Source organism: Magnolia sinica, chromosome 11, assembly GCF_029962835.1.
Source record: "Magnolia sinica isolate HGM2019 chromosome 11, MsV1, whole genome shotgun sequence".
NCBI classification, from domain to species: Eukaryota; Viridiplantae; Streptophyta; class Magnoliopsida; order Magnoliales; family Magnoliaceae; genus Magnolia; species Magnolia sinica.
Window position 1 is genome coordinate 5,304,566 of NC_080583.1, and position 72,089 is coordinate 5,376,654.

The window sequence follows — 72,089 nt, forward strand, 5'->3', positions numbered from 1 at the left end:
TGGAGTAGATGAAGAGCTCATTATGGCTATTGCTACTTTGGTGGGATCTCTCTCCTCTCGTCTTCTTCTATGGGCCAAAGGGGTAGAAATGTAATTAAGAAGAGAGAGGTAAGTGTGAGGAAGGTAGTTGCCAATGTATGGTCACCGGCAAGGAGGTGGAGGGGCTAAACCAGAATGGAACTCTCTCCTTCCCCGTAGAAAATGGTCTTGGAGATTAAGATCGAAAGCATCACCAATTTAATAGGAAGAGCTTGATGGAGCATCTCTATTTCAGTGTATATGAATGCACCAGACCCATTCAATAGTCAATTCTCTCGTCAAAGAGATACAGTGGTAATTTGCGTTGGATTTGGATGAGAGTCATTGATTTACATTGATGTGACTAGGCTGTAAATTGGTAGTTTAAAGCTCATCGATATTTGTATTCTATCCAAGCATGCTTAAAAAGCAATCATGACCATTTTTACTACCCAATACCATAGTATTTGGTAATCCAAACACTCCCCGAATGAATTTATCGCAAGAGTTGACTTGAGTGTACTGGATTGGCTTCTCGACTGCTTGAATGGCTAAGATTAGGATTTATATTAGTCTAGAATGGCTTCCTCTCTTACACTCTTCCTCTCATTGGTGGATGGATAGGTTAAGTCCCACTCTCCCTCTCCCTCTCCCACTCTTCTCTCCCTTAAGCTCTCTTGGTGAATGGTAAGTAATAAGAGATGATTTGGGAATGAAATAGAAAGTGGTATTTATAGAATCATTGGGCGGTTTTCTGATAATTCATGTGAACTCTAAAGGTAAATGGGGTCTAAGGGTTATGATTGGCTACTAGAATGGGACCGCCACATGGTGCAATGTGTATGGTTGGATCAATTGGCAAGGGATGTAATTTTGGACAAAGGATGAGGGCAAAGGGGTCATTCTTCCCCAATGAGTTTGCCAATGCATGCTCGTTGATGTCATCATCCTACTTAACCCCGCCATAAAATTTAGCAGAGTTCCACATGGCAGGTGGCACATGGATGGGCTCCATCTTTTACAAGGGTCCCTCGTGGGGTGGTATTTTCCCTCTGATCCACTCAAATTTGCCTTTTATGATCGTAAATGTTATTAGGCTTAGGCTTGGACTTTAGGCTTGGTTTTGATTGAGATTTTTGGGTTCTAAGGGATCCTATAGTACTCTGATCAACTTGTCGGCCCTAGACGAGGTGTCTACACCCACTAATCCAAACACAACAAATCTCTTTTCACCTAAATGTTGCCTATCAAATTTTTTTTCTCACATGGATACTTATCCTATCTTAATCTAGCTTAATTTAGTCTCTCCACTTATGTCTAACATCATGCTATAGTAAGTCCGATCAATTAGCATAGCTCTAATTTAGCCTCTCTACTTATATCCAACACATTGTTGAAGTAAGTTAGATTTAGTTTAATTAATTATTCATGACCCCATTATTAGAACCCTGAAATTCTAAGTCCTTAGTGATTTCCTTGGTCACAACATGCTGACCAAACCATAATTGTCTCATGATTGTTTAGGTAGATCATTTAAGTTCAACAGATTGTCAATCGTCCACAGTCATCTTACTTGCTCGAATTGCCATATGTAATTTTTTTGATTTTTTTTACTTTTTCTGTCGATTATATTACATTTATAATCATATTAGTAAAATTGACACTTAAATTTTTATTTCCTATTTTCTTTCTAAATATTTATTTTACTAACAATTGCTACAAAGTTATCATGTTGTGATAAAAGTTCTTATCTTCAAGGTAAGAAGATCTCATTTGAATAACTAACCCTTCCCTTCACAAATTGTTTCATTCTTGTCAATCGATGGCTGAATTGTTTAGGTTAATCTTCAAAAATCTGGTCTAAATCTAGCTATTTTAATGCTTAGGGTTACAATGCATTCAATCTTCCATCCTCAACACATACATACTTACACATATATAATTAAAATCAGACTATTCACTATACATGCAGTCACGTGTCTAGATTAAGGCCCAACACAACTAACCATTAATTTTTTGTTCTTGATACATCCAAACTGGCACTCAAATTTGGGATAGTATAGTTGGAATTACTTGCATGCCAAATATGCAGTATCTAATTAATTATTAGAGTTTTTTCCCACTGTAAATCTCACCTTTTATCCACCGGCTTTTCTGAGCCATTCAAACTTTATCTTCCCAAATTAAACCAATGTCTTTTCTCGGACAATAATACCCCTGCAATATAAACTCATTTTTTGAAATCTTATCTCCTCTCTTATTCCTACTAGAATACCCTACCACCAAAAATTCAATTTTTGGAATCCTCTCTCTTCTTCACACCAAATACTTTACTACCGAAAACCCATTTCTTGGAATCTTATCTCATCTTCAAACCGCAATACCCTTCTACCTAAAACTCATTTTCTAAAATCTTCTCTCTTCTTCATACAAGAATACTCTTCCACTAAACTGTTACTTCCTTTTCTTCATTTTATTTTGTCAACAAATGACAAAAACGATGCATCCATCGAAGGTGCACTGCAGGTATATTTAAATAAATTGCCCTAAACCCTAAATCCTAAACCAAAAAAAAATGCACTTGCGATGCTCGGTCAATTTCATATGAGGCTCAATCAATTTCATATTAGGGTCGGTCAATTTCATGTGAGGCTCGGTCGTCAATTTTATGTGAAGCTCAGTCAATTTTATGTGAAGCTCTGTCAATTTCATGAAGCAGGAGTACCTTCATTGCAGTCATTGGCTTTATCCAAATCATTAAGGCCAGAACGGCTGCAGCAGCCGCACGCTTGTGTCCTTTAATCCGCCTGGGTTCGTCACTTCTAGTTCATTGCATACGAAGTACTCGATCAAGTTTGAGTTGAGAAGAATGTCGGGGCATCCCGTTCTTGCTTCGAGTAGCAAGACTCGTTACTGAAGTGACATCACCAAGTTATGTGGGTCCCACCATGATGTATGTTTTGTATCCACACCATCCATCCATTTAGAGAGATCATTTTAGGGTATTAGCCAAAGAATAAGTCAAATTCAAAGCTCATGTGGACCCCACTACAAAAAATTGTGGAGAGAGTGACGCCCACCGTTGAAACCTTCCTAAGGTCCACGTGATGTTTATTTGAGATTCAACCCATTCATAAGTTAACACAACATGAAATAAGGAAAAACACAAATATCCGCTTGATCAAAAAATTTTGTGACCCTTAGAAGTTTTTAATGATGGGCGTCACTCTCTCCATACTTTTCTATGGTGGGGTCCACTTGAGCTTTGGATCTAACTTATCCCTTGGCTAATGCTCTAAAATGATCTCTCCAAATGGATGTACGGTGTGGATACAAAACATACATCATAGTGGGACCCACATAACTTGGCGTCATCACTTCAGCAGCGAGTCCTGCTACTCAACCTGTTAGTAGCTAATCCATGTTCAGTTGGATAGTAAGACCGGGAGGACCAAGTGTAGACCCAATTGACCAGGTTGGATAGGCAGCAAGACAGGGTGAACCCGGTCGACTGGATTGGACAGGCAGGGTTGCAAGGGTATTTTCATCTGCCCACGCTGTGTCCTTAAAATAGTAGTTTAGTTGTGGGAAGTAAAGTTTGGGCAGTTCTAAAAAGCTGATGGGTAAAAGGGGAGATCTAAGGTGGGAAAATTCTCTAATTATTAAGTGCATGTCTATCATTCATTACACTCCGCCAGAGCACCGAAGCTTTTTTCAATCCTAGGTATTCAAGTACATCAAACGTCATTGCTAACATTAGCACACTGTCCAGATTCAACATTGGCGCACTGTCCAGATTCAATGTAACCGTAGGCCTCTCGCTCCATTAAAACACCTCTCATTCTCTCGATTTTATAGATAGATAGATAGATAGATCGGTTATATATATATATATATATATAGAGAGAGAGAGAGAGAGAGAGAGAGAGAGATGGGCTGTGAGGTTGATTGGGCGTTCATCCAGGCCGTAGAACACAGGCCCAAGCTCACAATCATCGAGGCGGGCGGAATTCCGCTGATTGATCTCTCGCCGTTGAATTCTGTCAGTCCCGATGGTCTGCAGTCCCTTTCAGGCCTCATCGCAGAGGTGGGGGCCGCCTGTAGGGACTGGGGCTTCTTCCAAGTGATCAACCATGGCGTGCCGTTGGATCTTCTAGACCAGATCGGATCGGCGGCGAAGGAATTCTTCGCACTGTCGCTGGAGGAGAAGCGGAGAGTACGGCGTGACGAAGTGAATCCACTGGGCTACTATGATACTGAGCATACCAAGAACGCGAGAGATTGGAAGGAGGTTTTTGATTTTGCTGTCCAAGATCCAACGGTGATCCCAGCTTCCCATGAGGCTGATGATCAAGAACTGCAGGAATTGAGGAATCAGTGGCCCACCTATCCTCCTGCATTGAGGTAATTGAAGATCTTAAGATTGTCGATTTCATTTCCGATTATCATGCGCGGAAATTCAGTTGCGCGGGAAGTCAGACCATCGAAGATGGTGGGCCCCACAAACCGTAGCACCAGTCCACTATTTATCTCAGTTTTGGGTTCATACCATAAAATTATCTGGAAAAATGGATGGACGGCATGGATGAGACACATACATCATGTTGGGCCCACAGAGCACCGACCACATACATTATCGAATTTTTGCAATTCAATTCAATTCAATTCAGTTGTGCATCCAAACGCAGAAAATGTCATATCCATGGAAATTGATTTCATATGCAACCATATCCTGCTTCCCAAACAACCCAAGTAGACATTGCATTTATTTATTTATTTTGATTTTCTTCTATCCGAGAAGCATCCATGGAATACGCTCGAGCCGTGGAGAAGCTGGCATTCAAGTTACTTGAGCTCATTTCACTGAGCTTGGACTTGCCGGCCGATCGGTTGAACGGTTTCTTTAAAGAACAAACGAGCCTTATCCGTCTCAATCACTACCCTCCTTGCCCTGCCCCACACCTTGCCCTGGGTGTCGGTCGCCACAAGGATGCTGTAGCTTTAACTGTCCTTGCTCAAGATGATGTGGGTGGACTTGATGTGAAGCGAAAAACAGATGGTGAGTGGGTCAGGGTCAAGCCAATACCGGATTCTTACATCATCAACGTCGGCGACATCATTCAGGTACTTAGTATAGATAGATTTTGATTTAATTAATATCTCTATCATTTGAAATGGTAGGAATGCATTTGGGTGCACAATCTAATCGAATTGCAATAATTACTAATGGTAAGAAATGACTTCCTCAGTATGAGAAATCACTTCTTTAAACCAGTGATTGTAATTCAATTCAGTAGTTCATCCAAACACCATTCAATAGATTGAAATGAGTTTGAACAGTCAAATCGTAGAACATGTTGGGATACAAAATCTAATCGAATTGCAATTTGATTCAATAGTTCATCTAAACAACACAATCACATCAAAAGATCGGCATACATGTTTATCAATCAATAGGCCACCTGATCACAGTTCTGGTAATGAACTTTTTAAGAACAAATACACCCAAATTCATAGACCAATGTCATAGATTTCCAACACCCAAATTCATAGACCAATGTCATAGATTTCCCATCAGCGCATTTTTCATGTATGTGTCATTCAAGAGGTACTCGATCCATTGGACGGCCCAGGTACATTGGCACGCGACCAATCGAATATCATTTACAAAGTGGTAATTGAAGAACTTAGATTCTTTAAGTCATTGCTTTTAAGTGTCCTGTTTTGTGTTTCATCGATAGATTTTCTGCAGGTTTGGAGCAATGACAGGTACGAAAGCGCAGAGCACCGGGTGTCGGTGAACTCGGGGAGAGAGAGATTCTCCATTCCTTTCTTCTTCAGCCCTGCACACCATGTGATGGTGAAGCCTCTGGAAGAGCTGGTCAGTGAGGAGATTCCCGCAAAGTATAAGGAATATAACTGGGGAAAGTTCTTCAAGACGAGGAAGCTGAGCAATTTCAAGAAGCTGGATGTTGAAAACATTCAGATTTCTCATTTCAAGATATCTGAATGACCAAAATCTCTGATGCTATTACGATATACATACATACATTCATACATGTGTGTGAGTGTTTGTTTGATGAGTGATGATTGTGAAGTTATGGCATTTTATCAAAGTACGTGTTGTAATTTGAGTTATGGCATTGTATCATAGTGCATGTTGTAATTTGTTTAGTGCGGAATGCCAATAGGACCTTTCCTTTCACCCTATATAGAAGATGTGATGGGATTAGGCTTGTGGTGATGAATTGGGGACCCCGCTCTTATTTAGATTGGAGAGGAGTTTGAAACCCATCAAAACTCCTCTCCCTAAGAATTTCTGGATGTATCACAACTTAGTGGGGCCCATTGGTTCACCCGATCACATTATTCTACCTTCAGGTTAATCTAGACCGTTGATCAATAAAGCCCACCTTATAGGATTCTTACACATGTATCATATCAATGTGGATTGTGCTATGGTGGGTGTGGTGGGCCACGCAATCGGATTGGTCAATTCCGCAAGTGGGTTTGAATGTGGGTCGTTGGAGGGTGGCTCATTTAACCATCCAGCTCCTGATGAGTTGATCAGTCTCAATAAGGTGGGGCCCACCTGATGAAGGGGTTAGGACGTTCACAAATAGAGAATCCTTAATGCTTGGGGAATGTTGATGTGGGAAATACCATGTATGATCTGAGGAAGAACCGAGATTTTATGATGAGTGAATGTTTGTGGAGTAATGGCATTTTGTGAAGTGCATGGATCATGTTATATAATATGGGTTAATGCCATAAGCGAGTGCGGGCAGTTGAATGTCCGAGTGGGGCCCACATGTGTATCCTCTGGCCAAGTGGGGCCCACATGTGTACCCTGAATGAGGGCCATTGGAGAGGTGGTTGTTTTAACCATCTGGCATTTTCACACGTGAAACCCCTGATGAGTTGAAAGGGTTATGATTGTGGTGGGGCGCACCTGATGAAGGGATTGGATGTAGAGAATCTTTTATGTTTGGGGAGTGATAATACGGGGATCTAAAGAAGGATTGACACTTTGGGCCAATGCATTTTCGCAGACTAAGGATGGCACGTGCGAGTAGACCCGATCACACTAAACGCCAGTAATATACATGGACCCCACCATGTATGAATGGTCAGGTCCAGCTTATAAGCTGCCTTGTGCTTGCCCATTCCTCTCTACGGTGTGGACCACCTGATAGTTGGATTGGATGGTCGTGATGAATGAATCAGTCCGTCGCAAGGGTTGGATGGCATACAAACCCTGTGAGACCCACAACAGCTCGACTCTCTGACGAGCAGGCGACAGAGTGTCTTTGTAAGATTCCTGAAAACGTTCTGATAAATGGACCCATGATCAGATAACTCAGACCATCGGTCTTATATGGTCCACTTTACATGGACTATGCCTCAAAAAAAAAAAAAAAAAAAAAGTCCTTGATATGGAATTCTTTAGATTATGTGACCTATAGATAAACGGTCAGAAGAGAGTTATAACACTGATGCATAATCAACTGAACAAGTCCCAAGATTGGCCGTTGGGATCTTCCACAGTGGGCCACAACAGATCAATGGTATGGGGGCCCACTTGTCAAAATTGAAAACGTGGCCTAAATTCCTAATTTAAATTTATTGTACAACGACTACTCTTCTACACAATTGAGACCATCTAGATTGCTGACCCAATTGCGGATGGAGGACAACCAAAGAATTGCACAGTAAATGATAGTAACCATTGGATTTTACCGTTAGAATACGGACTACGCACTGTTTTAATTTTAACCATCCATTTGATAACCATCAATTGGATGGTTAGGATTGGTTGGTCAAGTGTGATTTTAGTTACATGCTCCACCATGGGCGCCGCTCGTTAAAATTGAAAACCACATATCCAGTGCAAACACAGATATCAGGTAGCAATGTTTCATATGATTCCTCCAAAGTTCCTATGAATGTTCACCACCACTTAAAAAATGGCTATGAAGCAATCCACTGTCCAAATTGCTGACCCAATAATGGGTGGACCATAACTCAAAATTTTGCGCTGAGAAGAGGATAGTAACCATCGAAGGAGAAACTCAACTGTTTTGATTTTAACCATCCATTTGATAGCCACAAATTGGATGGTTAGGATTGCTTGGCCATCGTGATTCTAAAGATCTGCAACATCCACAAGGGCCCCACAACATGAGTTCCAATAATCAACCACGATTTTTTATTTTTTTTAATTAAAAAAAGGTGGTGTAGTTGCCATAGGAGTAGCCATTGTTTGGTTTGCCTGACGCTGACATTTCAATCATGAATTATCAAAATGACGCCTTTCAAAGGGGGCGGACCACATGCATTCTAAAGATATGGTAATTAGTTACCATATGTTATAGGTGCGAGGGACCCACACGTGATGTGTATGTAGAATCCGACCATGCATCCCATGAATCATCTCTATCAAAATCTCAGGTGGGACATAACACGGAGCAATGCACAATCAAACCTAGAGCCTATACGTTCACTTTTTGTGGCCCACCTTAATTTTGGAATGTCTCAAGTTCCAGTGTCCCTGATGCTTGGTTGGATAAGAGGATAGCCTATACAAATCCAGTCCATCAATTGTCTGTGTCCCACTTGGATGAGGGGTCAGACCAAGTTTCAGCCACATCCAAAACTCAGGTGGGCCCAACCAAATGCTTTTATATGTTTTAGGCATGTCTTCACGTGGTTTTAGATGGTATGGCCCACCTGAGTTCTGTATACGACTGATTTTTGGGATATCCCGTAACCTAAATGGGACCCATCAAATGCACGATGTAAATGTTCAACACACATCAGTGGGCCCCACACAGCTCGACCTCATGAGAAGTTCCTCATATATATATATATATATAGTCATGCTCCCCTACGCACCTACGTGCGCACCTTTGTAGCATTATGACCATTTGGGCTCAGATGGGACCCACCAATGGTCTGGATCACTGAACCACAGGCAGAACTATAGAAATACTGAAAACCCAAACCTGAGCAGGAGCCAACAAAGATTCGGATGCAGGAGCTGTGAAGCACCTGTTTATCGATTGCCGCCATGATAAAATCAGTGATCACTCAATGGATAGGTAACTTTCTAGTTTCCAATGTATCAACATTTTCAAGCTGCACTTTCTATATATATATATATCTGATTCCAGGTGCATCATTCTTTTTATGAAAACAACAACAGAAATGATGTGTATGCGCTGTTTGAAGATCCAGGCAGTTGGACCGATTTGCAAGACTCATAACTGTGAGGGGCCTAGAAACTGGAGCGGGAGCAGAAAGTCTGAAGCAGGAGCAGCATCTAGTCAGAAGGATCGTGCAACCAAAGGGCAGACACGGGATAGAGCACACTTCTCTAATCCGTCCCGACTCCTGCCCAACACAAACTGGATAGAGACCATCCCATCTGATTTGATTGGAGATGCACCTTGTCCAAACAGGCCCTCAACAAGCAGCTATTGGATTCCCATCAACTTTCTGGCTTGTATCGGTATCAGTAACTTAGTTCTCTCCATTAAATAACGTAAAATGTATATATACAAACACAAATAAAGTGACTGCAAACTAAATCAACTTATATCTGATTCACACATCTCTGCGACTATGTTCTGTACAAATCCTGATTATCAGATAAACAAACGATGCTTACGTCTTTTCCTTGATTCTGTGATTATGGACAATCGGTGATGATGGTTGAGAGCAATTAACATTAGCAGTTATATGAGGAGAAGAGCCTACACTTGGTGGGTAAGATTGTCAGCTGAGCATGCTCGGATGGCCCGTCTGGAGCATCCTCTTGAACATGTCCATGCCAGAAGAAGAATCCCATGAACTGCACAAGCAAAGTGGAGATCAGCTTTTTTATCAGGCGTTTCAAGGCAGAAGCGAACCACAAACATGTTTACAGAAACCACAAAAAAATTTAAAAAAAAATACATTTTTTTTTAAAAAAAAAGGATCTCTACTCATCTAATTCATGAGCCTTTCTATGGTACCTTGCAAAATCATTCCACACAACCCTTTTTCTTATTCCTTTCTCTTTTCTTTTCTTTTAAGACAGTAATTTGTGTTTCTGTGTGTGTGCGCGCATGAGAGAGAGAGAGAGAGAGAGAGAGTTCCACAATAAAGTTTAGGCTCTGTTTGGATGCATAGTGGAATTTAAATGTGGATGCCAGTTCAATGAATAGGAATTGACAGAAGCACGAGGATTTTTCACACAATTAATAATGAGGAAGTAGCCTGCAAATTGCAGTCATGTCACAAATAAGTCAATCTTGAAATTAGTTTAATTGCAAATTGAAGTCTCAATTGACCACCAAGGTAGGTTATTAAATTTTGATCATTTCCACTTCAAACTAATTGTCGCAATTGAATTCAATAGTGTGCCCAAACACGACCTTATGAACCTGAGCATATGCAGACATCAGCATAAATTAGCATGCCGCATGCAAATCATGAATAAAGCTGTGAAATGAAAATCGGAGGGCAGAGATGTCGCCAAAGGAACAAAATTATAAATAGATGCATGTTTTCTTTTTAACCATTAAATATACCAAAAAAAAAAAAAAAGAAAAAGACATTGAATGAAAATCAACAGGCTTCCAATTCAATGCATGTGATAAGCTAGAGACAACTAAAAACCCATTTAGAGAAAGCTTCAATAGGTTGCAAAGACAAAAGAACAGTAGATAACCTTCTGATTTCATATGGAAACGTGATGCTTTCCTTAGGTATCGCAGGAATGTGCTCTTTCTTTTCATCAACAAATTTTATGATTTGAAACAAAACATCACGGAGGGCTCGTTCCAGGGCAGCACGGCTCATAGCCCTCTCCTCCGATGTTATTTCTGCAGTAAAATCAATAGGATAAGATATCAGGGTCTGAAACAAGAAGCATTTTTCGCATGATAAAGACCCGGAAAAAAAAAAGAGCTAAATATTTTGGAATGAAACATGTACCTCTGGGTTCTACAACCACTTTAGTATGATGGGACTTGCTAGAATGTGTTTTTGAGTGTACCACATTCAAATTAATATACCACTGCTCCCAACATAAGCGTTCAATCTTGTTAGTGAACCATGTTGCCAGCTTTTGTTTTACCTCATAGAAGGATAAACATATCTGCATATGAAAAAATAAGGGTGGAAAAGGAATAATGCAAAAATTAATATTCGCCAAAATAAAAGGCAATGATAAACAAAACAATTGTAACAGAGGACAGTGGTTGGTGTGTGGAAAGATAAACGTGTGATGCAAGTTTGAAATGGTTTTCCACAGTGGGAGAAAGAAGAATCTGAGGTATCATATTCATGATAACAATCCATGTATAGCCCAATCCATAGTATCATGTTTTCCACGAGCCTTGCCTCAATAAATGACCAAAAGAGCAGGGAAAAAATAAAAAGTGTATGGAAGTTTCAGACATTACAACAGACCACTCGTAAGAAAGATTGCAGAATAATCTTGTGAACATGAATAGCATTCTTTTTTCAGGTCAAGGAGAAAAGAGACTAGAAGACATGCATACACACACAGAGAGAAAAACGACCTGGCTTTTCCTGTTTGGGTGCTTCTCTGCACGTCCAATGAACTCGTCGATTTTCTCATCTATTTTCCTTTCAATCTCAGCATCTCCACATTGTACCTATGCAATAAAGAAGGGTTCAAGTCAGCACAAAGCAAGCATTGCAATACTGAAATGGAAGGTATCAGTAAATGTGCCTTTCAACTATGCTAGATGGAACATAAGATGGTGCATTAACATGTCAATCTCAAGAAAAGAAGGAAAAAATAATAATAATAACAGAGCAGGGATAGAGCAGGTAGTATTGCTTATTCAATGGACTATCATTAGATGTGAAATCCCAAATGGATGAATACTGGAATGTCTAACATTTGGGTATGTGCCAGGGAAGAAACAACCTGAAGATTAAAACTACCACCAACATTGACCAAGGTTCTTATTGGGATTACAACAATAGCCATGTATACGTTTCAGATTTCATGTAAGGCATGGCACACCATGGAACAGGAGTTTTTGGAACAGCCCATGTCATGGTGTGGAGATGCTATACTTCAGCACGCCATCAGATATCTAGTTTGAATTGCACATCATCGAAGGGTGCTATTAAAATCGGATGTATACACACAGACGCTGAGTTCTGAGTCTTCTGACAATATCAACAGGAAAGTAAACCTTCAGGCAACCATCACTCACCAAATGGGACTAAAAAAAAAAGCTCGTGCACCAATTCAATTAGTTCCATACAAATTTCGATAAACTGGATATTGCTCTCTAAAAATATGCCCATTGCCCTTTACCTTCCCAAAATTTTGGACATCAAACATATGAATAGACATTATTGATAAGGTAGCTTCGAAATAACTCATGTAAGTAACTTGAAAGAAATAAAAAATCACTTACGTAAGTAATTTCGAAAAGTTCAGAATCAATGTCCTTTGGCCGAATGGGACCTAAAGCTCTGTGAAATATAATCGTGTGCAATATACCTGCATCCAGTTCAACATCCATTGTTGGTTCTGGCAGAAAAACAAAAATATCGATATGGATGTTAAAAGATAAAGGCGTAAATTCATCACAAAAGAAACATTTGACAAAAATCAAAAGCGAATGGTCCTAAAAGAATCCTTCACTCAAAAGAATTACAATTAAAGACAAAACATGCTACTAAAGAATCAAAACATGCTATTAAAGAACCTCAAATAGCTACTGATGTTTTTCTCAGGGTATGAACTTCAAAGTTTGGGTTTGATCTAGACTGCCATTTTAATTTTAAATAAATCAATCTCAGTTTTGGTAACTTGCAAATTAGTAAGAAGAAAATGAGACAAGGTCAATAGAAAAAAAAATGCATAATTGATACTCTGGAACCCTACTAATAGAGAAAATTTCTTGAAATTCTCAAAAAAAAAAAAAAGAATAAAAAAAAAGGGCACAATTGTACAACCATAAATTGCTAAATGTTCTATCTCCGCTTGTCCCAAAGGATGCAGATCAGAGAATACTCTCTTACAGCTTTTGTATGGTCTTATGGTGCCCCTCCGAAAGCGACAGCCTTCGCTTGGTTGGTGGGGAGGAACAAGATCTTGACGGTCGACAATCTTCGTAAACAGAATATGATGCTTCCCAATGTTTGCATTCTCTGTCTGGAGGCGGAGAAGATGGTGGATCACTTGTTCATTCACATGGATTGTTTGGTCTAGTATTTTTAGATAGGCTAATATCTCCTGGAACTTGCCTGGGTCGATCGATATGCTGTTTAGAGCATGGCACGGGAGGGGAATGGGCTCTTTCGGGACTTACAAATGGAGGGGTGCGCTGCTGGCTCTCCTTTAGTCGATTTGGTTCGAAAGAAATAATCCAACGTTTAGGAATGAGAGAAACTTAGACTTCGAGGGTTCTAGGCCGGGTGCTGCAATGTATTTCTGATTGGGTGTCTTAACGTCTGTGTAGGGTAGTCTCATTGGGGGACCCTACTCATGGCTTAGTGGTAGGCTCACGAGTTTCAACTCTAAAGTCATGGGTACGAGTACCCATTGTGGTGTGTGTGGGCGTGAGGGTGTGTGCGTGTAAAAAAAAATAAATAAATAAATAAAAAAAAAAGGTAGTCTCATTGGGTGGGGTTGTACAGTTTTCCTGTTCTTTGTTTTCTTTTGTTTCGTCTTCTTCGACTTTGGCCTTAATAAAGCTCTTTCATCTTTCAAAATAAATAATAAATAAAAATAAAAATAAAAATCTCTATCTATTCTTGTAATTGCCTAGTGTGCAGCACCCTTCTAAATAGCAGGCACTCCACTGCTCCACCAGCCAAGTCTAGAAAATTAAATAGCATTTTGTTTACAATACTTGGTGAAGAAAAAGCTAGATCCTAGCTCGCCCCATCCTTCAGAGAGTAATCCGGGCTGCATTGAAGAGTTGACACAGAAACCCCTGGCTCTCTCTCATTTTCTTTCAACAAGGCTAATCTTGTGCTTCTTGTCCTTCCTGCCCCATGGGAACACAAAACACATATCTTCAATTCTATCAGAAGCAGTGACCACAATTTCAAACAAAACGATCATGTGCATTAGGCATTGGTGAAATTGAACCCAGCCCGTGCTCAAAAAGATGGAAGCTTCCCTTTGTACACTTTAAGGATGACAGAAATTAACAGCCAGCCCCCATAATCAAACAAAATTGATTCCGACAGAAGGAACCTTTACCACAAACACGAAACCTAATCTCAGCCATTGGATGAAAGCATTAGTGCAGTGAATGACTTGAAATTGTACAAGATGACCGGCCCAAGATAAGTTTGAAACTGATGATAAAAATGAAGAGACCAGAAAAGGTCCAAGTAGAACATGAAAACTTTAAAGCTTGTAATACATGCATGAAACACTTAAAATTTCAGATTTGAAAGGATAATGCATTCCTCATTAAGGTCCCAGAAATGAGGACCAGGAAACGATCACATGCCATCATTCAGGGAAAATGACTGCAGTCTGAAAGATTCAATGAGAAGCTTTCCATCCAACAACTATTAAAATATGGCATCCAACACAGCAGGGAATACTTCCTAGTGCATTGTCAAAAGACCCATCAAATCTTTGATGAAATACGACAGATAAGATCATCCTCGCATCAGATAATTAGAACCCAGCTGGACGCCTCATATCTTTACCAAGCATCAATTACGTCAATTGGAAAACAAATCATTCAACCATTGGTTATTAACCCATTATCAAATATAATTCATCATAAATACCAGATGCATATCAGGACGAGCACTGAGCATGACGTATTATATTTCCTAGATCAAAGTAGCAAAAGACAAACAAAAATTCTGTTCTAATCACTCAAAAAAAAAAAAAAAAGAACGGAAACAACAAAGAATTCTGTCATCAAATTGTTTTGATCAACAGTTGATTCAATCAAATAACCTAATCTAAGGACAGCCTTCTATATTTTTGCCAGGCAATACGTTCCTTTGTTTCACAGATCCTCAGTTAATACAAGCCACAAATAAGGAACAGGGGTGAAAACTAATTCTCTACAATATGGTGATTTGTTCCTTGACCCAATCTGGCTGATAATAAACCACAAGACAACAAGGAGTAACTGTGCTGCTTTTCAAAAACATATTTGGTGATTTGTTCCTTGAACTAATCACAATCGTCTTCTAAACCTTATCCCAACTAATTGGGTCGGCTACATGAATTATGTTCCACTCCGTCGAGGGCTTTAACCTCAGTTGGGCCATAGGCCATAACTTCCTTGACCCAATATGGGTAACAATAATCTAAAAGATAAATAAGGAGAAATCATTGTGCTGCTTTTCAATAGCATTTCTGTGTGTGTTTACATATTACGAATAACCTTTCATTTGCATGCACACAGCCCGTGTACACGTGCAATATGATCTACACCATCCAAATATTGGGTCTCAACATAGATGGAGCACATCCTAAAGATTAGATAGATTATGTGATCCTAACCTCCGATTCATGTACATTTGCTTAGTGAATTTAGCATATTGAGTTTTCCTTTTTAACCATTCATTTTGATAGCCGCCAACCAGACAGTTAGGATCATTCATTTTCTATCAAAAATAAAATAAAATAAAATTAAAAAAGAGAGAGTTGGGATTATCCGTTTGGTGTGGTTGTTTAGTTATGACCAATCCAAGATGGACCCCACACTTCGGATGGTGGGACTGAGGTAGAACTACTCGACATGCACAGTGGCTGTGAGCATGCACGTTGGTTGTTATACTCCACCAGTATGTCAAATAACCCCTCATAAAGGTGACAAAGTATCTTACAGCGCAGAACTTCCGGAATCTCAAAGAGTTCCACCTCCTACAATAATACAGGCATACAATCCGTCAACAGAGAAGTCAGGAAAGGATAGAAACTGTGAATGCAACAGATAAGCCAATAAGAAGGAAGCAAGACTGAAAGGCATGACAAAGCTAAAATGAATATAAGACCACTCAAGCAACTGAAAATACACTATGTGTAGGCAACCAGTGATGCTGGTTTTAATGTTAGTCTCTTATGAATGTCATTTCACAAGATAAAATATAGGAATGATCATATGAAACCACTAACAGTAGGCCTATGGTACCATCGGTTTGATCAGCCATGTGGACAGTCGTCTAACCATTTATTTGGTTCAGTGTTTTAAAACCCAGACTGGACCTTGGCTCATTTTTTGTGTGGGCGGGCCTTCAGTCGGACAGACCTGCTTGGCCCATTTTCACCCGGAAAGCAATTCATCTTAAATAACCAAAGAAAACAGAGAGAATTAACCTGTCTTGGTGGCCAGTTACAGTCCAGACCGTTCCGACTGCCCCATCTGGTCTAGGTTTTAAAACATAGATCTTGATAAGCCTACTCTAGCCCAAACTTTGCAGGCAACCATGCAACAATCACAATGGTCAGAGAATTCTAGCCATCCAACCAATAGCATGCCAAATGAATGGTACAGATAGTTCAGAGAAAAAAGATCCACTCATCAACTGAATCATCAATCCAATTGGCCCAGCTTGGATGGCTTACGATTCTAAAGACTCAATCTGGTCATAAAGTGACACTAACCATCAGATCCATAGCATGGAAAAAAGACAATTACAAGTCAAACAACATGAACAATGTCCAGCTGAATGACTGAGGATCATCCAATCAGTGCAATCTGTGCAGTGAATTGCAAAAACTGGGCTTCAACAAGTGCAAGGTCCAGATCATGGATTGGACCATCCATGTGTGCAATGCAACTGGCCATATTGCAGGCCCATTGTATAACCAGTGGGACAAATATCGCCGAGATTTTGAAAATCCCTCGATAATATTGTGAAAATTAGATAAAACCAAATCATCGTGAGATTTCTAAAATACCGGTAGATTTTTAATATCATGTCTTAATAATGATATTAACTCAAAGATAGTAAAAACCTTAAGTAATTGGATTTTTATGGCAAAATTACTTAGATAATAGGATTTTACCACATAATGCATCTATGAACCGAAGGGCCTGTTTGGATACACCCCCATAACCCCGTAAGTAGCTTTTTTCTTCTTTTTTTCTATCTTCTTCTTCTTCTTCTTTTTTTACTTCTGGCAGCAAGCTACTTTTTTCTAATAAAAGTTAGTTTGATAACTACCTTTGTAAAAGTATCTTATTAACTTAAACTTACTAATAGGTATGAGTAAAAAAAAATTGCTTCTTAACCCATATAATGGATGACCCACATAACGGAAGGTCAACGTCAATGGATGGCCCACATCCAAAGCGGGCCCCTATGATGGACAGTCCATATCAAACATGGGGCCCACACAATGGACGATCCACATCAATGGTGGGGGCCATATGATGGATGACCAACATCAAGGTGGGCCCCACATAATGGACAGTCGACATCAAAGCTCAGCTCCTAATGATGAATGACCCACATCCAAGGTGGGCCCCGCATGATGCACGGCCCACTTCAAAGGTGGGTCCTACACGATGGACAGTCCACGTTGAAGGTGGGCCCAACATGATGAATGAACCACATCAAGGTGGGCCCAATATGATGGCTGACCCACAGCAAGGCGGGCCCGACATGATGGATGACCCAAAGCAAGGTGGGCCCAACACGATGGAGGGTCCATAGAAGTGCTTGTTGAGCTGTGAAATTACTATACTGCCCGCTGTATACCTTTTTTTCTTAGAAAGTGGTAGAGAATTGTGGGCCCACATGATGTTTGTATTATATCCAATCCGTCCAACAGATATAATCCACCATGATGTTCAGAAACTAAAAATCTGGTTGATCTAACAGTAAGGTGAGCCACACCTTTAATAATATACACCACTTAAAAACATCAAAATGCACATGCTGCCCATCTGATGATTCAATCAAAAAAATCTTTGGTTTTGTGTGATTATCATAGTTGGGTGCATATGTTTAACAGGTTGGATATCATACACATACCAGGTGGGCCCCAAAATTTCCTGACTTATTACTTTTTTAAAGAAAAACAATATATGAGGGTACTTTGGTAACTTCCCTCCTCAAAAGCACTATCCAGGTATTTTGATTAGTGGGGGGATTCTTTATAAATTTGGGATTTATGAACACTTTTTCTGTAAAAATCCCTAAATAATTTGTTATATAAATTGATTTTTCAATTTTAAATTTATTTATTAATTTACAATAAATATTCCTAAATGTTTGTATTCAACAAGATTTTTCCGATAATACCCCGAGAAAACCCACAAATTTTGAAAATCACCCGAGAAATTTCCGGGCCGAGAAAGATATCGTGACCATGCGTACAACCAGTTGCATACGATCAAATCCGATAGAAACTACATGGACGGTCCAGATCCTCTATACAAAAACTCATCTAATCGTATGAAATAAGATGAAATCGAGAGCCTCACCAGTTCTTTAAGATGGCAAACTTCGCAATTCATCGTATCGATCGCAGTATCGACTTCGAAAACCGTTTAATTCTCAGGAGCTGCAAAAATCACCAGAGAAGATGCTGATTTTAGAACAGACGTCGAGGGATTTGAGATCGAGGGCCTTGAATTTCAGATTTCAGTTCTGATGACTACTGAGAAGAATCGTCGGAAGGGTATTTGGGTTTTGAAGGAGAGGAGAAGAAGAAGAAGAAGATTATAGACTTTGCTAAGTCCACGCGCGTGTACAAGTCACCTAATACACACACGACCACATATGCCAGCGTGGCAGACAGGTGCGGCATCCAAGCCATCCATCAGAATTTTTAAGATACACCGTACCGAAAATCAGGTCCTTGCACTATTCATGTGAACGCAATTAACTGAAAATGCCTGGTTTTAAAATCTGCGGAGTATTTTAAGCCGTCCAATTCTCTAATATCAAGGAACACCTACTGAGTGGAGCGAGGACCCTTATCTTTCTTAAGCAGCATTTTCACTGTGAGGTCCACATGATAGATGGCTTGGATATCTCATCTGCATGACAGGTTGGCATTCATGGTGGCGTATGACTTGTACACGCGTGTGGGTCTAGCAAAGCTTGTCTCTTCAACTACTGTAGATGAAACGTGGATGGAAGCGGGCCATGTATATGTCTTATCCACGCCGTTCATCCGTTTTCCAGGTCATTCTAAGGGCAAGAGCCCAAAATTTGAGCATATATAAATCTCAGGTGGGCCACACCACAGGAAACAGTAGGGATAATGACGTCCACCGTTGAAACCTTCATAGGGCTCACAGTGATGTTTATTTGTAATCGAACCTTTTTCATAAGGTCACACAGATATGGATTAAGGGAAAATACAAATATCGGCTTGATTCAAAAATTATGTGGCCCACAGAAGTTTTCAACGGTACATGTTCAATTCAAACCGTTTCCTTTGGTGGGGTCTACTTGAGCTTTGCATATGCTTGAATTTTGGACTTTACCCTAACATTAGTTTTAAAACGGATGGACGGCGTGGATAAGACACATACATACCGGTGGACCCCACAGAGTTAATTCAGTACGCTACCAGTATGCAATCTGCTTCCGCAATTGACGATGTGCTGCGCGTAGAAATTGCATGCGTGGCGTATAAGCTTAAACTATCCGGACTCGCATTCGTGGGTGTTGTGGGCCCCACAATGATATATGTGTTTTATCCATGCCGTCCATTCATTTTTGCAGATCATTTTATGTTATTATCCCAAAAATGAGAGGGATTGAAATCTCAAGTGAACCACACCATAGGAACCAGTGGTGATTAAACGAGCACCATTAAAATGCTCTCGGGGCCACAAAAGTTTTGCATCAAACTAATACTTGTATTTTCCCTTCATTCAGATCTATGTGAAGTAATCAACAGGTTGGATGGAAATAAATATTAGAGTGGGCCTTAAGAAATTTTTACCGGTGGTGGCGGTAGGCATTCAATCACCCATGTTTTCATGTGGTAGGGATGTTCCTCAGATTTGGATGTGTCTCATTTCTGGACTCATTCTTTAAAATAATGATCCAAGATGGATGGAGCACGTCGATAAAAACACATACATATATACATAATTGTGGGGCCCACAAAGCACTTTTCTGTGGTTATGTAGCTACTTTGGGTGTCGGAAGGCAATCCGCTTGGATCTTTAGGGAGCGGATTTAGTGTGGCCCTGGGCTCATCCAAGATGGTGCGGCCCTTTCAGTGCTGCCGACTTTGATATTGTTATTCAGTCACTATTGTTTCCTATAGCATGGTCCACCTAAGTCTTGCATCTGCTTCATTTTTTTACTATGTTTTAAAGGTAACTCCTTCAATCACCTTGTAAATTTAGAATGGCCCCGCGGTAAGGCCTGCACCATTTGGGTGAGACCCGGGTCGCACCTAATCTGCTCATGAATCAAGAAATAAAATGTATTATTCGGTTATCAGATTGGTGGATATTTGTTGAACGGTTAAAGATTATATATATTTAATAATCTTATTTTAAGAAAGCACCCTTCGTGATCGTTTTAATAATTTGATTTTCGCATTATGACTTAGGAAGTAGGAAGCCGACGGCGTCCCTATGAGGCCCACCATGATGTATAGGTTTTATCACTCCATGGCATATTATTTTAGGATATGATCCAAAAAATAAGGCGTATCCAAAACTCAGTGGACCACACTATAGGAATCAACGGTGATAATGACAGCCACCATTGAAACCTTCCTACAATCTACCGTGATGTTTATTTACCATCAAACCTGAAACACACAAATATCAGCTCGATCCAAAACTTCTATGGTTCTTGAGAAGTTTTTAATGGTGGAGGTTCAATCCTCACCATGTGGTCCACTTAAGCCTTTTACCTGCCTCATTTTTCAGTTCATACCCTAAAATATACTTCTATGGTTCTTGAGAAGTTTTTAATGGTGGAGGTTCAATCCTCACCATGTGCTCCACTTAAGCCTTGTATCTGCCTCATTTTTCAGTTCATACCCTAAAATATTCTTTAAAAAAAAAAAAAAGAGTAGACGGCATGGATAAAACCCATACCTCAAGGCGGGCCCCTCGTAGCCCTGTCTAGACGGAAGAGTGAAATTACGCTAGAGTGAGCTTCCGCCTACATACATTGCATCCAGTTATATGTGGGCCCCGCATTAAAAAAAATATTTTTTCCCTAATGAGATTATTATTTTGTCCTTTTTTGCAACGGACCCACAGCCCCTAAGTGTCGGGCAAGAGGGACTTCATGTGATGTCACTTCATTTGTTTTGCTGGCCCAGGTTAAGACACGAGTTCAAATTGAGAAAAATCCAAAACTAAAGTGGGGCTTGCTATAAGAAACAGTGGTGACTGATCCTCCACCGTTGAAACTTCTGTGGTCCCATTATGGCATTTTCTCAAGTGCTTGGATCATATTCGTGTGGATTATGACGTAATCGAGTCCGTGCGCGGCAGAACGTCCGAGTTGTAGTACATTGGGTGGGCCCCACCATGTGGATGTCCTGACCCAAGAAGAGCAAAAATCAGCTTGGTCGATGAGGCAAGTGGGGGCCACGTGTGCCTTGAATGAGGACCATTGGAGGGGTGGTTGTGTTTCAACCATGTGTGCCCCACAACAGCTCCCAGTCAGGGATTGAAGTTTTGGATCAAGATGCCCAGGAATTATCTAACACGCATGTGACAATGTGTCTTTGGAGGATTCCAGAAAAAAAATCTGATAGGTGGGACCCATAGTCCCGTAATCCAGACCATTGGTATATTTAAAAAAGGAATTTAATTTTTAAAAATAAATAAGTGTGGCTGCTAATAAATACATAAATTTAAGACATAAATAACATCTGATCAATTTTAATTTTTTTATATTTTAACAAAATCACAAAAAATAAAGAGTTAACACAAGCAAAATACGCAAAATAACACCTTACCTGTATTGATTTCACGTCCCAACAGGCTCTATCAACAAGGTTCACACCAGAAAACGACCATGAGAACTCTTTTAATAATATACAAAGAATTATAAAGATCTTTTTCTCATCTCTGTTTTTACCAAGAGTTACATGCAGATAAAACAGACACTTTAAACAATAAATCTGGATGGTTTTAAGTACAATGATCCCGGACAATTAAGCATGATGAACCTAGACACTCTAAATAATGAACCTGAACATTTTAAGCATAATAAACATGAACACTTTGGCATAACAAATTGGACACTTTACTTCAAACAATGGGTATGTTTGTAGGTCCCATACGTAGATCATCCACCAATCCAGCCATCCAATCTCATATCAAACTCTTTCGAGCATTCTTACCATTTTCAAAACGATCTAAGAACTTGAACGCTAATTCCATCACTCAGTCTGCCTTGTCATCATATTTTTAGCTTTTTCCTTTCAAAAATTCCAGCTAATAGGTCAACCTCCAAGCAGTGTCACATGATTTTTTCATGCTCTAATTGGAAGTTAGGTGAAATTCGAGAGTTTTGGAATTTTTTCCAAATTCCTCTATCTACACATTCAAAAATCAATGATCAAAATCCATAATTAAACACACAAAACAGGACAAATCATGAATTACTAACTTCCCTCCACATATTACAAGCAATTTAAACAAGAGAAATCAATTCAAATTACCAAAAACAGGTCAATTGGGCTTATTGTACCCCACGCTTTCCGATCATGATTTTCGCACCAAAATTCCATTCTCTCCAAACAAATGAAACTTATTGGTTAAAATCACTTTAGCAATGTAATCCGGCAAAAAAAAAAGGGGGCAGGGGGGGTTGTTTAATGAATTTTTTGCCAGATTTTTTTAAATTTTTTTGGAAGGAAAATGATGCAAGTGTGATATTATCGATAGATGTAATATACATCAATGGTATTCATAAAACTTATGAGCATCAACGATAATGGAAAAAATTAGAACAGTGATGTCTTCAGAGCATCACAATGAATCAATATATCATCAATATAACATATCAACCGATACTAGGAAATTTCCCGACAACAACCCAGTTACACACTGACACTGAGATATCGTGTGACATCGATAGTATCGGATGAAACTATCGATACTGAAATCTCTGTCACTGCAATCAAATTGGCTGGCGGGGACTGCCTGGCCACCATGATTTTAGAGATGTGCACTGTCCACAAGGTGCCCCACAATCTGCATATCTAGATTGCAGTCCATGAGTGCCACATGCAGGGATAATCAACCGCCACTCTTTGGGAGAAAAACAAAAAAGTGACGGTAACTGCCACAGTAGCCATTGTTTGGTTTGCTAGATCTGCTGCCATTTCAGTCCTGAATCTTCAAAATGATGCCTGTCAAAGGGGACCGATCACATGCGTTCTAACAGATGGTAATTACTATATTTTCGGTAATTACTATATGTTCGATATGTGCAGGCTCCACACATAATGTGGATGTAGAATCCAACCATGCATCTGGTGACATACCATGCATACCAAGAATCATCTCTATCAAAACCTCATATGGGGACATACCAGAAGGAGCAATGTACAATCATACCTACAGCCAATATCTTCACTTGTTGTGGCCCACCTAAATTTTGAAATGTCTCAAGATTCAGTGTCCCTCAATCTTGGTGGGGCGCACATGATGCCTGGGTGGATAAGAATATAGCATATATACAGCTTTTCCAACTTTTCTTCTTCATCTAAAACATAATGGGCGGACTATAGTTGTGCAACAACATATTCAGATGCAGGAGTGGGTACATTTCAAACTGAAATGTCGTTTTGACCCAAACCCCTTTTCAACTTGTGCATTTGGGTGCACTTTTGCAACCACTGTTTGATCCCATGCCCAACAGGCCCACTCGACACTCTTAGCCAACCTTTTGCAGAAATTGTATCTGAACGGGCCCTTAAATAGCTAGGAAACTAGAGTGGGAGCACAGGTCTGGAGCAGGAGCAGCATCTGGTTATAAGGATCGAACAACTATGGGCCAGACTCTGGATAGAGCACACTTCTCTAATCCGTCTTGTCTCCTTTCCAAAAAAAAATTTGCATAGAGACCATCCTATTTGATTTGATTGGAGATGTCCCCTGTCCAAATGGATAGAGCAGCTGGATTCCTGTTACCTTTCTGGCTTGTATCGGTAACTGAGTTTTCTACATTGGATACTGTAACAAATATATACACAGACAAATACAGTGACCGCAAACGAAATCAACCTATATCTGATTCATACATATCTGGAACTAACTTCTGTACAATCCTAATTATCAGACAGACAAACGATGCTTGCATCTCTTCTCAATTCTGTGATTATAGACAGTTGGTGACGATGGTTGAGAACAATTAACAAGCAAGGTATGAGGAGAAGAGCTCACATTGGGTTGTCAGCTGAGCATGGTCGGATGGCCTGTCTGGAGCATCCTCTTGAACATGTCCATGCCAAAAGAAGAATCTGATGAACTGCACAAGCAGTGAAGATCAGTTTTCAATCAGGAGTTCCGAGGCAAAAGCAAATGGCAAGCATGCATCCAGAAACCACGAAATAAATAAAATAAAACAAAATAAAAAGATCTCATCTAATTAATGAGACTTTCTATGGTACCTTGCAAAATCAGTCAGTGCAACCTTTTTATCTTTCTTTTTCTTTTCTTTTAAGACAGTCATTCGTGTTTGTGTGTACCTGTGCATGATATATATATATATATATATATATATATATATATATATATATATATATATAGTTGTGTGTATCGTGTGCGTGATATATATATATATATATATATATATATATATATATATATATATATAGACACACACACACACACACACAGAGAGAGAGAGAGAGAGAGAGAGAGAATGACAGAAGCATGAAGATTTTTCGCACTATTAATAATGAGGAAGTAGCCTGCAAATTAAAGTTATGCCTCTAACAAGTGAATCTTGAAATTAGTTTAATTGCAATATGGAGCCTCAAATATGAACACCTAGGTTATTAAATTTTGATCATTTCCACTTTAAACTAATTGTCACAATTGAATTCAATAGTGCACCCAAACACAACCTTTTGAACCTGAGCAGATGCACACATTAGCATAAATTAGCATGTAGCATGCAAAACAAATGCATCATCCTAGCATCATGAATAAAGCTATGAAATGAAAATTGGAGGGCAGAGCTGTCGCCAAAGGAACAAGTTATAAATAGAAGCATATTCTTTTTAACCATTGAATATGCTGGGGAAAAAAAAAGAGAGACATTGAATGAAAATCAACAGCCTTCCAATTAATGCATGACTGTATGTGGTAAGTTAGAGACAACTAAAAAACCCATTTCAGAGAAAGCTTGAAGAGACTGCAAAGAGAATAGAATAGTAGATGACCTTGGGATTGTGATTTCATATGGGAACGTGACGCCTTCAACATTAGGTACTGGAGGAATGTGATCCTTCTTTTCATTGACGAAATTTATGATTTGAAACAAGACATCGCGGAGGGCTTGTTCCAGGGCAGCTCGGCGCATACTCCTCTCCTCCAATGCTCTTTCTGCAGTAAAAATCAATAGCATAAGATCTCAGGGTTTGAATCAGGAAGCATTTTTCACATTCTGAGGATGGGGAGAGAGAAAAAAATTTGCCAAATATTTCGGAACGAAACATGTACCTCCGGGTACTACAACCACTTTAGTATGATTGGACTTGTTAGAATGTGCTTTTGAGTTTACCACATTCAAATTAATGTACCACTGCTCCCAATATGAGCGTTCAATCTTGTTACCGAACCATGCTGCCTGCTTGGCTTTTACCACCTCGTAGAAGGATAAACATATCTGCATATGAAAAAAAAAAATGGGAGGGGGGGATTTAAGAATAATGCAAAAATTAATATTAGCCAAAATAAAAGGCAGTGATAAACGGAACCATCGTTATGGAGGACAGAGGTCAGCCTGTGGAAAGATAAATGTTGATGCAAGGTTTTTGTTTCCACAGTGGGGGAAAAGAAGAATCTGAGGTATCATTATAAACAATCCGTGTATAGCCCAATCTGAGGAATCATATTTTCCACGAGCCTTACCTGTTACCTCACTAAATGACCCAAAAAAACGGGGGGGGGAGAGGAGGAACATATGCACAAGTTTCAGACATTAAAACATGCCACTCGTACAAAATATTGCAGAATACTTTTGTGAAGAGGAGTGGCATTCTTTTTAAGTTCAAGGAGAAAAGAGAATAGAACATATGCACCCACTCACACACACACAGATAGACAACCTGGCTTTTCTTGTTTGGGTGCTTCTCCACCCATCCAATGAATTGGTCGATTTTCTCATCTATTTTCTTTTCAAGCTCAGCATCTCCACATTGTACCTATGCAATGAAGAAAAGCTCAAGTCAGCAGAAAACAAGCATAGCAACACTGAAATGGAAGGTATCAATAAATGTGCCTTTCAACTATGCTACACAACATAATATGGTGCATTAACATGTCAATCTCAAAAAGAGAGAGAGAGAGAGAGAGAGAGAGAGAGAGAGAGAAGAAGAAGAAGAAGAAGAAGAAGAAGAAAAAGAAAAAGAAAACAGTGCAGAGATGCAGCACTAGCATTGCTTATTAAATGGACAATCATTAGATGTGCATCCCGAATGGATGAATACTAGAACGTCTAACATTTGGGTATCTGAAAGGGAAGAAACCACCCCAAGATAAACATTACCACGAACATTGACCAGGGTTCTTATTGGGATTACAACATAGCCATGTATAAGTTTCAGATTTCGCATAAGACATGGCACGCCATAGAACTGGAGTTGTTAGAACAGCATGTCATGCCAGGGTGCATGCTATGTCTCTAAGTTTCAGTTTATATAGTTCAACAGTACTAAAAGGATGCTTAAAGCAAGTTCCAACTTCCAAGCTCAAGACAGTATCACTTAGCACAGAGACTTTCTGGTCAATTTTATTTCACAGAACCAGCGTACCGTGAGACATTGAAGGATGTTTCGCATAGGAAGTGGCAAAGCAACACAAGGCAGGTGCTTATTGTGTCCCCTTGCTTTTAAGAGGGGGAGGGGGGGACTTCAGCAGGCCATCAAATACCTAGCTTGAAATGTGCATCATCAAGGTACTATTAACATACAGATGCTGAGATTTTGATAAACCAGAGATTGCTCTCTGAAAATATGCCCATTGCCCATTACCTTCCCAATTTTTATTTTTATTTTTTTGAAACAACGATAATATTATTTCATAAAAGCCGAAGCTGAAAGATACAAAATATACAGGGCCATTCGGGCTAGAACTCCCCCCAAGAAACCAGGATTGCACCTAAGATCTTTGACAACAATGCCCATTCTATTACAAGGGATTTAGCTTTATACCTTCCCAAAATTTTGGATATCAAAGATATGAATAGACATTATTTTGGTAGCTTTGAAATCATTCATATAAGTAACTTGAAAGACTAAAAAAATCACTCACATAAGTAATTTCAAAAAGTTCAGAATCAATGTCCTTCGGCCGAACAAGACCCAAAGCTCTGTGAAATACAACCGTGTGCAGTATACCTGCATCCAGTTCAACATCCATTGTTGGTTTAGGCAGAATAACAATAATATTGATATAAATTTAAAGATAAAGGCATAATATCCATCGCAAAAGAAGCATTTGACAATAATCAAAGGCAATGGTCCTAAAGTTGCATAAAGAGAATACTTCGACTCAAAAGCAGTACAATTAAAGATGAAGCAAGCTACGAAAGAATCAAAACATGCTACTAAAGAACCTTGAATAGCTACCAAAGGTACTTATGGGACACATTTTCCTCAGAGTATGAACTTCAAAGCTTGGGTTGGATCTAGACCGCCATTTTTTATTTTAAAGTCAATCTCAGTATCAGCAACTCGCAAATTAGTAAAAAGAAATTGGGACATGGTCAATAGGAAAAAAAAAACACATAATTGATGCTCTGGAACCCCACTAATTGAGGGGAAAAAATCATGAAATTCTCAAAAAAAAAAAAAATTTAAAAAAATGAAATGTTTCATCTACAACTAAGATTCTCTGTCTATTCTTGTAATTGCCTAATGTGCAGCACCTTCTAAATAGCAAGCTCACCACCATTCCACCAGCCAAGTCTAGAAAATAAAATAGCATTTTGTATGCAATACATGGCCAAGAAAAAGCTAGATCCTTGCTTGCCCCATCCTTCAGAAAGTAATCCAGGGTGCATTGAAGTTTGGAGGTTATCACAGAAACCCCTGGCTCTTTCTCATTTTCATTCAACAAACCTGCTCAGCAGCAAGGCTAATCTCGTACTTCTTGTCCTTGCTGCCCCATGGGAACACAAAAACGTATCTTCAGTTTTATCACAAGCAGTAACCACAACCTAGCCCGCGCTGAAAAGGATAGAAGTTTCTCCTTGTACACTTTAAGGATGACAGAAATTAACAGCCAGCCCCCATAATCAAACAAAACTGATTCCAACTGAAGAAACCTTTACCCCAAACATGAAACCTGATCTCGGCCATTAGATAAAACATTAGTGCAATGAATGACTTGAAATTATACAAGATGACCTGCCCAAGATGATTTTGAAACCAATGATAAAAACTAAGAGACCAGAAAAGGAACAAGTAGAACGTGAAAACTGTAGTGCTTGTAATATGCATATGAAACACTTCCAATTTCATATTTGAAAGGATAATGCATTACCCATTAAGCTCCCAGAAATGAGGACCAGGAAACAACCACATGCTCAAGCATTGGAAGCCATCATTCAGGGAAAAGGACAGCAGTGTGAAAGGTTCAATGAGAAGCTTTATATCCAACGACTACTAAAAAATGGCATCCCACACAGCCAGGTTTACTTCCAAGTGAATTGTCAAAAGACCCATCAAATCTTTGATGAGATAGGACGGGTAGAATCATCCATTCATCAGATAATTAGAACCCAGCCAGACACCTCATATCAAATATAAATCATCATTCAAGTACGGCTATTAACCCTTTATCAAATATAATTCATCATAAATACCAGATGCATATCAAGACAAGCACTGAAAATGACAGATTATAATCCGTAGATCGAAGTGGCAAAAAACAGGGAAACAACAAAGATTTCTTCTGTCCAAATAGTTTTGATCAACTGATGATTCAATCAAAATAACCTAGTGCAAGGACGCCTTCTAATTTTTTGTCAGCCAATATGTTCCTTTGTCTCACGGATCTTTGGTTAATACAAGCCACAAATAAGGAACAAGGGTGAAAACTAATTCTCTACAATATGGTGATTTGTTCCATGACCCAACCTGGCTGATGATAAACCACAAGACAATAAGGAGTAACTGTGCTGCTTTTCAATAATATATTTGATGATTTGTTCCTTGACCCAATCACAATCGTCATCCAAGCCTTATCTCAAGTTCCCAACTAATTGGATCGGCTACACAAATGATGTTCCTCTCCTTCTGCTCTATCAAGGGCCATAACTTCAGCTAGACCATAGGTCATAACTTCCTTGACCCAATATGGGTAATAATAATCAACTAGATAAATAAGTAGAAATCATTGTGCTCCTTTCAAATGCACGTATGTATGCATGCATATGTGTATGGGTTTAGAACCTTTCATATGCATGCACACAGCCTGTGTACATATGTCATATGATCTATATCATCCAATTATTTGGTCTCAATGTAGATGGAGCACATCCTGAAGATTAGATTGATTATATAATCATAACCTCCGATTCATATAATTTTGCTTGGTGAATTTGGCATATTGAGATTTCCTTTTTAACCATTCATTTTGTTGGCCACCAACCGGACAGATAGGATCATCCATTTGGTGTGATTTTTAGTTATGACCAATCCAGGATGGGCCCCACATTTGAATAGTAGGACCCAGGTAGAAGTACTGCACATGCACAGTGGCTGTGAGCATGCGCACTGGTTGCTATACTCCACCAGCATGTCAAGTAACCCCTCACAAAAGTAACAAAGTATCTTACAGCGCAGAACTTCCCGAATCTCAAAGTGTTCCACCTCCTACAATAATATAGGTATACAATCAGTCAACAAAGAAGTCCAGAAAGGATAGAAACTGTGCATGCAGCCGATAAGCACCATAAGAAGGAAGCAATACTGAAGAGCATGACAAAGCTAAAAGAAATTAAGACCGCTCAAGCAACTGAAAATAAACGATGTGGAGGCAATCAGTGATACTGGTTTTAATGTTGGTCTCTTATGACCGTCATTGTTGCAAGATATAATTGAGGAATGATCATATGAAACCACTTATTGTAGGCGTTCAGTAGCATCAGTTTAATTGGCCATGTGGACAGTCTAACCATTAATCTGGTTCAATGTTTTAAAACCCAGCCTGGACCTTGGCTCATTTTTTGGTATGGGTGGGCCTTTGTTCAGACGGACCTCCTTGGCCCATTTTCACCCAGAAATCTGTTCATCTTAAATAATCAAAGAAAACAGAAAGAATTAACTGCTAATTTGCTTTTAGCCTAGTGGTTAGAGTATCTAGTTTTCAAGTAGAAGTTGTTGGTTATGGCTTTGAGGGATGCATTTGCTTCTTCTTCTTCTTTTTCAGCAAACAGCTATCCCATAAATGACCAGCTTTTAAGGTGACCCAGCCTGTCTTGGTGGCCAGTTACAGCCCAAACTGTTCTGACTGCCTCATCTGGTCTAAGTTTTAAAACATTGATCTCGATAATCCTATTCCAGCCCAACCTTTGCAGGCAACCGTTCAACAATCACACCGGTCAGAGAATCCTAACCATCCAACCAATAGCATGCCAAATGAATGGTACAGATAGTTCAGAGAAAAACGATCCACTCATCAACTGGAATCATCCATATGGCAAGCCCAGTTTGGACAGCTTACGATTCGAAGGACTCAAGAAAATGGACAGTTGGAAGTTCAACAGCATGACCAACGTTCATCTGGATGATCAAGGATCATCCAATCAGTGCAATCTGTGCACAGTGACCTGCAAAAACTGGGCTTGAACGCGAATGGACAGTCCAGATCATAGATTGGACCAGCCACATGTGCAATACAACTAGTTGTGTTGCAGGCCTATTGTACAACCAGTGTGACAAATATCACCGAGATTTTGAAAATCCCTCCATAATATTGTGAAAATAGACAAAACCATATTATCGTGAGATTTCCAAAATATCAGCAGATTTTTAAATACTGTGCCTTTATCGTGATATTAACTCGAAAATGGTTTGATATTTCAATTTTATATTTATTTATTAATTTAAAATAAATATTCTTAAATATTTATATTCAGCAAGATTTTCCCAATAATACCCTGAGAAAACCCTCAAAGTTTGAAAATCTCCAGAGAAATTTCCGGGCCGAGAAAGAGATTGTTACTATGAGTACAGCCAGTTGCATACGATCAAATCCGATAGAAACTACATGGACGGTCCAGATCCCCTATACAAAAACTCATCTAATCGTATGAAATCAGATGAAATTTAGAGCCTCACCAGTTCTTTAAGATGGCAAGCTTCGCAATTCATCGCATCGATCGCAGCATCGACTTCCGAAAACCGTTTACTTCACGGGAGCTGCAAAAATCACCTGAGAAAGCTTAAAAAGGGAGGATTTTCGCGATGTTCCGAAAGAAGATGCGGGTTTTAGAACAGAACATCGAGGGATTTGAGATCGAGGGCCTTGAATTTCAGATTTCGGTTCTGATGATTGCTTAGGAGAATCGTCGGAATGGAATTAGGGTTTTGAAGGAGACGCGAAGAAGAAGATTCGATACTTACTTGGAATACGATTGCCGTCGAAGGAAGCTCTCTCTCCCTTTCTGTCTCTCTCTGCTGTTGTGGAATCTTCGTTAGAGATTCTTCCCCTCAGCTTTGCTAAGCCGACGCGCGTGTACAAGTCACCCAATACACACGCGACCACATATGCCAGCGTGGAAGACACGTACGATATTCAAGCCATCCATCAGAATTTTTTTATTCTCATTACCAAGAATCAAGTCTTACAATAGTCAAATGGGCCACAATTAACAGAAAAAAATGAACGGTTTTTAAAATCCGCAGAATTTTTTAATTCGTCCAATTTTCTAATATCAAGGAACAACTGCTTAGTGGAACGCCCGTACCTTTCGTAAGTAGCATTTACACTATGAGGTCCACATGATGGATCGCTTGGATATTCCATCTGGCATGACACGCTGGAATATATGGTAGCGTGTGTATTAGCTGACTTGTAGACCCGTATGTTGGCTTCGAAAAGCTTTCATCCGTATCGAGTGCGGAGATTGTGATGGATGATAAGCAGGCACTCTGACAGGTTTAATCTTTACTGATGTTTGAGTAGCTTCTGTTCATTTCTATTTATTAAGGTAATGATACTTGTAAATTCAGCACAAACAAGTAATTTTTAGATCTCTTTCGTTTCATTGCTCTTTCACTCTTTTTTGTTTTTTTTTCTTTTCTTTCAGTTTTTATAAATTTCCTCCATTAAAATTTTATCTGATTTTTACTTATTTTATATAAGTTTGGCCTTTAATATCCATTGTCCTTCATGCGGGGCAACCTTTGACGTAGACCGTTCATTTCATTACTAGACTCACTTGGCCCGTCTTCAATTTAAATTATCGACTCCGTGGGGACTACTTTAATGTGGACCATCCACCGGCTATCTATCATATGATGGGCCCACTTTGGATGTAGGCCATGCATCGTGTTGGATATTAGATGTGGATCATCCATCATGTGAAGCATACCTTTGAAGTGGATTGTCCATCGTGCAAAGGCCAACTTTGAAGTGGGTCGTCCAAAGGGGGCACTTTGGATGTAGGCATTCATCATCAGCCGAGACCTTTGATGTGGACCATCCATCATGTGGGATCCACATCATATAGGCCTGCCATCTCTGTTAATTGTCCATTGTGTGGTGCCCACGTACAGTGTCCATGGCCAGTCATGTGAAGCACACCATTACTGTGGACCATCCATTAGAGTGGGTCGCCTGTCATGCGAGTACTCACCTTTGACGTGGGTCATTCGTCATTAGTAGTACCCCGCTATAATGTGGATGTCTATTATATGGGCCCCTCTTCGCGTGGGTCACCTATCATAGAGGTCTCACTACTAATGTTAATTGTCCATCATGTGAAGCCTACCTTTGATACGTAGCATCCATCATATGGGCTCGGGCTGTTCATCATGCCCAGGTCACCTTAGATGTTGGTCATTCATCATTAAGGTTTGACCTTTAATGTAGACTATTCATTATGTGGGGCCCACCTTGATGTGGGTCATCCATCGCGTGGGGCCCATCTTTAAAGTCCATTATTTATTATGTGGAGCCCACAATTAATGTGAACAAGTAATTGCGTAGGCACTACCTTTGATGTGGGCATGCATCATATGGGGTCACCTTTAATATAGAACGTTCCTCACATGGAGATACACTAAAAATAATTTCATATGTCTATTATATGGGGTCACCATTCCACTATACCGTTTTGTTAAGATGTATAAAGGGCAGTGGTTTTATATATAATGTCAATCTTTTCACATAATTCCTTAAACTATAAAGATGTTGGGGATTAGGCCGCGAAATCACAAAGAAAATGGATTTAGGATAGCAATCTAAGAGCAATAAGCAAACATAAGAGAACATAAAGATTTAACATATAAAATCCTTTTGGAAAAAAACCATGGCACAAAATGATAGAAATCTACTATGAAAGCATAAATTACAAAGAGAGAGAACTTACCCTATTCAAATAACCTCGAATCTCACCCTTGTTATACCCTTTGCAAACCCTATAACCCTTTTAAAAACTCTTGGAATCTCTTTAGAAAGCTTTATAATATCTTATAATGTCCCTAGGTACTCCTATTTATAGTTTATGAAATCTCACTTTCGCACCTCCTTGAAAACTGCTATAATTTACGCAGTCCGCGCACAATCTGCAAAACCTTCGACTTGTCGAGACAGATCTTCGACCACTCGAAGGGACCATCGACTCGTCGAGCCTGTCCTTCAACTCGTCGAAGATCTCATGAATTCCAAATACATAGTTGCTAAACTTCAAGTCGAACTTTCTCAAGGCTAGTCGAAGATATCTAGATTTAAGACATCTTTTTAACAATAATCTTCACCATGTCTTCAATCTTCAAACGTGTAGCTTCTTGCCCTCTTCTCTTATTTTTGTCTCACATCATAACTTCATTAATGCTTCTCGTGCACACTACGTCCTTCTTTTACGTCATCGCCAAGCCCAGAGAAGTTGCACAGAACGTGAACTTCTCTATAGGAATGACCTTAGTGAGCATGTTTACTGGATTCACGCCGGTATGAATCTTCAAGTGTTATAGGACATACGATAAGCAAGTTGTAGGACATCACCCCTAATAAAAATAGTGGATGGGTAAATTCAAGTGTTTATACTCGAGGTCACTACCTGAGGCTCGTCACCTGAACGTAGGCCGACAACTCGAATATGGTATCCCATACACTACCATATTCGGCTCACGAGTTTAAGTTGCTCACTAGTCACTACGGGGAGGCTCATCACCACAGCATAAGCCGATAGCTCGACCATGGTATCCCATACCACTATACCCGGCTCATGATTCTTAGCGGATCTTGGTACCATGATTGAAACAGGCTTTACATTGGTAAGCGGTACCTTAGATTCAAGCAGTATTGTCCATACATGGTAAACACACAATAGGCCAAACGAGTTATTTGACAAGTTTGATTGGTACGAGCACACGCTAAATTAATCAACATGGAGTGCATAAGCACTCCACGTGGCCTAACCTCGAATTCATTGAACGTATCCAATGTGGCGAAACTAGTTCATCCACTCAATCGAGAACCGTTACCGATTGCCTAGACTAGGTAGTAGTCCCAATCATACTCAAATGCGATAGGTAGTCATGTATGTTAAACATAACAGCATTTAACAAATAATTCAAATATAATTCTCTTTTAAGCATTTTATCAAACACATTGAACATATTGTTACACATATGCATTTCATCCATAAATCACATAGTAGCAATTTACATTACATAAAGGAAACTATAAGTATGGATAAGGTAGTTAAGAATCCTATCTTAACACCCTTATTAAAAGCGATTCATCAAACAATTTCTCATTCAAACATTTTATCAAAAACTTATACTACACATTACTACATACATGAACTAAACTAGTTACAGCATATATTATGACAAATCCTTTCATAAAGGAGTTGTCATACATACAACAAGCATGTATTCTAGATTAATAGTCATGACAAGCACAAATCATAATTGTAATTTCATTCAAACATTTCAACAAACACATGGAATGCATTATATATTCAAAAAGTTCACACACATGTATAATTTATCGAATACATTGTAACTCAGATTATATGGCAGCAATCAAGTCAGACATAAATCATTGCTGACATTGAAAGCCTTGAAAACCATAACCTAAACGTTTATAGTCCGCACCTTTCGTCAGAATACTTGATTCGGATGCGGTTCGAATCTTACGTTACCGTAAACGGAACAACGAGTATTTAAATCATGAAATAAGTTAGCTATTTCACTGATTACTCTATCTAGATTTCTGAAGCAAGATTAGGGTTAAGATTCCTTACCCAAATCATAGTTAGAAAGGTTCGTGTAACGATGGTGGGGAGGCGAAATGGCGTATGGAATCGTGGGAAAAAATCCCAATAACGATCCCTAGGAATCTCCCTTCTCTCCTTACTCTTTTCTCTTCTTTTCTCTCTTCTCTCTCCTAGGGTTAGAGAAATTCATATGGAATGAGAGAAGGGTGGTTTAAGGTCATTATATAGGCTCAGAAGTGATGTAAATGGCCCCAGGGCCATGGTATACTTGAGTTATAGCCAAAGGGTATCTGCTTTTGACAAACAGGGCCCTTAGGAAGGTCCATTTCTTACCCATGCCATGGAGTAAGTTCCCTGACAATAGATCTATACCAAGACTATGTTTATGGTGTGATTCGACAAACTATTCGGCCGTGAAGGACCCGTATCAAATCAACGGTCGTCGTCCCTCGATCAGGGCCACAAGTATACCGGTAGGTGCAGGGAAATTTTCCTGATCCATGGGTGTAGTTGGGTCAGAAACTAATGGTCTAAAGTCTTCAATTTTGCCCGCAAGCGAATGGTCGAAGTCACTTAAGTTCTGGTTCACTTTTTAAAGATATTCGCGTTTCTCACACACTTCACTCAAGGCTCAAGTTGTGCGTTGCTAGATACTATTTGGGCTCCATTCCCGCGATGGTTGTCAAGCTCAATAAGATGGTCGTAACCCTATAGTTTCGCGGTCATCGAACTTTTAACGCACAGTCCAGGTCCGATATAGAGTTTCAATGTGCTCCCGAGAGCAGCTGGGTTTTGGGATTTCTCTGAGGTTTTCAAGTAATGTTGAGTTAGCGATTTTAGTGGTTTTGGGTCTTGTAGTCTGTATAGATAGTAGTTTAAGCTAATCCACCGATTAATTTAGTTTAGTACTTAATTAATTTTCATTTAATTTCCACAGTATACGACCTTTAGGGATTTCTGTCTGATGTGGTACTCGGGTCTTTGTACGGATTTTTTTGAGACGTTACGATCTACCCCCCATAAAGAAAATTTTTGTCCCCAAAATTAGTACATTTTCGTACTCCTCGAGGATCTAAGGGTAGTTCTTACGGACTTCGGCTTCTGTCTCCCAAGTAGCATCTTCTTCAGTGTGGTAAGTCCACAATACTTTCACGAGTGGGATAACTTTATTGTGTAGCACTTGTTCCTTCTTATCCAGAACACGTGTTGGTCGCAGTACATAGGTAGCATCCTCACTTAGCTACACCTGCTCCCACTTGATAATGTGAGTAGGATCAGGAATGTATTTCTTCAGCATTGATACATGAAATACGTTGTGCACGCCTGCGAGTGGTGTGGGCAAAGTAAGGCGGTATGCTGCCACACCCACTCAATCTAAAATCTAGAATGGACCAATAAATCGCGACATAAGCTTCCCTTTCTTACTAAATCGAAGAACTCCCTTCATTGGGAAAACTTTCAGGAATAAGTAATCCCCAACTTCAAATTACAGCTGTCGCCATTTTGTATCAGCATAACTCTTTTGTCTACTCTGTACTACGAGGAGTCAGCGTCTAATAATATCAATCTTCTCTGAGGTTGCCTGTACTAAATCTGGGCCAATTAAACTCTTCTCACCAACTTCTTCTCAACAATGGGGTGCTCGACATGGGCGCCCATACAATACTTCGTAGGGAGCCATGTCAATGCTAGCTTGGAAGCTGTTGTTATAAGCGAACTCAGCATAGGAAAGACAGTCATCCCAACTATCCTTGAAATCAAGCACACACGCCCGCAACATTTATTCTAATATCTGATTTACACGTTCCGTCTACCCCATCGGTCTGTGGGTGGAACGCTGTAACGCCTTAAAAATCGGAGGTCGAGCAGGAGCCCAACTCCCGAGTTCCAACACATCACTTATGCAACATAAATAATGATAATTAAATGTTGTCTGTATTAGTGCATTAAACATAAGTGAAATTATACCAAATCAACATATCACACTCCAGAGATAGTTAAGTTACGCAAACGGAAGACTGTGATAGTTGTATAAAACGTATAAATGGATGTGAGTCCTTAGAGTATAAACATATCACCAGGTCAAATAATTACATGTATAATTCCCAAAATAACAAAATGATAAAATGTGATATCGTCCATCCATATTCCTGTAGCCTCGATGCGCAACTCCAGGTCTACATAGACCTGCCAGAGAGTTGCATGTAGGAGAACTCCTCCTCATCATCATAAAAGTTAGGCTCCATCTCGTAAGCCTCAACGTCACCTGCATCTATAATAAAGTCTGGTTGGTGTTTTAAAACACCGTCCTAGAGTGGGAGTGAGTGATCAACTCAATGGAGCTGTAAGGCAAAGGTTAACATGTTATCAATTCAGTCGAGCAGTAATGATAAAGCAGTACAACACTCATATCCTAAGTACTCTTGTTAATACAAGAATGGCATGTTGTAATGATGCATGCCCTCGCCTGCACTCCCTCAGCAACATCATCTCTCGATCGCACATAGCAAACTCCCTAAACGTGCGCTTCCTCACCAAAGCACATGCAATGCGGTGTATGGTCGTGTTAGCCAAGTAATTTATTTAAGTTTATTCATACAGTAGATTCGGGAAGCTAAGGTACCTCCTTTTATACCCAAACGATGATCCATCTAGGGTCGTTAATCCTAGTTAATCACATACGATAGGCAAGTTCTAGGTCACTACGGAGAGGCTCGTCACCTCAACACAGGCCTATTTTATACTCAAGGTCACTATAGAAAGGCTCGTCACCTTAGCGTAGTCCTAAGGTATACTCGAGGTCACTACGGGAAAGCCTCGTCACCTTAGCGTAGGCCAACAGCTCGAATACAGTGTCCTATACTACCGTATTTAGCTCACGAGTTTGGGTTGCTCACTGGTCACTACGGGGAGGCTTGTCGCCCTAGTGTAAGCTGATAGCTCGACCACTGTATCCCATACCACCATGCCCGGCTCATGAGTCTTAGAAGATCGAGGTACCAAGGTTAAACGGGCCTTTCACTAGTGAGTTTGGTACCTTAGATTCAAACAGTAGCATCCATATATGGTGAACATATATTAGGCTAATCGGGTTACTTGACAAGCTCGACTGATACGAGCGTACGTTGAATTAATAGACATGGATCGCATAAGCACTCCGCGTGACCTAACCACTGTCGACAATCAGCGTACGACTCAGATTCCTCAAACGTATCCGTCGTGGCTAACTAGTATGGCCATCGATCGTAAACCATTATCGATTACCTGGACTACATCATAGCCCCAATCACACTCCAACCAATAGCATTCACATGTGATAATCCAAGACAACATGTGACAACCAAATCTAAACATAAATCTCATTCAATCATTTCAACAAACACATACTACACATGTCATCATACATAGGCATTTCATCTGTAAATCACATAGTAGTAAGATAGGTTACATAAAGGAAACTATAACTATGTATAAGGGGATTGAGAATCCTATCTTAACATCTTAACACCCTCATTAAGTACATTACATCAAGCATTTTCTCATTCAGACATTTTATCAAACACTTAGACTACACATATTATATACATGTAATAACTTAGTTAAAACATATATTATAGCAAATACTTTCACCAAGGAGTTGTCATACGTACAACAATCAGGTATTCCCAAACATCCATCATAACAAGCACAAATCATAATTCCATATTCATTCAAACATTTAAATAAACACATGAAATGCATTATTTTCAACATAGTTCATATATATGTGTAATACGCGGAAACATCGTATCTAAGCATATGTGATAGCAATCGAGTCAGTCATAAATCATTAACTGACTTTGAAAGCCTTGAAAACCATAACCTAAACATTTATAGTCCGCACCTTTTGCCGGTAGACTTGTAACGAACTCAGTTCGAACATTATGTCTTCGTCTACGACACAACGACAACATATAACATGAAATAGGTTTGCTATTCTACCATATGCTCTATTTGAATCCCTAAAACAGGTTAGGGTTTAGATTTCTTACCTAAAAATGGAATCGGAATCGCCGGTATAGTGACACGGATGAGGTGATTAAGCACGTGGAGTGGTGAGATCGAATCCCAGCGACAATCCCTAACTCTCTCTCTCTCTTCTCCTTACTTTCTTCTTCTTTTTTCTCTCTTCTCTGTCCTAGGGTTTAGAAATTCGTATGGAATGGGAGAGAGAGGGTTTAAAGCCCTTATATAGGCCCAGAACTGATGAGAATGGCCCCAGGGCCATGGTATACTTAGGTTATAGCCAAAAGTTGGTTGTTTCGGTCCAACAGAGCATATCTGGAGGCCCTTTTTTTGCGTACGGTTCGGAGTAAGTTCCTTGACATTGGATCTAGGTCAAATTAAGTTTTCGGTCTGATCAGATTTACAGATCGACTGTGGAGGATCAGTTTCAGTTCAACGGTCACCTTTACTCGATCAGGGCCACAAGTACACTGACATGTGTTGAAAAATTTTCCTGATCCGAGGGTGTAATTGGGTTAAAATTTGACGGTCTGAATCCTTAAATTTGGCCTGCAAGCGAATGACTCAATTCACTTAAGTTCCAGTTCATTTCTAAAAATATTCGCGTTTCTCACATACTTCGCTCCGGACTCAAGTTGTATGTTTCTAGATACTATTAGGACTTGATTTTCAAGATGGTCGTCGAGCCCAGTAAGGCAGTCATAACCATATAGTTTTGCGGTAATCGGAGTTTCAACGCGCGGTCCAGATCCGATACGGAGTTTCGTGATGCTCCCGAGAGTAACGGGTTTTGAGATGGATCCTAGATTTCTAGGCAATGTAGCGTTAGTGATTTTACTGGTTTTAGGTCTTGCAGTTCATATTGAAAGCTATCCAGGCTAATTCGATAGGTAATTTTGTTTAGCCCTTAATTAATCTTTGTTTAATTTCTAAAGGATTTGGTCCTTAGTGATTTCTGCCTGAGTGTAACGCCTCGATTTTCAGGACCCGAGTATATGACCCGTGTCCCAAAAGCCCGAGTGTTAACTTAAAAGGATGATCAAATTCGAGTGTACATTTTTTTTTCCTTCATCAGAGTAAGCAAATGAGTGTAGTGTGGACAAATCGACATAAAGAAAATTTTCATTATCATTCAAATTTACAAGAAGCTGCCCATAATGACTTATACAAACCAATGTCTCTGAATTTAACAAGTACAAGATTTACAAGAATTTAATACATGAAGAATGACGGAAAGTATATAAATATAAGCCGCAAGATCACACAACTCCTCCAGGTAAATACAACCATGCATCCCTGGTGATCGTACCCTACTCCTCATCAAGTCTGAACATACATATCACTAAAGCCACCTGTACTACCTGTATGGTTGTATATTTGATGGATGAGTGGCCAACTCAGTGTGAATTCTCCTCAAGATTACACACCGCCGCATTAAGTAAGAAATAGTGTAAAACATCCAGACAACCAAAACAGAGTAAATACAGTCTTATTAGGTGCATAGATGCGTGAATGCAATCATCGACCTTGGTAAATCATCCAGACGGTCGGTGCCCCAGGAAAAACATCCAGACAGGCAATGGGGTCGTCACCCAAGGATGTGAGTGGTCATCAGCGCAACACGCGGCGTAATCGTATGGGCATGAGTGATCCAAGTCATCATCATAAATCGATCAGCTGGTCATTAGCGCAACTCGCAGCGTAATTGTATGGGCATAATGATCCAAGTCATCGTAGTATGGTATGCATGCATGATTTGCTAGCCCATTATTAGTCCAATTGCAATCAGCCATTTTAGAATAAGCTCACGGTCACTACGGGGAGCGCAGGGCCCAGCGTAGGCCGATAGCTCAGGCATAGTGTTCCATTACCACCATCCCCGGCTCATGAGGCTACCATTTTAGGATGTTTAATGGAAACCCATCGACTAGTGGTCAATCATATTATAGTATATGGGGCTTACCATCGCATGGTTACACAGTATAAAACATCAAACCCATATAGAAAAAATATCAGAACAAAGCTACATAGGACGATATCAAACAAGCCACATAGGGCAATTATCAAAATAGGCCTCATAGGGCGAGTGTCAAAACCATGCGATAAAAGACCATCCTTAAAAACCATTTGGACACAATAACCCTGGATGGTAGGCCCACATCAATGATCCATTTAGACCACCACTCAATAACCACTAAGTCGAAGGTCCATTTTAATCACAACCAATCAGGTTACATCCCAAGTATGGGTGTACATTTATAGGTGGGGGTTTCCCACTAATGTACCAGTTTAAAGTCCATAAGCAATACATAAATAATCCACAAGCATGAACAAATATACAGGATGAACATTAAGTGGGTAATATAACAATTCAATTTCCACCAGCTAACACATGTGATTATAAGAGAGAGATATCAATTATAATTTTTAATAAAAACTATAACTTAAGCTAATGAGAAGATGAAAAGCTCAAGAGGAAGAATCATCACCTTATACTTGGAATCGCCCACTAGTATCGCAAAGCGCTTGCGCCTTTAGAATTGAATCCTAACACAATTCATGAACTTGTACGATTAGATCCACGTTCTATGTACTACCTAGGTTTAAAATCATGGTCTAGGGTTTTGAATTTACTTATCTTAGGGTTTTAATATAGAACTAGGGTTCCATCCCAGGGTTTAGTTAAATGCTTAGATCCTAGAATTTGAATCCAAGATTATTATTAATATTAATATTATTATTATTATTATTATTATTATTATTGTTCCGTGGGCCAAATACTATTCATGATAGGAGTTTTAATCCATCCATATTTTCATGTTAATGTTATTATTATTATTATTATTATTATTATTGTTCCGTGGGCCAAATACTATTCATGATAGGAGTTTTAATCCATCCATATTTTCATAAGTTCATATTTGCACGTACCGACATTATCTAATATTTTTATAATGACTAATAATCTCTTGGATAATATAGGTAATATTAGTAGAATATACAATAAGGACTAATTACATTAACAAGTATTATACTAATCTCATAATAAGTATTTTCAAATGCTAATAGTCAATAATAGTGAATCTAGCCATGATACTAAACACTGTGATCTACCATGAGTTATGAAGTTCTATAATTAGCTCAAACCTAACACACTATCTATGTCCAGGGTATTGATCTAGATTACTTAGCTTTAGGATTTTATCCTAGAGTTTAGGTCTAGGCTAGGTTTCCTAGGGTTTGAACCCTACTTGGTGTATTATTAATTTTCGAGTTAATCTAATAATTATGAAATATTTATCAATGTTAATATTATAATTAGTATTTATTAATAATCATTATGATGACATCATTTAGTGCAAGCCATTATCATTAAAAAAGGTTTAAGAATGATAAATGAAACACTATGATTTAATAATTGAAATTTGTTTATCATAACTAGTTTTATCCCAAATATCCTAAGGGCGGTTAATCGTTGGTAATATTAATAATACTAATAATAACATTGTTAGCAATGATAATGATGCATTGAAATAAATCTGGATTGGGGAAACGGGTTGACTCACCTAGTTGACTTGGTTCGAGTCGAGTTGACTCAACTCAACACAACCACCATCTACACTCTCCCTCTCTCCTTCGTTCTTTCTTTCTTCTTTTCCTTCCTTTCTTTTCTTTCTATCCTTCCTTTCTTTTCTTTCTTTCCTTCTTTTTCTCCTTTTCCTGGACCAAATCAGCAGCGTCCCAGGTTGCACTGAGTCCCAAACGAGTCAGCGGGTTGACTCGACAGAACTAGTGAAGAAGGCAACATCTTCCTCCTTTCTTCTTCTTCTTTCTGTTTGTCTTTTCTCTTCCTCAGGCTTACACACTCATCAGAGTTCCTAGACTAAACCAGAACCCAACTCAGGTCGAACTCAGCATGGCTTGGGGCGTTTTTGGCCTGAGTCATGACCGTGACTCGGCCCGCTCCAAGCTGATGTAACAATGCAACAGCCCTTCCTCTCTCTCCTTCTCGATTCTCCTTCCCTATCTCTCTTCTCTTTCTTCTCCTCACTACTTCAACCAGAAGAACGGTCTGGATTTGATCAGACCCAACCTAGCTCAGACCCAACTCAGTCCAGCTCGGACTAAGCATAGTTGCAACTCGACGGCAGGTGCAGCACAGCCCCACCCGCACATCCCCTCTCTCTATTCTCTTCTTTTCCCTTCCTTTTTCATTTCTCCATGCACTTGCTCCACTCCTTTCACCCCACGCATACCTAAAACAGCCATCAAAGGCGCAGCTGGGTTCGGTTCTGTCGGGGAAGATGGAGTGGTGGTAATGGCAGATCCACCACCATCGCACTTCCTTCCGATCTGATGGTTGTGGGAGGTTTAGATGGACTCAAGGAAGCTTAGAGGCGAGCTTTTTCGAAGCTTGGGGAACACCTGGGTGGTGGGTTCGAGAGGAGAAGAGAACGGCGATTTTCTTGGTTGCTGCTACAAGAAACGGATGAGGAGGTGTTTGCTCGGTTCCCTCCCATTCTTATGATTTGCCCTAATGCTTCTGGACCGTTGGATGGTAAGCAAAGGGCTCAGATGAGGTCTGGTAGAAACCATGTGATGTTATGGCTGGTTTTAGCAAAATTGGGTGTGGTTTTGTTTTGCTGAGGTGGAAACCGGGTTTGGACGGCTGAGATTTTTCCGTTTTGAACGGTGGAGATGCAAAGGGAAGCAAGCACGCGGATCGTCCTCATGGCATACAGATGGAGAAACGACAGGTTTCCGTCTTTAGCAATTTATGTTTGTAGGGCCGATTTGCAGTGAAGCTAGTTCATCCACACGTGTAGAAAAATCTACCGTGACAGTTGGGTTTTGGTCAGCCCCACGTTGTCAACACGATGGACGGTTTGGATCATCAAGGTGGGGACCATATGGTGGGCCAGAGTGCATTGCAAATGGACGTCGTCCACTGCTGACGAAAATGCAGAGAGAGAGAGGGACTATAAGTGCTATAGTTTATATCCCTATCTGTTGTCAAATTTGAGGTGCCAAAATCACTGTTATATATAACTTGCATAAGTGAAGCTCTCTCAAGGATCAACATTCATGAACAAGCTAAGCTCACAACAAGCAAAGCTCACAAGTACAAGGATCAATCTTAAATGCAAGAACTGCTCACAAGACAAGACTCAAGCTGCAAGACTTCAAGAAGAGTACAAGGCAGTTTGTAAAGAACTCAAGACACTTTCAAGATTGAGCTACATCAAGATTTCAAGATTGAGCTACATCAAGATTTCAAGATTGAACTACATCAAGACTTCAAGGCTCATACTTCAAGGTCACTAGTTCCTAATGTTTCAATGTCCTTACTTCATGGTTGAGGTTTGACTGACCTTAGGTTGACCTTAGAAGTAGGTCACTTTGGATACATAAGTCGAATGTTTATTCTACATAAGTTTAGTCTGTTCTTCGACTAGTCCTAGGCCTTTTTCGACTAGTCCTAGAGTTGCTTCGACCAGTCTAAGAAATTCCTCGATCAGTCGTGAGTTTGTTACAAATTTCGGATAAAATCTATTAGGCTTCGACTAGTCCAGGAATCTGTTCGACCAGTCGAAGGAACAGTGTCGACTGCATCTTCGACCAGTCGAAAATCTTCGACTCAAAATCCAGCGATGTTTTTCAGGTTCTTTGACTAGTCAAAGGAGACCTTCGACTAGTCGTAGAATGGTCAAAGCTTATCGCGCCTGATTTTTCAAATATCTGTTATTGCTTCGACTAGTCGAAGAGCTCCCTAGACCAGTCGAAGACGCGATCTGCTCACCTATAAATAGTGCACGAATCTCAGAAGAAATTATCGAATTAATTAATCCATTCAAGCCAATCTTCGTCGAACTTCTGAGAGATAATTCTGTGCTCCATCTAAGCTAAGTGTGCTTATTTAATATTCTCTTTTCTTAACTTTATTTAATTGATTTTGTTTCTGCTATTCCAATCTAATTTGATAAGAGGAATTGTTATTCCCTTTCTTTGGAATCAAAATCAATTAAGGCAAGCCCTATTTGGTTTAATTTAAAATCTATTAGAATTAGAACCATTGTAATTGAGTACTGGACATTGAACTTGGACATTCAATCATCTACTCTGATTTGGTTCTACCGGGCTGCTACAACGAAGGAGATAATCAGGTATTTTATATTTAATTGTAAATTCCTTTCTGTTTTGGTTTCTTTCAAGATTTGCTAGAAAAATCTTGTTGTATTGGTTATCTGAGGAGAGCCAAGAAAACTCAGAAGTGGGATTTTTTTAATTGTGTAAGCCCACAGACAAAGACATAATTGTAAAGGTTTTGGGTGAACCTGGGAAAACCTATTTTGTTAGTGAACGCTAATATCCCCTGTGTGAGGATATTAGGAGTGGAGTAGCATTCTGTGTGGCTGTTGTTTAACAGTTGGTGAACACACAGGCGAACCACTATAATCCCTTGTGTTGTGGTTGAATGATTTATATTTCTGATCTTTAATTATTCTTTTGTGGGATGTATGTATGGTGGTGAATGTTGTAATCATTTAATTCAAGCATTGTGAGAATTTTGTAATAGTTTAGAATTTATTTTCGGTTATTCCTTTATCAGCTTGATATTCAATTTCCTTTAAAAGTTGTTCCAGGAAGGTTGCCCTGCCATTTTTATGGTGTATGGCGATCCCTAGAACAATACATTTGTGATTACAATTTATTTCAATTCAGTTTGTATTTATTTTTGTATTCCTCTTTGGTTTGAGATTTGATACAAAGATCTTTCTAGAAATAAGGTTGTCCTACCATAAACTCTGGTTTTTGGTGAAAGATTGTCCTTAGAACAACATTTGTATCAACCTCTCAAGATCTAAATTTTGAGGCTGTTTTACTTTCCTGCATTGTGATTTACTTTGGCTATCATATTCTTTTTAATTCCACTGTTATAAGTTTTATTTGGCATTGTCCTATTCACCCCCCCTCTAGGACATATAGCTAGGCCTTTTCAAGTGGTATCAGAGCCTAATAGCTCTTTTTATTCTTGGATTTAATTCCTGAGCTAACGATTTAAGCTATTTAAGATGTCAAATTTTGATAGCCTTTCAGTCACTAGGCCTCCACCCTTTGATGGCTCCAACTATGCCTATTGGAAAGCTAGAATGAGGATCTTCCTCAAATCAATGGATGAGAGTGTGTGGCAAGCCACAGCAACTGAATGGAAACCTCCTATCATGGAAGTTACTGGGGTTGATGGTTCAAAATTTATGAAAGTCACACCATATTACCAATGGACCACTCTTCAGAAAAGTGAGAGTAATGCAAATGCTAAAGCACTAAATGCAATTACTTGCGCACTATCACCGGATGAGTTCAAAAGAATCATTTCCTGTGATACTGCAAAGCAAGCTTGGGATATATTAGAAATGACACACGAGGGTACTACAATTGTCAAAAAATCTAAAGTCCAACTCCTCACAACCAGATTTGAAGAAATTCATATGGAGGAAAATGAAATGTTTATGGACTTTTACACTAGATTGAATGACATTGTAAAGTCAATGTGGGGTCTTGGCGATAAAATTCCATAAAGTAAAGTGTGTACAAAAATATTATGCTCACTTCCTGAATGGTTCAATTCTAAAGTAACCGCGATCCAGGAACTTCGTGATACGGATAATATGAGGGTAGAAGAACTAGTTGGTTCTCTACAAACCTACGAGTTAAACTTTAAAGCTCCTAAAGGTAAATATATCGCACTAAAATCTTCTAAATGTAATTCAGAAGAAAATTCTGATTCAGAAGATGATATGGCTCTTTTAGCTAAGAAATTTTACAAGATTTTCAAATGTAAGAAAAGGGTTGATTTTCAAAAATCAAATGATAAAAAGAAGTTTAGACCCAAATCTCGAAAATCTTTGAAAGATAGTCAATGTTACAACCGTCAAGAATATGGGCACTTAGCAAATAGATGTCCTAAAAGGGACAAACCCAAGAAGAAGGGTATGTTGGCTACATGGGATGAATCATCTTATTCTGAAAGTTCTTCTGAATCAGAAGATTCTGAAACTGAGTCGGACAATGAGGTTAAAGCTCTTATAACTCTAGCCAAATTCACATTTTCAGATAATGACTCAACAAGTGAAGAAAATCTGAGTAGTGAATGTGAAAATGAAGATGATCTTCAAGACGCTTACAATGCCCTATATAAGGAAAGTTGTAAAATTGCTGTCAAACTTAAACTTCAAAAAGAAAAGTTTTCTAAACTCAAAAAATGTTTTGAATCACTTGTCTTAGAAAAATCACAAATTTCAGATTGTTTTGAAAAATCAAAATGCGATTTGGAATTCAAAAACTCCCTAATTATTGATTTAAAATCTGAAATTGAGAAACTTAAAACTGAAGTATCTTCTCTTCTGAGTCTAAATGACAGATGGAAATATGCCCAAGGTGATCCAATGTTAGAGAAACTTTTATCCAGATCAAGAAAATGTGGCGATCTATCCGGGTTGGGCTATGATAAAAATCTACCTCCTAAACAAAAGTATACTCCTCCTATGTTTGTTAAAGGAGAGTCCTTAAACTCAAAAGGGAAAAGTACTTATCAAGATTTTTCTAGAAATTCAAAAACTTGTCAAAAACCTAGAAGCAGCCATGTTAACTTTAATCAGAAACGAAATCCACTAGCTGAAAAGATAGTTGATTTACTCAAGGAGCTCTTAAAATCTAACTCTATAGGTCATTCGTACAAATATACACAAAAGAAGACCAACTATGTTCCTAAACCCAAAACAGTTATAAAATGGGTTCCTAAAGTTACCTGCTTGGTTGCTCACACTGCTTTCAAAGCAACAAGTCATTCAAAGTGGTACCCAGACAGTGGATGCTCCAGGCATATGACAGGTGACAAAGCTTTATTCACGGATCTGAAAGATATGACTGATGGTTCAGTCACATTTGGTGATGGTAGTAACTGCAAGATTATAGGCCAAGGTACGGTTCAACTTTTTAATCTTCCTGTGTTTAAAAATGTTTTATATGTTGAAGGCTTAAAACATAACTTGCTTAGTATATCTCAAATATGTGATAATAACCATAACGTTCGGTTTTCTAATCAAAGCTGTGAGATACTAAACAATAAGGGTTCTGCAATATTAACTGGACATAGAACGTCTGAAAATTGCTATATTATTAGCGAATCCAGCTCATTTAATCAAACATGTTACATGGTCCATACAGACGAGACTGATTTATGGCACAAACGTCTTGGACATGTACATTATCGAAATTTATATAGATTGAGCAAACGAGAACTTATAAGAGGTTTACCCAAACTTCAGAAATTAGATAAAATATGTGGTGAGTGCCAGATAGGCAAACAAACAAAGAACTCACACAAAAAGGTGAATTCAAATACCACATCAAGACCACTCGAACTTCTCCACATGGATCTGATAGGACCTACCAGAATAGAAAGTCGTGGTGGAAAAAAGTATATCCTGATAATAGTTGATGACTTTACCAGATTCACTTGGGTAGTCTTCTTAAGGGATAAATCTGAAACCTTTGAAGAAGTAAGAAAAGTTTTCAAAAGGATTCAAACTGAAAAATCTTCTCAAATCAGTAAAATTTGTAGTGATCATGGATCTGAATTTGAGAATAGCAATTTTGAGAAGTTCTGTACCGACGAAGGAATATTACATGAATTCTCTGCTCCCAAAACTTCACAATAAAATGGAATTGTAGAAAGAAAGAATAGGGTGCTTCAAGAAATGGCTAATGTCATGTTGAATAGCATGAAGCTCTCTAAAAATCTTTGGGCTGAAGCAGTCAACACAGCTTGTTATATTATTAACCGAGTCTACACTAGCAAAGATAATAATAAAACGGCTTACGAATTGTGGTTTAATAAAAAGCCTACTGTTAAATACTTTCGAGTTTTTGGCAGCAAGTGCTATATTTTACATGATCGTGAAAATTTGAAAAAATTCAAAACGAAGAGTGATGAAGGTATTTTTCTAGGATATTCCTTAAACAGTCGAGCTTATAGGGTTCTGAACAAAAGGACTGGTGTGATTCAAGAATCCATTAATGTTGTCATTGATGATCACTTAAACACGCCAATTTCTAAATCAGATAATGATGAAGTACTAATCATTGATAAACCCGATACTTCATCAAATCAGACTGATTCTGAGTTGAAGACTGTTAAAGATAATCCAACCACACAAATTCTTAGAAACCTTCTCATCGGTGTTCGCACCCGTAGACAACTTGAGGATATATGTAATTATGTATGTTTTACATCCCAAATAGAACCATCTAACGTAAAAGAAGCTCTTGCTGATGAGAACTGGATTGTTGCGATGCAAGAAGAACTCAACCAATTCGTAAGAAATGATGTTTGGTATCTCGTACCAAGACCTAAAGATAAACACATCATTGAAACAAAATGGATTTTCAAAAATAAGTCTGACGAGTGTGGAAATATAATTAGAAACAAGGCTAGACTAGTGGTACAAGGTTATACTCAAATTGAAGGGATTGATTTCGATGAAACTTTTGCACCAGATAAAAGGTGAATCTATCAGACTATTTATATCCATTGCATGTTTTAAAAAGATAAAGATCTATCAGATGGATGTGAAAAGTGTTTTTCTAAATGACGATTTACATGAAGAAGTCTATGTTGAACAGCCAATGGGTTTTGAAGATTCTAAAAATACTGATTATGTGTATCAGCTTAAAAAAGCACTTTATGGATTAAAACAAGCACCTAGGGCATGGTATGAGAAACTAACGAAATTTCTTTTAAGTCATAATTTTCAAATGGGATCTGTTGATAAAACTCTGTTTGTTAAAAAACATACTGATCATATCTTAATGGTGCAGATTTATGTTAATGATATCATTTATGGATCAACTTGTACTGACTTGACTACTGAGTTTGCAGATTTGATGAAATCACAGTTTGAAATGAGCATGGTTGGGGAATTGACTTATTTCCTTAGATTGCAAGTAAAGCAACAACCTGAAGGAATATTCATTTCTCAATCTAAGTATGCTTTGAATTTAATCAAGAAATTTGGATTTGAGAATGGCAAGAATTTCGATACTCCTATGAGTACTACCCTGGAACTCTCAAAAGACTCTAATGGTAAAAATGTTGACTCAAAACTTTATCGGAGTATGATTGGTAGTTTGTTATATTTAACTGCTAGTAGACCTGATATTTCTCTGAGTGTTGGTATTTGCGCAAGATATCAATCTGATCCAAAAGAATCTCACTTGATTGCTGTCAAGAGAATTATTAGATATGTCGCAAGTACTGTAAATCTCGGTCTCTGGTATCCTCATGAGACTAGTGTCCAATTAGTTGGGTACTTGGATGCTGACTGGGCTGGTAATCTAGATGATAGAAAATCAACCTGTGGTGGTTGTTTTTACATTGAAAATTGTCTAGTTTCCTGGTTTAGTAAGAAACAAAATTCTATATCACTTTCAACAGCTGAAGCTGAGTATATCGCTGCTGGTAATGCATGTACACAGCTTGTTTGGATGCAACGAATGCTAAGTGATTATGGAATTAAACAGGATCCTATGTTATTACATTGTGATAATTCCAGTGCGATAAATATTTTAAAAAACCCTATTCAGCATTCTCGTACTAAGCACATTGACATTAGATTTCATTATATAAGAGAATTAGTAGAAGAAAAAGTTATATCTCTAGAATATATTCCTACCGAAGATCAACGAGCTGACAATTTCACAAAACCTCTCGATAAAAGCAGGTTCAAAAAGATGAAATTTGATCTTGGCATGTGCATTTTAAAATGATTATTTATGTCTACTTGTATTATAGTGTATATATTTGCTAGATTGAATTCTAATTTTTGTATAATTTATAAGAAATATGAATTTTTGGACATTCTTCGACCTGTCGTGAGTATACTCGACCAGTCGACCTTCGACCGGTCGTAGATATCCACGACCAGTCGTAGAACTCGGGAATCACTTAAAATTTGGAGATTTTTGCTTTCTTCCTCATTCCGTTTTTTTCTCTCTAAGGAGCTGAGTTTTGACTTGTCGAACCTATCTTTCATGTTCTTCAAGGTCAGTGTTCCAAATCACATTTTTCTTGCAGATTTGTGTCTAGATTGTTTACTTTTCAAGCTTTAAGCTTTGTATTTTGGATTTCATTGAGATTTGGGGTTTGGATTTTGAAAAATCTGTTTTGTGTAAACCCACTTCTCAATCCTTTGCAACTTCTTATTTCCTTGATATCCTTGTTGCAAATGACTTCTAGAGGTAGAAAAACTACTTCCCGTGGTCCTTCTTCTTCCTCCAGATCGTCCATTATCTCTAAGCGTCATCTTCTTGTTCCCAATGATGATCCATCTTATGTTAGGGATATTAGATTACATAATGTTATTGTTGAACATCCTGTTGATGTTAATCATATTGCACCTTTTGACATCCTTCCTATGCTTGAAGCTGTAGGTTGGGTTAACTTATTACATTGGGGTGGGCCTGCATACCAGTCCATTGCCCAATCCATGTTTACATGTATTAGTGCTTTCTCAAAGGATAATTTAACTTTTAAAATATCTACTAGAGAATGGTCTTTTGACATTGATCGTCATTTAATTTCAGCCCTTATGGACATTCCTGTGAATGATGAGGGTATTCCTATCCATAACTTAACTGATAAACCCTCAATGTCTGAAAAACGTATGCTCACTAGAGATTTGTACAACATGAATGTTCAATGGACACAAAAAGGGAATGCGCTTCCCGCAAGGTATTTGTTACCCAAGTACAGAATTCTCCACAAAATCTGTGTCTAATCTGTATCCTCGTTCGGGTAATAAAACTGACTTGACTTCGTTTATGGTTCGTGTTATCCATGCTATTTCCAATGGTACCTAGATTTGTTTACCATCTTTAATTTGTCATTTTATTCTTCAGTTTAGACTCCATCCTAGTCATAGTGACATTCCTTTTGCCTATTTAATGACTGTATTGGCTACACATATGTTATTCGATATGCCGGTTGATGAGGCACCTATCCATCATCTGATTTTCAACAATTCTAATATCAATAAGATGAAGCTGGATCTACTTCCTGAACAAGGTGGTGGTGGTGGTGGTCATGAAGAAGCTGGTGATGATATTAATATGGATGACATTTTTGAGGAACTGAATTCTGACTCAACAAATGATCCAGATTTTGAACCATCTGATGTTGATGCTCGTCTTAGTGCATTAGAGGATAAAGTTGAGAATATAAATGTAAAGATGGAAAACATGTCTGTTGCTCATGATTTACAATTCAAGTACATGCGCAAATATCTTAGGCGATTGAACAAAGGCATGCACCAACTTGATCCCTCTATTCCTGCTCCGTCATCTGGTTCTAGTTCTGACTAGTTATATGAGACTTCTGGTCTGTAATATCTTTATAACTTAGCACTTGGTTGACTGATTTTGAGTTGGATACTATCTATGTTTTATGCAGGATATTTACTCTATGTGAAGCTATGCTGAGTATCTCTATCTCTGTTTTACTATACTCTCATAACTTCTCATGTTTACTCTCATATATCCCTTTATTTAGTTATCCTTTATTGTTGTTTCCTTTATCATATTGTGACAAAAATGGAGAGAATGATTTGTTCTTAACGATGTGATTGTGAGAGGAGTAGCATTGGTTATGTTACTCAGGGGGAGTATGTTTGAACTAGTTGAATGAAACTGGCTAAATGTTGAATATTGAATATTGATTTGCAGGTAAGCCAGTTTATATGACCTGGTTCATAACTCTTTAACCAGTTGTTTTACTTTATGTTTATCTTGGTTATGTGTTTTGTCACTAATTTGACAAACGGAGAGATTGTAAGTGCTATAGTTTATATCCCTGTCTGTTGTCAAATTTGAGGTGTCAAAATCACTGTTATATATAACTTGCATAAGTGAAGCTCTCTCAAGGATCAACATTCATGAACAAGCTAAGCTCACAATAAGCAAAGCTCATAAGTACAAGGATCAATCTTGAATGCAAGAACTGCTCACAAGACAAGACTCAAGCTGTAAGACTTCAAGAAGAGTACAAGGCAGTTTGTAAAGAACTCAAGACACTTTCAAGATTGAGCTACATTAAGATTTCAAGATTGAACTACATCAAGACTTCAAGGCTCATACTTCAAGGTCACTAGTTCCTAATGTTTCAATGTCCTTACTTCATGGTTGAGGTTTAACTGACCTTAGGTTGACCTTAGAAGTAGGTCACTTTGGATACATAAGTCGAATGTTTATTCTACATAAGTTTAGTCTGTTCTTCGACTAGTCCTAGGCCTTCTTCGACTAGTCCTAGAGTTGCTTCGACCAGTCTAAGAAATTCCTCGATCAGTCGTGAGTTTGTTACAAATTTCAGATAAAATCTGTTAGGCTTCGACTAGTCCAGAATGCATTCGACCGATCGAAGAGCATGTCGCGCATCTTCGACTATCCAAAAATCTTCGACTCAAAATCCAGCGATGTTTTTCAAGTTCTTCGACGATCAAAGGAGACCTTCGACGATCGAAGGTGACTACGACGATCGAAAGAGACCTTCGACGATCGTAGAAACGATCAAAGCTTATCGCGCCCGATTTTTCAAATATCTGATATTGCTTCGACTAGTCGAAGAGCTCCTAGACCCGAAGACGCGATCTGCTCACCTATAAATAGTGCACGAATCTCAGAAGAAATTATCGAATTAATTAATCCATTCAAGCCAATCTTCGTCGAACTTCTGAGAGATAATTCTGTGCTCCATCTAAGCTAAGTGTGCTTATTTAATATTCTCTTTCCTTAGCTTTATTTAATTGATTTTGTTTTTGCTATTCCAATCTAATTTGATAAGAGGAATTGTTATTCCCTTTCTTTGGAATCAAAATCAATTAAGGCAAGCCCTATTTGGTTTAATTTAAAATCTATTAGAATTAGAACCATTGTAATTGAGTACTGGACATTGAACTTGGACATTCAATCATCTACTCTGATTTGGTTCTACCGGGCTGCTACAACGAAGGAGATAATCAGGTATTTTACATTTAATTGTAAATTCCTTTCTGTTTTGGTTTCTTTCAAGATTTGCTAGAAAAATCTTGTTGTATTGGTTATCTGAGGAGAGCCAGGAAAACTCAGAAGTGGGGTTTTTTTAATTGTGTAAGCCCACAGACAAAGACATAATTGTAAAGATTTTGGGTGAACCTGGGAAAATCTATTTTGTTAGTGAACGCTAATATCCCCTGTGTGAGGATATTAGGAGTGGAGTAGCATTCTGTGTGGCTGTTGTTTAATAGTTGGTGAACACACAGGCGAACCACTATAATCCCTTGTGTTGTGGTTGAATGATTTATACTTCTGATCTTTAATTATTCTTTTGTGGGATGTATGTATGGTGGTGAATGTTGTAATAATTTAATTCAAGCATTGTGAGAATTTTGTAATAGTTTAGAATTTATTTTCTGCTATTCTTTTATTAGCTTGATATTCAATTTCCTTTAAAAGTTGTTCCAGCAAGGTTGCCCTGCCATTTTTATGGTGTATGGCTGTCCCTAGAACAATACATTTGTGATTACAATTTATTTCAATTCAGTTTGTATTTATTTCTGTATTCCTCTTTGGTTAAGATTTGATACAAAGATCTTTCTAGAAATAAGGTTGTCCTACCATAAACTCTGGTTTTTGGTGAAAGGTTGTCCTTAGAACAACATTTGTATCAACCTCTCAAGATCTAAAATTTGAGGCTGTTTTACTTTCCTGCATTGTGATTTACTTTGGCTATCATATTCTTTTTAATTCCGCTGTTATAAGTTTTATTTGGCATTGTCCTATTCACCCCCCCCCCCCCCTCTAGGACATATAGCTAGGCCTTTTCAGGGACTTCACTATTTCAGGAAGTCACGGGTTAAGGGAGCTCTGACCACTCCAGGTGGTACAGTGCACCGCGGGTGCATCCCCTGTGGTGCACATGCGACACAGGTGTGGGGCCCAATGTGACGTTTGTGGGAAATCTACTCCATCCATTCCACTTTGGAGGCTCTACCAAAGGATTTTGGGCCAATGATCAGGCTGATCTAAGGTATAGGTGGGGCCCACAACTCGATTCGTAGTCGTAGGATGGTTTCTCGTTGATCTGTTGGTCGGATCAGTCCGAGTTCGAACATAAGCGATTAAAAGGGTTTAAGGGTCCATTTAAGGCTTTCATCAGGCATTGTTAACTAATACCAATGTTAATATGAATTTTCTTGTAATTGAAATAATTAAAAACTCATACATATATATATATATATATACAATTTCTAATATTAACATGCTATTAATCATGTATTTATTAACATATAATTCCCCAACATACAATATCCTATTACACATGTGTATGGATTGAAAATTGTACAATATCTCTTTTAAAATCTCATTGTTAAATAATATACCATCTTATTAAAATATCTCACAATTTTTGTATAAAATATTTAATTTTACGTTGATATTTATAATTCAATTATACATCGTAAAATTATTATCCATTATGCTTAGTTAATATAATATTATTTTCATAATACTTTACGTACATTAAATATATAGGTGCAGACTATTTTTCAACGGTCAGATTTAAACTAGGATGAACGTAAGTGCTTACTGAGGTCTGGGTTGTATTTATGCTAAGCTTAGTTATACGGTAACACCCGAGTACTGGAAAGTACGGGGTGTTACACTGAGGCGGTCCTCAGGTCTTTGTATGGATTTTTTCGAGACGTTATAAACGCGGTACTGAACTTTAGTTTCACTCCCATTACTTCCTGGATTCGAGTCCAGAAAATGGACGTGAATTGCGTGTCTCGATCCAACAAAATCTCCATAGGCACTCTATGTAGTCGTACAATCTCCTTGATGTACATCTTGGCTAAATCATCTGTTGAGTTTGAAACTCTAATCGGGAGGAAATGATCCGATTTCGTCAATCAGTCCATAATCACCCAAATGGAGTTATGGCCCTTCCTTGTCTTCGGTAACTCAAAAATGAAATCCATAGATATGAAGTCCCATTTCCATTCAGCTATGGGCATGGGCTGAAGTAAATCAAGAGGTCGGCGATGCTCGGCCTTGACCTGCTGGCACGTGAGACAACGGGATACATAATCTGCTATGTAGGCCTTCATGTTATCCCACCAGTACGAATGCTTCATGTCTCTATACATCTTTGTACTACCTGGATGCATTGCCATCCTTGAATTGTGAGCGGCATCCAGGACTTCCTTTCTCAAGTCATGGAGATTTGGGACACATAGGCGGCCGCGATACCTCAAACCTCCATCTAAGCCAACCCTCCATTCAGAGTCTTCACTGTCACTTGCTTGTTTTCTCATTTTCATCAGCAGTTCATCTTCCTTCTAAGCCACAATGATTCGGTCTTCGATAAGTGGTTGTACGTAGATGTGTGTGACGCTCTCGAATGACTCCTCTACTGTAAGCTTCTGTTCAAAGCTTCGCACAAACTCTACTATGTTTCATTCTTCTATCATCAGTAGAACTGTAAATTCTATTGTCTTCTTGCGGCTCAACACGTCTGCCACAAGGTTTGCCTTGTCAAGATGGTAAGAAACCCTAAACTTGAAGTCTTTTAAGGTTTCCATCCATCGCCGTTGCCTCATATTCAGGTCTCTCTGCATGAATATGTACTTGAGGCTCTTGTGGTCGCAAAAGAGCTCGAACTCCTCTCCGTAGAGGTAATGTCTCTAGAGCTTTAACGCGAAGATAACCGCTGCCAATTCTAGGTCATGCGTGGGGTAGTTTTCTTCATGTTTCATCAACTGTCACGAGGTATAAGCGATCACTCTGTCCTTCTGCATAAGAACACAACCCAAACCAACATGAGAGGCGTCGGTGTAGATAGTGTACTTGACCCCCTGCTCTGACAATACTAGAACGGGTGCGGACGTCAGCTTGTCCTTTAATTCCTGAAAGGCTGCTTCTTCCTTCTCGTTCCAAGCACACTTGAGATCCTTTCGAGTGAGTTGCGATACCGGTTTGGCTATCTTGGAAAAATCTTTAATGAAACAGCGATAGTAGCCAACAAGTTCGAGGAAACTCCTCACTTATGTAACGAAACCGGGCTGCTCCCAGTCCTGAACTGCGATCACCTTGGCAAGGTCCACAGAAATTCCTTCCTTGGACACTACGTGTCCCAGAAATTTGACATCTTCCTTTAAGAAGTCGCATTTTCGGTACTGAGCAAACAACTGATTCTTCCTGAAAGTATCGAAGACTGCTCGCAAGTGCTCTTTGTGATCCTTTCAGCTCTTAGAGTATATTAAAATGTCATCTATAAATACGATGACAAACCGGTACAGATACGGCTGAAACACCTGGTTCATGAGGTCCATGAACACAGTCGGTGCATTTGTAAGTCCGAACGACATCACGAGAAATTCATAGTGCCCAAAACTGGTTTTGAATGCTATTTTCTGCACGTCTTCATCCCTGATGTGCAACTGATGATATCTAAACTGTTAGTTAATCTTTGGAAATACTGTGCCCCTTTCAGCTGGTCAACAAATCATCTATTCTGGGCAAAGGATACTTGTTCTTCACTGTCACTTGGTTCAACCTGTGATAATCAATACACAATCGCAGTGATCTGTCTTTTTTCTTTAAAAACAATACAGGTGCTCCCCAAGGAGATACGTTAGGCCGTGTAAAACCTGCATCCAACAGATCATCAATCTGTCTCTTCAACTCATCCATCTCACATAGAGGCATACGATACGTCGGTAGAGAAATGGGTGTCGCACCAGGCACAAGGTCGATAGTAAAGTTGATCTCGTGCCGAGGAGGTAGTCCAGGTATCGTCTGTGAAATCTTGGACTACAGGCATGTCCCCAAGTGTCGGACTATCAACATTCTCTAATAAGGAAAAGTAACAACTTATATGGCAGAGCCAACTGACCTAAATTAGGAAAGTAAAGGTCATGCCCTCAGGTCCATAGGTTGTCACCAATCTGGTATCGCAGTCGATCTCTGCCTTCATTTCAGTGAGCTAATCCATGCCGAGGATGACGTCATAATGATGTAGCAAGGTGATAATCAGGTCAATGCGTACTGTTCTGCTCCCTAAGTCTATCGGACAATCTTTACAAAACTTAGTGGCGTCGGAGAAAGTCCCCGTTGCCATAAGGACTCTACCCCAATCATAGGGGTATTGTTCAACCCCAAACACTTAATTGTAGAGCATGATACTATCGAGATAGTGGACCTGGTGTCCACTAATAGGAATATAGGTGTACCTTGAATATGAGCAGTAACTTCAAGGGCTAAAGGCACTGCAGTTGCTGTCTCAGATGCACCAGCTACTAGTGCATGTACACGTGCCTGTTGAGGACGATTTAGTTACGTTGCCATAGGTCGTTGAGGCGGCCTATTTTGAGGTACAAGTGTTCGGTAAAATGGCTGTGCTGGCAGTGCCGATCGTAGAAGTGGAGCTGATATAGCTTGCGGTTCCTGACGGTTGATCTTCTGAGGCGGCGTAAAACCATTGTCCCTCATCTTGGTAAAATAATAAGTGTTTAAATGGCTCATTTTCTTACAGTAGGTGCACCACAGATTTGATCGCCTTGGCTGGGCCGGTGGAGCCATAAGCCTGGGAGGCAAATCTGCACGTGGCCTCTCGCCGAGGAATGGTTGGTTCGAAAAATCAGGTCGAGGCCTCGAGCCCATGGGCATACGTGTCCGAGACAGTCTGTCTCCATCTTACTCGGCTCGCTGGGACATGTTCACTAGCTCATCATAATTACAAATGCTAGTTCAACACATCATAGTGTGGATTTTAGGCCACAATCCATCTGAAAAATGCCGCATTTTCATCGGCTCATCTGATAGGATTAAAGGAATGTATCTGGCTAGCTTCATAAATCTATTCTCATATTCTGACACGGTCAGTCCTCCTTGTCGGAGGTGAAGGAACTCGCACTCCTTTCATTGCGGTAAGTGAGGGGGAAGTACTTTCCATGGAATCAGGTTTGAACGCGTCCCATGTCCACATGTGTCCTATGGGAATTGTTCGTAGGATGTTGTCCCACCATAGACTAGCCTCCTTCTCGAGCATATACGTAACCAACTCAACTTGCTCTGCCTCAGTGCAGTGCAGTGGCTTTAACATCTTAGAGATGCGATCTAGCCAGTATTCAGCTTCCTCGGGCCTGTGAGTGCCCGCAAAGGTGAGAGGTCGGAAGCGCTGGAAGCGTTCAAATAAACCGCTGGTAATCATATTTCTAACAGGGTGCACAGTTGGTGTAGGCGGGACCATACTTATGTTTTGGGCAATGGCCCTCGCAATAATTACCAAAAACTATTGTTGTTGCTACATTAAAAATATCATCTGCTCCAACCTATCAGGAGAATGAGCCGACTGAGGTATGTGTGGCGTCGATGAAGACGCACGGTTCTGTTTTGGAACCGGTGGTGCACAAGGTGTTGGCCCATTAGTGGGGCCAGTGGCCGGCTGTGAATCCGGCATCGTCTTAAGATTCGGGCCCAAGCTAGGGTCCGTCTGGCTATCGTTCAGGGGAGGTACCCTGTCAATCGATCTGCCAAGTGCAAGACGTGTCATATTCCGAGTGGTTTTTGGAGGCATTCCCTATATACAACACAAGGTGCAACATATGTAAGATTTTGAATAACAACACTCAATTTTTCAAGCATTCTACACATTCCAAATCAAAAGAAGCTTCATGCATTTCATTTAACCAAAATTGTCACAATACATGAGATGTAGTCTTACATGGATCATGACAGAAGATGCATGTGAGCTAATCTAGTACAAGTTTTAACACCAACTATTCTATCATATAACTAAGCCTACCAGGGCTATTACAGAGGAAAACAAGAAATAAGGAAAATCCAAAGGTGACTACCACATATGACTAGTCGTCCGACTCTAGTGAAGGCGGAGGCGCACCCTTATCCTGCATACAGCACAGGAAGGCCTTCAAAGTGCGAGACATCCTCTTAAATTTTTGTTTTATGTAGGCCTGATTCTCTTTAATCTGAGCCATGCGGGCTTCTAAGGTGGCCCGATCACGGCAGTCCTCACGAGTAGCAGTAGGAGGTCCCCCATCTGAACCTTGGGCCCCCTCATCCTCATTGCTTTCCTCATCATTTCCTTCCTCTTCACTGCCTTCTTACTCTTCACTCTCTTCTTCAATTTCATCCCCGGACTCATCAAGCCTTGCTTGTCTTTGCCTAGGGCCTATGCCCATATTGTTGAGCGTGCTCTCACTGATAATGTGGATCAGGGCGACGTTATCCATATGGAGTTTAAAACTAAAGTGGCGGATAGTTTTACAAATAAGTCAGCCAAAGGGAAGTGAGGCATCTCCCCGTGTGGATCGTGCAGTGCCCACAATCTGAGATAAGACGAATGTAGGTAGGCATAGCTTGTCTCCCTGACCAACTCTATATAAGAAATCCACCATAAATCGAGTATATTCCGTGTGGTTACTCCACCTGGGGTATACGTTATACATAAATATGTGGTGGAGCGGGCGAAAATCGTTCGTCATTTTGGTTGATGCAAGGCTATTTCCTCGCCTCCACCACTCAAGCCGGCCGTAAAGAAAACGTGTGCGGCGATTTCTTTCTTGTTCACTAGCAAGGTTCTTCTCACTGGTGTATACAACTCCACGCTCCATTCCCATGATGCGAGCCATCACATCTACATCGATTATGGCCACCTCTCTTCCTAAGGGGATAGAAAACTATAAAGGCTCCAGTAGTGGGTCCCGTATGTGGGCGTAGAAGGCCCGTACTGCGCCTTCATTCACATAGGAATTTCCCTCAAATAGGGGACCCCATCCATTTTCCAGGAGCATGTTCATCACTAGGTACAACCCTAAAAGTCTTTCATCCACATGAGCTTCAAATACCACTTTACGGTTACAGAACTTACCAAGTTCGATGTCCCATGGTAGAGATCTTTCGGTGGGACTCCGCGGGTTAAGATCCCACTTTGACCTTCGCTCTTGCTCGGCGCCCGTCTTCTTCCTTAGACAAGTTAGGCGGCTAAGTCTGGCTTCATTCGCGGACGCCCTCTTCTTTCCCATAAGGGAAAGGAGCGTTGAGAGCGAGAATATGGCGGTAACTAGCTCGAAGAGCGCCATAGAAGTGGAAAAGCTTGGATATTGAAGTGAATGGGAAAGTTTAGGGATTTTGAGTCACAAAGATGGGTTTGTGTGCTCAAATGGGGAGAAATAGGAGAGATGGAAGGTTGTAGGAGATAGGTTTGAGAGAATAGTAGAGGATGGGTATGTAATGTAAAAGAAGAAGAAGCTTGAATGTATAGAATAGAGATTTGAGAGGGAAAATAGGATTTTGGAGGGGTTTGGAGGTGAGAATGGAGTGAAATGGGGTGGAAAGGGCCAAAAGGGGGTAAAATAGAGGGCCCCACGCATGAAACAGGGCCCCACAGATGTGGGTGAGGGCGGTGGGCTGCCGGAACTGCGGGCTTGCCGCGGCCCGCTAGAGGTCCGGGTGGTGCCGCCGCGGTCCTCTGGACTGTCGGTGGTGCCTCCGCCTGGGGACGGTGGCCTCCCCCTCCTGGGACACCGTAAAGGTGCGGGGGACCTCCTAGGTCCCACCGAAATTTATGCCTTAGGCCCTTACGCCCGCGTGATGCACTTCCTTGGTTAATTTCGCACATATTCACACCTTTTGGCGTGTTTCAAGTTTGGGATTTGTCGATTAATAGCTTAAACCCGTCAATTGACGGTCTAAAAAGGAACTGAGATCATTTCACATGATCTCTGACATATACAGGTTACATTTCAATGGCCAATTTCGCCCGTTGGCGAAAATTGGGATTCTATGATCATTTCTACATTTTATCGCCCCAACCCAAGTCAAAGTGCATCAGAGTGTGTCGTGTTACCATAAAGGTCCAGTTTAATCCAAATCATACTCTGATACCAACTTGTAACGCCTCGAAAATCGGGGGTCGAGCAAAGCTCAACTCCTGAGATCCAACGCATCATTTATGCAACATAGATAATGATGTTTAAATATTGTCCATATTGGTGAATTAAACATGAGTGAGATTACACTAAAATAACATATCATACTCCAAAGGTAATTTGATTAAGCAAGCGGAAGACTGTAACATGCATATTTGAACAAGTAAGTGATTTACAATCTCCAGAGTATAAGTACGTAACTGAGCTGAATGTTTACATGTATTGTTTCCAAAGTTTAAAAAATGGCAAAAACATAAAGTGTCCAACTGATCCATGTATCCCTGTAATCCCGGCGATGCAGCTCTAGGTCTACACAGACCCACCCGATGGCAGCACGTAGGAGAACTCCTCATCCTCGCCTATGAAATCTGGCTCTAGCGCGTAAGCCTCGCCATAACCTACATCTAAATCAGAGTCTAGTTGGTGTTTTAAAACTCCGTCCTAGAGTGGGAGTGAGTGATCAACTCAGTGGTACTGTGAGGCAAAGGTTAACATGTTATGAATTCAATCAAGCAGTAATGATAAAGCAATACAGCAATCACTTCGTAATTACTCTTGTTAATGCAATAATGATGCATGCTCTCGCCTGCACTCCATCAGCAACTTCATCTAACGATCACGCATGACAAACTCCTTAAATATGCGCTTCCTCGCCAAAGCACATGCAATGCGATGTATAGTCGTGTTAGCCAAGTAATTAATTAAGCTTATTCATACAGCAGATTCAGAAAGCTAAGGTACCTCCCTTTATATCATTAACCCAAGTAGGGATCCATCTAGGGTCGTCAATCCTAGTTAATCACATACGATAGATAAGTTGTAGGGCATCACCCTTAATGAAAATAATGGATAGGTAAATTCAAGTGTTTATACTCGAGGTCACTACGGGAGGCTTGTCACCTGAACGTAGGCTGACAGCTCGAATACGGTGTCCTATACACCATATTCGGCTCACGAGTTTGGGTTGCTCACTGGTCACTACGGGGAGGCTTGTTACCTCAGTGTAGGCCGACAGCTCAACCACAGTGTCTCATATCGCTATGTCTGGCTCATGAGTCTTAGCAAATCTTGGTACCATGGTTGAAATGGACTTTACATTAGTAAGCAGTACCTTAGATTCAAGCAATAGTGTCCATACATGGTAAACACACAATAGGCCAATCAGGTTATTTGATAAATTCGATTAGTACGAGCGCACGCTGAATTAATCAACATGGAGCGCATAAGCACTCCACGTGGCCTAACCACTGTCGATAATCACCATACGACTCGGATTCATTGAACGTATCCAATGTAGCGAAACTAGTTCAGCCACTCAATCGGGAACTGTTACTGATTGCCTGAACTATGTAGTAGTCCCAATCATACTCAAATGCGATAGGTAATCACATATGTTGATCATAACAGCATTTAATAAACAATTTAAACATAATTCTTATTTGAGCATTTTATTAAACACTTTGAACATGTTGTTATACATATGCATTTCATCCATAAATCACATGGTAGTAATTTATATTACATGAAGAAAACTATAAGTATGGATAAGGTAGTTGAGAATCCTATCTCAACACCCTTATTAAAAGTTATTCATCAACAATTTCTCATTCAGACATTCTATCAAATACTTAGACTACACATTACTACATACATGAACTAAACTAGTTATATCATATATTATGGCAAATCTTTTCAAAAAGGAGTTGTCATGCATACAACAAACATGTATTCTAGATTAATAGTCATGGCATGTACAAATCATAATTGTAATTTCATTTAAACATTTCAACAAACACATGGAATGCATTATATATTCAAAAAGTTCACACACATGTATAATTTATCGAATACATCGTAACTCAGATCATATTGCAGCTATCAAGTCAGTCATAAATCATTGCTGACATTGAAAGCCTTGAAAACCATAACCTAAATGTTTATAGTCCGCACCTTTCGTCAGAATACTTGATTCGGATGCGGTTCGAATCCTACGTTACCGTAAACGGAACAACGGGTACCTAAATCATGGAATAGGTTAGCTATTTAACTGATTACTCTATCTGAATTTCTGAAGCAAGATTAGGGTTAAGATTCCTTACCCAAATCGTAGTTAGAAAGGTTCGTGTAGCGATGGTGGGGAGGTGAAACAGCGTGTGGAGTCATGGAAAAAGATCCCAGCAACGATCCCCAGGAATCTCCCTTCTCTCCTTACTCTTTTCTCTTCTTTTCTCTCTTCTTTCTCCTAGGGTTAGAGAAATTCGTATGGAATGAGAGGGGTGGTTTAAGGTCCTTATATAGGCTTAGAAGTGATGTAAATGGCCCCAGGGCCATGATATACCTGGGTTATAACCAAATGGTGCCTGTTTTTGACAAACAGGGCCCTTAGGAAGGTCCATTTCTTACCCATGTCATGGAGTAAGTTTCCTGACAATGGATCTATACCAGGACTATGTTTATGTGCGATCCGACCTACTGTCAGATCAACGGTCATCATCCCTCGATCAAAGCCACAAGTATACAGGTAGGTGCAGGAAAATTTTTCTGATCCATGAGTGTAGTTGGGTCAGAAACTGACGGTCTAAAGTCTTCAATTTCGCCTGCAAGCGAATGGTTCAAATCACGCAAGTTCTGGTTCACTTTCTAAAGATATTCGTGTTTTTCACACACTTTGCTCAAGGCTCAAGTTGGTGGAGCAGGGATCGTAGGTGGTAGGGCGGGAGCCGCAGGTAGTGGAGCCGGAGTCTCAGGTGGTGGTGCGGGAGTCGATCGGGTCACTCTCTTGCGCGGCATGTCCTACAGGAAAGAGCAAAGGTGCCTATCAACTTAAAAGCTCGTGAAGGCACGCACGTTAAGGGTCTGTAATAAAAGATCACTAGGCTATTCAAACTTAGGACTTAAATCATTCATAACAGACATGTAATGTTGTTTTTGGTTATTCCCGAGTTATGCTCTGATACTAACTTCTGTCATGCCCCAAACTCAGAAATCGGGCTCACAAAATTCTCTATCACCGAATCCGGCGCCGACAGCCTCCGTAGAACTCCATTCTCTGCTCCCAGCGCCCATTCGCCAGATTCCGATCCTGGGATACTACGAGGAGGATTTTTCACATCAGTTTGATTCGTAATAAGCATAACCAAAGGCATAACCCATAAACAACAACAAAAAACTCCATCACATTTTTACTATGATTAAAAACTTTACAAGTACAATGGGCATAAAGGGAAATACAATGATGATGAACAAAAACTCCAAAATGATCTGCTAAGTGCTCCTGCCTCAGCGCTGCTGCGATCCAACGTCACCTACACGCAACAGTCGTGCATAAGCTTATAGAAAGCTTAGAGGGTGGTGTAAGTGTATGCGTAAGGTAGTAGGTATGCAGTATTAGAGTAATGCGGAATATGCTGATGAATCCATAAATGCCATGAGTCATACCAAGGCTATACAATACGAGGCATGGATGATGTCGGCCATACCAAGGCCATGCAATGTAAAATGCAACTCAAGCATACAAATCCTCATCTAAGTTCACATATCAATACAGATCAAATCTGAAATATCACTGGGGTCTAGTACACTCCAACCAGATTGCCGCCCCATCGCGCGCAATAAGGTGAGTGGAAGAGACCTCACTATTCGTCTGTCAATATCGGGCTCGGCTCGTCGATAGCGGACCCATTGCTCGAGCTGGTCAAACTTAGCCTAGTATTACCCCCTACTCTCGGGCGGGTAAGGCCACACCCCCTTTCAACCGACCACGACACAGTAGAAAGCGTAACCGTCTAGTAATCGGCACTCGGCGCTCATGCGCCCACTCGGTCTAGACGTTGGAGCAATCTCTTGGTACCGTAAGGGTTTAGAGACTTTCACCCAGGAATATCTATAGCACCCCATGTAGAACAATATTTTCGGTATCCAATCCCGCCAACCATGATACGTTAGTGGAGGCTACGGCCCTGATGTCGCTAGGGCGTACAGTAACCATATCACACGATGCGAATACATGAATCATACTATCAAGTCATACAGCAATCCTGCGCGTATCATGCGCTCATGTAAGGCAACACCCCCTATCCGGGAGCCCCTAAACAATCTGCCCGAAGGCATATGCTATGATCAGTCACTTCTCATATCAAGCATATATATGATGCATATGATCATGAGTTATGGAGCTATACTACACATGCTATAAAGTAATGCACTATCCTTACAACGTAGATGGCCTAGACGGCCTACACACAACAAGTATGGGCCAAACAATGGGCCCTAGGGAGAGTTGTAATACGGACATTTAACCAACATTATACTTGCAATGTGGACGTCAAACCAACATTGCTCCCAAGGTACGACCATCATAAACATTATTACATAAGCCATGTTGGGATCGCATATTGCAATGGACCTTAGGTACATCCCATTGGGCCTTAAATACATCAAATGGGCCATATCATATGGGCCTTATATTCATCAAGTGGGCCACATCAATGGGCCGCACCAATGGGCCTTATGTACATTGCAATGAGCCATAACCCGTGGGCCTTAGAATGCATTAAATGGGCCTAATCTCATGGGTCTTATGTGTATCAAATGGGCCACACCAATTGGGCCCCATATGTACATCAAATGGGCCTCAACCCATAGGCCCCAATATATCTTAATGGGCCTTAACCCATGGGCCCCTAATACATCAAATGGGCCTCAACTCATGGGCCTTACATATATATCAAGGTCGGCCTTAACCATGGGCCACAAATACAACTAATGGCCTCATAACATGCCAAGGTGGGGTCCACTTGGACTATGGATCTGGCTCATGCCATAAAATGGGCTTCTAAGATGGTTAGACGGATTGGGTGCAACCCATGCATCATGGTGGGTCCCACAGACCCTGCTGATGTCAACAGCAGTGGGACCCCCTGTCCCTGTGGAATGGGTGGACGGCCTGTCCAAAACACATGCCCCATAGTGGGTTCCACCGTCCCTAGGCGGTGGGAATAAAACACATCAATCATTGTGGGTCCCAAGTGGGGCCCACCACAATGTTTGTATGCTATCCAATCTGTCCATACGATCACAGAGACCCGGACGAAGAGTAAAGACAAATTTCATATTGAGTAAAAAAAATCCTATGGCCCAGAAAAGGATTTTAAGGGTAGACATTTAATTACCGCTGCTTCCTATGATGTGGGCCAACTGAGCGTTGGATGCGGCCGAAATTTGGAGGGGGCTCACTTCCTGCATGGATGGTAAACACGCATCATGGTGGGGCCCACGGCTGGGATCGTGGGTCCCTGGTCCGTCCGCTCGTCCGCCCGTAGCTGGCGTTGTCAGCGCCTCTGACACAGCAGCCAATGCTGCTGTGTTATGTTACATTGTTTTTATTTTTTTCTTTTCTGACTTTCGGTGGTTTTTCACAGGTGGGGTTCACATCCAGAAAATCGAACCCAGCCATTGGATTCCACATCTCAAGACAAGCCATAAGAGTCCAATATTGAGTATTTTTCAATGTATCAAACTATCAGAGAAGATTTCAATGGTGAAAACTACCATTTGCTATGGTATGGCCCGCCCGAAGGTCTAATTGGTCCCATCTTTCGGTTCAACGCCTAAAATGAGCTTGGGAAAGGAATGGACGGCGTGGATCAAATACATACATCAAGGTGGGGCCTATATAAGTGGGTCACCCCACAATCTTGGAAACAAGCTAATATTTGTGCCTTTCCTTTTTGTCCAGCGTCCAAGGACGCTGGACGGTTTGGCCCTTCACATGCATTTGAAGTTGGCCCTGCTTAGGTGGGCCACCTTATGGAGGATGGTGTGGCTACAATACATATAAGGTGGGCTCCACTTGAAGATGGCTTGGATAAAATACATGTTTCAGGGTGGGGTCCATCCAAGTGGGCCATACAACCATGTTATGATCACATAAAGAAAAAAAGAAATAGAGAGGGAGAGAGAGAGATAGAGAGTGGGACACGCATGATGGAAGGACCCCGGCACTATGGGCCCTCCCCTACAACCAATCATATATCAAGTGGGTCCCATTACACATGGGACCATTAAATCAAAATTCAACGATGGAGATCCCTTCTCCATTAAAATAGACGGTCTAAATGACCCTAAGTATGCAAGGAAAATAAACATCATGATGAGGTCCATGGAGAATGGCCCCATCATGGAATGATCATGATGATCCAAGTGGGCCATCGGCCACATCTTAGGGTTTGATCAGTTGGCCTCACTTGGCCCATCATAAACACATAAAAATCTAGCCTATGACACACCACCGTTCGATCTTCTTGCTCCCTTGGCTTCCTTAGCTCTTTAGCTTTGATTCCAACGGAGGAGATGAGGTTTGGATGGTTGAGATGGGAGATGAGAGGGTGGAAAGGTGGGCCACACTTGTTGCTTAGGAATGCTTGGAAAGGGCTTGGACGTGAGGCTCTTGGTTGCTTAGGAATGACTTTGAGAAATGAGAGAGAGTTGTAAGTAAGGAGAGGGATGGGTGATGGATATGTTGATGTGGTGAGTGATGGGTGTAAGAGCCTTTTTTTGACTTTTGTGGTAAATGGTGTAAGAAAGTATGGGCTTTGTAAGAACTTTTTGACTTTTGTGGTTGCTTGGGAATGAGTGAAAGGTGATGTGTACTTGACATGATGGGATGGATTGATTGATTGATTGAGGTGACATGTAATAGAGATTCTCTCGGGTTTTACAATGCACGGTGTTTTTCTCTCACAGAACGCTGGCCCACATCTCCCGACCAGGATATCGCCTCGTGGCGCGAGTCGCGGCATCGGAATCGCGGCAACGGCGCGGTTGCTATGGTACAAGTCTTGGGTTGAGTCGACTCGGGCTGACGGCATATGAATCAGGGTCGCGCGTAAATACTGGTTAAGGGTCGAAGGTTTCCAGAATTCGACCGGGAAGACCGTGAAAGTCTATGAAACGGTACGGTCTAGGATACGGGGCTTACATTGCATATGTGCCTCAAATACAAAATATGTGGGCCCTGCACATGGGCCTCAAATACATCATATGGGCCTCATATCTGGGCCGTATATACATCATAATGGGCCTTGCACATAGGCCAGAATACCTCACAATGGGCCTTGCCCGTAGTCCTCAAATTCAAACAGTGGGCCCCATCATATGGGCCTCAAATACATAACATGTGGGCCCTGCACATGGGCCTCACCAGGCACTAATGGGCTCATATATCACCCTGGGCCTCACACATCGCATTGGGCCCCACCAGATGAACAACGTGGTTGAAATTAGGGCGGCCTACTGCTGGACAGATAGTCCAACACGTCCCGGCCCTGCTGGCGGTCCAACAATCTAGACGGTGGGATAGAACATATCATTGTGAGTCCCACTAGATGTGAGCCACCCTGAGGAGTGGGCCGGCCGTTGGGCCTCCCACAAACATCACAGTGGGCCTAAGGAGGCCCCAAATGGTTGGGCACCAACCCCTACTATTTGTGGTGCAGTCCAACGAGATTTGGATCTGGCTCATATCCAGGCCCACGGCCTGATGAGTTGGAAAAATTGGATGGACGGCCTAGATCAATGCATACAACACGGTGGTGGACCTCACACCTAACAATGGGCCCCAAGTATTTGGACAGCATGGTTATGAAATACATGCAGCAAGGGCCAGCGGCCAGCCGCTTACTGCATGCTGACCCGCTTTGGGTCTAGGCCCTAAAATAATTTGAAAAAAAAAATTGGATGAACGGTGTGGAGTTTTCACACGTGTCCACCTTAAGGGCTGTAGAAACGGATGGCAGCGTGGATAGCATGCATGGACGTCCACGATGACTCTAGGGAGGTTCCAACGGTAGGTGTTAATCCGTTGCTGTCCAGCAGTGTCCCAATTTGCTGCTGGACGGTGTGTGTCCCACCGTCCCACGGATGGACGGTGCAGATGAAACACAAGCAGCAATGGGTTCCACAGTCCTAGCTGGACGGTGGATGAGACATGTACATCAGGGTAGGTCCCATGGCCTATTAGACGGCGTGGATATGAGACACATACATCACGGTGGATCCCACCGTCCTTACTAGACGATGTGTGCCCCACGTCTGATGGTCCCACTATCACACGTGCTACAGTGGATAACACGTATATATAAAGTAAGGTGGGTCCCACGTCCACACACAAATGGACGGTTGGATACAGCACACGCATCATGGTGGGGCCGTACATGGCATGCCAGACCCACATGATATTTATTAATATATAATATTATATTATAAATATATACACACACACACATGTGAGAGAGGGAGTGAGACGCTGGGCACATACACATGTGAGAGAGAGGGAGTGAGACGCTGGGCGCTGTCAGCGTGATGGTAGGCCCCATGTTTGGACGGTTTTAATGTATACATCATATGGTGGGGCCCACATATGACAGCGTCCAGTTGAATGGACGATTGGACAACATGCACACATCAGGTGGCCCGTCCAGATCCACGGTCTCGATTCACCTGGGTTCCACATGGGAGTGGCTGCCCACTATACCTTTTAATATAAAATATTATATTTATATAATAACATATATCAAAATATAATATTATATGCATATGTGAGTGTGCGGGAGGGTGAGGCTATCAGCGCTGTTAACATCCAGCGCCTCTCTCTGGACGGACAGCCTGATGGTAGGCCCCACCTGTATGGACGGTTTGGATGTACATCCATCGTGGTAGGCCCCACACGCTGTTGTGGTAGGGTCCACGTGTAAGACTCGTATCCCAACCCGTACCGTTCCGTAGACTTCCGCAATTTTCTCGGTCGAATTTCGACAACCTTCGACCCTTAACCGGTATTTGCGCGCGACCTTGAGTGTCATCCTGTAATTTCGAGTCAGCTTGACCTAAGACCTATGTCATTGCGACCGCATCGTCGCTGCGGTTCCAACGCCGCGTCTCCTACAGCAATCCGAGTTGTACATCAAAGGATTTAGGTCGCGCTCTATTTGGACCATTGATTGTATTTTGGTGGGGCCCACCTATCACATTGGCACTTTTCCCAAGGCTAGGGTGACATCACCCTAAGCCATCCATGATTTCTAGTCAAAGCAATAATGACCCTAGCCCATACTTAGTACCTTTTTCCTAAAACATTTATTACCTAGCTAAGAGAGAGAGAGAGTTATCATCATTACTCTCTCTCCTTCATCTCTCTCTTCCCTTTTTCATTCTCTATTTTTCCACCATGGTAGCAAGACCTTGGACGTCCCAACTCTCCAAATTCCTACCACCTTTCTCACCTTAGATCCCCCATATCCTGCCATCAAAAAGCTCATCTCCACCATTGAAGGAGCCCCATTGGAGCTTTGGAGCATCAAGGAGGAATAAGGAAGGTGGGTGCTTCTTTCTTCCACTCTCTCTTTCCTTACTTCTTTGTGATGGTGT

At 40.3% G+C, this 72,089-nt stretch overlaps 3 protein-coding genes across 3 annotated transcripts; 1 reads left to right on the forward strand and 2 right to left on the reverse strand.

The window, feature by feature from the left end:
* Positions 1 to 3,724: 3,724 nt before the first annotated feature.
* Positions 3,725 to 6,223, forward strand: LOC131218636 (protein DMR6-LIKE OXYGENASE 2-like). Its single transcript, XM_058213297.1, has 4 exons — positions 3,725 to 3,896; positions 3,934 to 4,420; positions 4,813 to 5,142; positions 5,771 to 6,223. The coding sequence occupies exons 2-4, from the start codon at positions 3,950 to 3,952 to the stop codon at positions 6,029 to 6,031; spliced, it is 1,062 nt and encodes a 353-aa protein (XP_058069280.1). The 5' UTR covers positions 3,725 to 3,896; positions 3,934 to 3,949; the 3' UTR covers positions 6,032 to 6,223.
* Positions 6,224 to 9,530: 3,307 nt separating this feature from the next.
* Positions 9,531 to 18,701, reverse strand: LOC131218638 (autophagy-related protein 101-like). The gene is made up of 7 exons (XM_058213299.1): positions 18,471 to 18,701; positions 15,865 to 15,901; positions 12,465 to 12,550; positions 11,589 to 11,684; positions 10,999 to 11,161; positions 10,733 to 10,886; positions 9,531 to 9,871 (listed from the first exon to the last, which is right to left on the reverse strand). The coding sequence occupies exons 1-7, from the start codon at positions 18,501 to 18,503 to the stop codon at positions 9,796 to 9,798; spliced, it is 645 nt and encodes a 214-aa protein (XP_058069282.1). The 5' UTR covers positions 18,504 to 18,701; the 3' UTR covers positions 9,531 to 9,795.
* A 5,386-nt stretch (positions 18,702 to 24,087) lies between these two features.
* Positions 24,088 to 31,802, reverse strand: LOC131218637 (autophagy-related protein 101-like). Its single transcript, XM_058213298.1, has 8 exons — positions 31,790 to 31,802; positions 31,505 to 31,585; positions 30,001 to 30,037; positions 27,471 to 27,556; positions 26,267 to 26,362; positions 25,659 to 25,824; positions 25,379 to 25,541; positions 24,088 to 24,459 (listed from the first exon to the last, which is right to left on the reverse strand). The coding sequence occupies exons 2-8, from the start codon at positions 31,535 to 31,537 to the stop codon at positions 24,384 to 24,386; spliced, it is 657 nt and encodes a 218-aa protein (XP_058069281.1). The 5' UTR covers positions 31,538 to 31,585; positions 31,790 to 31,802; the 3' UTR covers positions 24,088 to 24,383.
* Positions 31,803 to 72,089: the final 40,287 nt, after the last annotated feature.

Bases quoted from the DNA above. Each gene is read 5' to 3' on its own strand.
- LOC131218638 (XM_058213299.1), bottom strand. From the start codon at position 18,503: ATGAATTGCGAAGTTTGCCATCTTAAAGAACTG. The intron at 11,685-12,464 runs GTAAGTGATTTT...TTTATTGCATAG, and splicing joins AACTTTTCGAAATTACTTAC to GTACAATGTGGAGATGCTGA. The intron at 9,872-10,732 runs GTTATCTACTGT...TTGCTTGTGCAG, and splicing joins TTTCCATATGAAATCAGAAG to TTCATGGGATTCTTCTTCTG.
- LOC131218637 (XM_058213298.1), bottom strand. From the start codon at position 31,537: ATGAATTGCGAAGCTTGCCATCTTAAAGAACTG. The intron at 30,038-31,504 runs GTGAGGCTCTAA...ATATTATTGTAG, and splicing joins CTTGCCATCTTAAAGAACTG to GAGGTGGAACACTTTGAGAT. The intron at 25,542-25,658 runs GTACATGTTTCG...TTTTTACTGCAG, and splicing joins AGTGGTTGTAGTACCCGGAG to AAAGAGCATTGGAGGAGAGG.
- LOC131218636 (XM_058213297.1), top strand. From the start codon at position 3,950: ATGGGCTGTGAGGTTGATTGGGCGTTCATCCAGGCCGTAGAACACAGG. The intron at 4,421-4,812 runs AGGTAATTGAAG...TTTTCTTCTATC, and splicing joins CCACCTATCCTCCTGCATTG to CGAGAAGCATCCATGGAATA. The intron at 5,143-5,770 runs GTACTTAGTATA...GATTTTCTGCAG, and splicing joins ACGTCGGCGACATCATTCAG to GTTTGGAGCAATGACAGGTA.